General features: G+C 36.1%; 2 protein-coding genes across 2 annotated transcripts; one reads left to right on the forward strand and one right to left on the reverse strand.

Moving 5' to 3' along the window:
• The first annotated feature begins 6497 nt into the window (after window positions 1–6497).
• LOC131161325 (alcohol dehydrogenase 1) lies at window positions 6498–9532 on the forward strand. Its single transcript, XM_058117015.1, has 10 exons — window positions 6498–6735; window positions 6837–6973; window positions 7131–7177; window positions 7294–7619; window positions 7735–7817; window positions 7920–7995; window positions 8162–8223; window positions 8724–8819; window positions 8917–9078; window positions 9188–9532. The coding sequence occupies exons 1-10, from the start codon at window positions 6699–6701 to the stop codon at window positions 9302–9304; spliced, it is 1143 nt and encodes a 380-aa protein (XP_057972998.1). The 5' UTR covers window positions 6498–6698; the 3' UTR covers window positions 9305–9532.
• A 2105-nt stretch (window positions 9533–11637) lies between these two features.
• LOC131161337 (putative transcription elongation factor SPT5 homolog 1) lies at window positions 11638–40053 on the reverse strand. Its single transcript, XM_058117043.1, has 22 exons — window positions 39615–40053; window positions 22393–22631; window positions 22027–22173; window positions 21761–21919; window positions 21593–21676; window positions 21118–21188; window positions 20676–21033; window positions 20373–20528; window positions 20169–20266; window positions 20029–20077; window positions 19794–19946; window positions 19566–19709; window positions 19359–19452; window positions 19063–19221; window positions 18919–18967; window positions 18744–18838; window positions 17577–17655; window positions 16722–16776; window positions 16516–16633; window positions 16261–16404; window positions 12572–12672; window positions 11638–12208 (listed from the first exon to the last, which is right to left on the reverse strand). The coding sequence occupies exons 1-22, from the start codon at window positions 39940–39942 to the stop codon at window positions 11969–11971; spliced, it is 3120 nt and encodes a 1039-aa protein (XP_057973026.1). The 5' UTR covers window positions 39943–40053; the 3' UTR covers window positions 11638–11968.
• Window positions 40054–72089: the final 32036 nt, after the last annotated feature.

The raw sequence follows: 72089 nt of genomic DNA on the forward strand, positions 1-72089 counted from the left end.
ATCTTTTCACAAGAATATCAATATGAATACTACAAGATATTTGAATACGTTTGAAAATAGTTTTGCAAGCCAAATGCAAATACAAACTTCCTAAGTTATTGCAATGAGAATGCAACACTTGGAAGTTTAACAAGTCTTCTTAGGATAGGCTTGTTAAAAAAGCCTCCTAAGAATACTTAGGTTATGCTCTCGTTACAAAAATCGATTCAAGGCACTTCAAACAATGAGAGCAAACCTTTTAGAATACACACTCAAAGCACTTACAAATGATTTTGAACTTTTAGAAGGAAGGCTAGAGTGTTTGTAAGGAGGTATGAGCACTAGGAATCAAAAGAGTGTATTTTTGCTCTAAGGAGAAAATTCTTAATCCTTTTTTCTAATCAAAAATTTAATCCACCAAATGAATGAGTATATATAGACATACTGAAAATTTTGACCGTTGGGGACCTATTAGGGATTATTGGAAAAGTTTAATGACATTTAAATCAATTTAACCCTGTTTAAAAATATTTAACCCGCGGTAAAAATAATGGCAACCCGAGAGGTCCGGTCGACCAAAAATGTTTCGGTCGACCAAGTCTCAAATGGTTCGGTCGACCAGGGGAATATTGAACTGAGGTCTTGGTCGACCAGGCGAGGGCGATTTGCCAATTTTCCGAGTTTCGGTCGACTAGGGCATTTTGAACTAGCCGGTTCAGTCGACCAGACTGCTGGGAATTCTCCCGAGGACCCTTCAGTCGACCAGGTCATTGTAGTACAAAAGTGGTCGGTCGATCAGATGGTCAAACTTTGACTCTAGGGGGTTTCGGTCGACCAGGGCCTTTTGAACTACCTGGTTCGGTCAACTAGGTGGTCAAACTTTTGACCCCAGGAAGTTTCGGTCAACCAGGGCCTTTTGAACTACCTGGTTCGGTCAACCAGGTGGTCAAACTTTTGACCCCAGGGGGTTTCGGTCAACTAGGGCCTTTTGAACTACCTGGTTCGGTCGACCAGGGGGTTTCGGTCGACCAGGCCAAAATGAACTGGCTTGACTGGTCGACTGAAAGTGCATCATGTGTGCATTTCGGTCCCATATAAAAAAAAAAAAAAAAACAAGCCCTATTCAAGTGCCTAACAGATATATGTGAAAGTGTGTGTGTCCTAGGGGCACTTGGGTTCCAATTTGAAGACACCGAAAAATTCCAGTGTCAGTCGACCGAATACCCTAAGGTCTTTCTATGGTCATTTTTGGTTTGTATCTGGTTTGAGCTTACAAAATAAACCATGCATGTGATGTGTGTGCTTATTACAAACCGAATACCCTAATTACTATTACAGACAAAACTTACTACAAAAATATTACAATTAAGAGCATGAATTTGTCTTCAAGCTTAAGCTTTCGCGTGCCATTGATGATATGCTAATATGAACCTGCACATAAACTAGATATTTATTAAATACAGGAGTATTTGTCATTATCAAAACCGGGCGTGACCTATAAGGTCAACATCATCTTTCAAAATACCTGAAAGTATGCTTTGTTCGTAAAATCCTCCATATCATGATTCGCTTCACATAAAAATAATGTTTATGCCACACATATGCCATTTAAAGTCATGCTTCATATTCTAAAATTATCATTTCTGGCATCTCATACATACATATACATTTTCATCATAATAGCAGTATTTTCCAAACATACATTTCATATGTAATATGCAAAGATAGCATAGGCTTTTCTGAAAATAAATGTGCTCATAATTAATAATAACATGCATGGAAAATAACTGCTTAAGTTTATTCCCTTACCTGACTACTGAGAAAGCCCCCAAAAATCCTAGGCTAACCCCCGTATGATTTCTTGATCAATACTCTGAAACTCAAAACTCCCAGTATTAATCATTAGTATTTTAATGCTTATATCAATTTCTATAACTACCATAAAGTCTAATTTGGCTTAAAAAACCTTACCTCAGCCTAGGGATGATTTCCAACTTCGTTTTCCCAACGATCCACTCCGGCAAACTCGTAGAGTACTCTGCTAGAAGCGTCGTGGTAGTCTCAAATCTTCGATCCGGCGTAAAACTAGCCCAAAATCGAAGAGAGAGAGTGAGAGAGCCGAAGAGGAGAGAGAGAGAGAGAGAGAGAGAGAGAGAGAGTGGAGAGGAAGCTTAATTGGGAAGTAAAAATAGGATTTTTCATATATATAGACAGCAGAATTCGTCAACGAGCCTGACCTTCGTCGACGAGTTCTTCACAAATTTCGTCGACGAAATCTAGTCTTCGTCAACGAAATTCAGTCGGTTCAAAACCCCCCTCTCAGTATTTTCTCGTCAACGAGACCCTGTGTTCGTCAACGAAATCCTTAAAGCCTTCGTCGACGAAACCATATGTTCGTCGACGAAACTTGGCAGCTTCCTTCTTTATTTTTGTTTCCATTCCCCTTTCTTTTCCTTCCAAAATGTAATGTTGTCGACGAACGTGGAGCGTTCGTCGATCCGCGTTCGTTGACGAAGTCTACGGCCTCCTTCTATTTCTGTTTCTATTTCTCTCCCTCTTAATTATTCAAATTTTATTTTATTCGGGTTGTCACAGGTAGTATTTTGGTTTTGGGAGAATTTTTCTTCTTCAATATATTTGTGATCTCCTAGAACTTTGAATGTAACCACGGTATTCCTCCACCATAATTTAGAATAAGTAATGAAATAAGTAGACAATTTTCTTCAAAGAATAGTGGGTGGTGTTCAACACAGATAGTAAATTTCGAGGACGAAATTTTATAAGAAGGGGAGAATGTAGAGACCCATATAATTTCCAAAATTTAATAATAAGAGGAAGAAAGAAAAGGAGAAAAATTAAACAGGGTCTCGTCGACGAACACAGGGGATTCATTGACAAGCCCACATGAGGGTCTCGTCGACGAGGACGTGTTTCGTTGACGGGAAGATATCGAAAGGCTATTTTTCAGTTCTAAATTTCGTCAACGAGGAGTAGGCATTCGTCGACGAACTTCCTTCTTGACCTCGTCGACGAAATGATGTAGCTCATCAATAAAGGCCAGTGTATAAAATAGCCTAAACTTGATTTTTCAGCTGAAATTTTCGCACAAATTACTCTATCTCTCTCCTCAGTTTGCCCCCTCCCCCTTCTCTCTAAGTTTTCAAGCCGAATTCTCGGTGTTTCGATGATCCGAGGCCACCACGACGCTCCTGGGAAAGTTCTCTTCAAGTCTGCTGGAATGGATCGTTGGTGGGGCTGACTTGAATTCCATCTCAATTTCAGGATAAGGCATATTATTTAGTATTTTATTTTTCCATAGTTATAACAAATGTAGTACATGGAGAAATACTAATTTTTGTTCTAGGAGATGTGGTTTTCAGGGTGTTGAGTGGGGAGGTGTGGTACAGATACAAAAAAAGAGGCTTTTCAAAAATCAGGTAAGGGAAATGTGCTATGCGAGGAGATTTTAGCAAAGATATTATAAATTTTATGTATATTTATATATTTATACTAGTTTATTATTTAGTTTTATAGATTATAAGTTTTAATATTTGTATGGCATGAGTGGATGTTTACCTGATATAGAAATTATATAGTTTTTCTTAGCATAACATGATTTACAGTATATACAGATATAGATAGATATTTACCAAACAGATATTTATCAAACAAGTATTACAGTTTTTATTCAGATCAGCATATTACAGCAATTACAAAATACAATGTTTTCTAAAACCATAACACTCAGATTTACAGATTATACAGACAGATTAAACAGACAGTTATTACAGACAGATATAGAGTTATTACGGTCAGATACTACAGATACGTGATTAGATATCACAGTATATACAGTTCAGATTTACAGTGTTATGGTTATTTTGGAAACATGATGAAAACAGTAGAAAGATTATAGTTATATATATATATATATATATATATATATATATATATATATATATATATATATACAGTATCAGATCCCCGATGAAATATTACAGACAGATACAGATAACAGAGCGCGGTATCGTTGCTATTTATAGATCAAAGTGCAACCACATATCTTAGATAGTATGTGGGTACCATCAACCACGCTCGGAGAGCTTGCAGACTCCCCAGATTCTAGGTAGAGGGGGCCCGGTTTGACGAGGTAGTTTTTTCTGTTTTGTGCTTAGGAGTGGATGCAGTTTGGCTGGACTAAGGAAGCGTAAAGTACAGTGACTTACCTGGTGGGCCAACCAAAGTTAAGTCCCGTTTATGGACCACACAATCCTATCATGAGGGGTCAAATCATGACATACAGATTTCCAAGGAAAATCACAATTATATATATGTATATAGATTTACAGTGTTTGATAAATATAGTATGATGTTAGAAATATGGAAAGTAGAAAATCAGATGATAGAGTTATATTTTAAACTACGATGAATGTACGATATACTTTGTACAGATTTACCATTTTATACAGTTTCAGATGTTATTATAATAGTTATGCGACTTGGTCGCCACACACTAGTAATAGCATATTTCTACTTACTGAGCGTCGTCTCATCCCATTACTTTAACATCTTTCAGGTGAGTTAGTTAGGCAAGTAGATCAGGTGAGCAGATAGAGGTCCCTTTTGATTGCCCTGCCTATAGGGTAAGTGTATACAGAGCATTGTGTTTTGGGACAGATGGTACTGATGAGAGATGTACAAATGTACCTATAGTTTGTAAACACTAAATTCTGGTATTGTATGTATATATATATATATATATATATATATATGGTTGTATGATTTATATTTTCCGCTGCATAGGTGTGTCTACTGTGTACAAAAATACCTCAGTGCCCTTCTGAGGCCTGGGATGCTATAGCAGTGACATCAGAGTAGTTTATGCGTTTATTTTTTAAAAAAAATGGTGTAATTTTTGGGTTGTTACAGATACTTTTTTCTTATATGAGTCCAAATGCTAAATGACTAATATGTCATGTAGGGGGGGGGGTGCAAGCGCCTAGGTGGAAGCAAACACTATTTTGAGCGTCTTTAGTTCGGGCATGTGCAAGAAAATTATTCAAAAGATCTTAATAAAATGACGTCATTTTTTAGTGTCTCTAGGCTGAACGCTTGTAAGTATCTGCTTGCATGTAGCTGCCATGTCGCCTTCTTTTTTTTTTTTTTTTTTTTGTTGATTGTTTTAAAAAAATTTCCATTTTTTAATTAAAATTTTCATCATTTTTCATTTTTCTTATGAAATTTTTATCTTCTTTCTTGCCAAACAAAATGAGAAGCTAACAGCTAACACCTATTATTTTTGGGACAAATAAAATGTTTTAAGATATAACTTCATAAGTTGATTGGCTATTTTTAATAAACTTCCAACTCTTGAGAGGCCTGCTTCATGGGATAAGATTGATTCAAATCTTTGCTTGTTATGTATATCTAAAACTGTAATAAAAATTTATTTGTTTTTCATTTATTCTCAGACTTGCCAAATATACATATATAAGAATCGTAAATGAATGGATATAGTTTGAGTTGTTACAAAATGAGAAGCTAATGGCTAACAACACCTATTATTTTTTGGACAAATCATATGTTTTAAGATATAACTTCAAAAGTTGATTGGCTATTTTTAATAAACTTCCAACTCTTGAGAGGCCTGCTTCGTGGGATAAGATTGATTCAAATCTTTGCTTGTTATGTAAATCTAAAGCTAAAATAAAAATTCATTTGTTTTTCATTTATTCTCATACTTGCCAAATATTACATATATGAGAATCGTAAATGAATGGATATAGTTTGAGCTGTTACAAAATGAGAAGCTAACGGCTAACATTTATTATTTTTGGGAAAATCTAATTTACTTGTAGCTTACACGTCAAATTTAAATTCAAGTTTGAAGTTCTCATAATCATATCTCTGGATCTTTACTTGATCTTCTATATGGGCTAACAATGTATATCAAGTTTTAACATTTCTAAATATTATCGTTAGTATTATTAATAATTTTACAAATATGCATTTTCAATTTTTTATTCAAGGTAATCAAGCCCGATAAGTGAATTCAAACGAAACCCAAGACATAATATTATTTATAAAATTATCAGTAAGTCTTATCATTTTCTATCCCAAATTCAATACCATGCCGTGGTGGGTGGCATGTACTTATTGGCGACAGCATCTTGACTCACCTTTTAATATGGAAACAAATTTCTATCTCTTAGACCATGGGATATAAGAAAAAAATTAAAATAAATTAATAAAAAACTAGAATTCACTTTTGATTACCTTGAAAAATTCAAAATGCATGTTTTGAAAATTATTAATAATGACAATAACATTTTAGGAGTATTAAAGCTTGATAAATGTTGTTGGCGAAAATCAAGTGATTTCAACTTAAATGGCAGTTGAAAATTCGGAAATATGATAATGAGAACATTAAATTTGACATGTAAATTGACCATACAATTAAATTAAAACAAAAGTATATATATATATATCAGTCTATCAGGGAACCCAGAACAGCAACTAGTGACACCGTGACAGCACAGTAGGAAATTTGTAGCTAAGACAGCTAATCCTTCCTTACTGCAGCTTTATCCTTTTTTATACTTTTTTATTTTTCTGTCTTCCTAATTCATTCTATAAATACCACATAAAGTGCCTTCCATCTCATGAGTCATAACCCAACTGTGGCAAATTAGCGAAAAAGAAAATTAAACGCACAGAAAATGTCAAGCACAGCTGGTCAAGTCATTCGTTGCAAAGGTAGTACTGCTGCTTCAATTCATCAGTTGGGTTCTTCTTCACGATCAAACTTTCTGTTGTTCGATCATCTTAATTAATTTTTCGGATGGGTTGAGCTGCAGCCGCCGTGGCATGGGAGGCAGGGAAGCCGCTGGTGATCGAGGAAGTGGAGGTGGCGCCGCCGCAGGCCACGGAGGTTCGCCTGAAGATCCTCGTCACTGCCCTCTGCCACACAGATGTCTACTTCTGGGAAGCTAAGGTAATACGCTATACTAATAAATGAATATAATGACTTAATACCCATGTCATGTGCTTAGCACATCGATGAGAGATTGATTCAACTCAATTCATTTTGCAGTTGTGTTCTTCATGATAACAAAGATGGTTTTTTTCATTTTTGTTCTTTGATCTTGCAGGGACAGACCCCTGTTTTCCCCCGAATCCTCGGACATGAGGCAGGAGGGTATGAATTAATTTCTCTTATTATGCGGGCTTAAATTTTGTTCAGTCATGTGAATAATGAAGTCTTTCTTTTCCTTTCTTTTCTTTTCTTTTCTTTGAATTGATATGGGTGTTTAGGATTGTGGAGAGTGTGGGAGAGGGTGTGACAGATCTCCAACCAGGAGATCATGTCCTTCCGGTGTTCACCGGTGAATGCAAGGAGTGTGCACACTGCAAATCAGAAGAGAGCAACATGTGCACACTCCTCAGGATCAACACCGACCGTGGCGTGATGCTCAACGATCAGAAATCGAGGTTCTCCATCAATGGCAAGCCCATTTACCACTTCGTCGGAACCTCCACCTTCAGCGAGTACACTGTCGTTCACATCGGCTGCGTCGCAAAGATTAATCCACTTGCTCCCTTAGACAAAGTTTGTGTTCTCAGCTGTGGGATTTCCACAGGTACCAAATTAAACAGTTGATCGTGTTTTGAAAACCAAAACATGTAATCAAAGCTAAAAGGAATGCTTTAATGTTTTTGTCGTTGAACACATCTCGGTTTTCATTTCAAATCAAGGACTTGGTGCTGCCCTGAATGTTGCAAAACCTCCAAAAGGCTCTAGTGTGGCTGTGTTTGGATTGGGAGCTGTAGGCCTTGCTGTGAGTTTCTGGTCTACTCTCTTTTCATTATGTAGTTGTGTTTGTATTCTATGGTGAAGATGCTTAATTCATGTTGTGGTGGCCTTGTGTTTATATAAATAGGCTGCAGAAGGGGCTAGGCTTGCTGGGGCTTCAAGAATTATTGGTGTTGATTTGAATCCCAGCAGATTTGAACAAGGTAAGCAATTAATCCATTCAATAGAATGCCATATCATGCTTTGTGGTCCGCCTCTTTTTCGGACCCCACATATATGGGAGCTTTGTGCGCCAGACTGTTTTTTTTTTTATTATCAGTAATTAGAGATGGAAACATTATTGATCATTCTTTGCGATTTAATGAACAGCTACGAAGTTTGGCGTGACGGATTTCGTGAACCCATCTGACCATCAAAAACCAGTTCAGGAGGTTTGCTATTTCAGCTTCCCTTGCAACATCCATCCCAGCTTCTCTTATGATACTTCTAGCCGATAAAATAATTTGTTTCGAAACAGCAATAATGATTTCCCAAATGAGTCAATGACATATGAACATGAAATAGAAAATAATTTCAAGGTGTACTTTACACCATGAATTCCATTGTTGAGGTCCAAAAAGTTTCCTAAGAATTTAAGGAGAGCTTAATTACTAACCTCTTCTCTCCCGAAAAGTGTGACTTGATGGGCGACCACACTGAACCTAGAGTAAGGGTCTTGCTCAAATACCAACACAAGGAAACCTTACCCATCACAAACTCTTTGAGCAAACAAGACCCACCCACAACCATGATATGGTTATCACTTATCATGAGACTCATTAATTCCATATTCTTAAAATGTCTGATATTCATTTAGTCCGAGATTTATAGAGTAGGCTGTGCAAGTTCACAAAAAGATTCTAACACAAGCAACCTGTTTTGGTCATTGTAGGTGATTGCAGAGATGACTGATGGAGGTGTGGACAGAAGCATAGAATGCACTGGGAATGTCAATGCCATGATTTCTGCATTTGAATGCGTCCATGATGTATATATCCTCCATATTGAAGTCTTTTAGTGTTGAACAAACAATTAGCAATTGCTATATATGATGGTAACTCATCAAATTAATGTGCCTCTCTCAGGGCTGGGGCGTTGCTGTTGTTGTTGGGGTGCCCCATAAGGATGCTGTCTTCAAGACCAACCCCATGAACTTGTTGAATGAGAGGACTCTCAAGGGTACCTTCTTCGGGAACTTCAAGCCCCGATCCGATATCCCATCAGTGGTCGAGAAATACATGAACAAGGTACATACTTTATTAAGCTTATGACGAACAGAACATATCCCACTTGGCCTACTCCTACCTACCAAGCAACATGGCTTTCAATTTGACAATGTTGCTTCAAATGCTGCAGGAGCTCGAGCTGGAGAAGTTCATCACACATGAAGTCCCTTTCTCCGAGATCAACAAGGCCTTCGACTACATGCTGAAGGGGGAAAGCATTCGATGCATCATCCGAATGGACGGTTAGGACGGAATGGACCTCTGCTTTCCTTCGACACCGCGGAATTCGAATAGTATTGTGTGTGAAATGATAATAAGAGGTGTTGCCATGTTGGTGCCTGCATATCCTACTGCCTATGCAATTGATGCTTTCTGGGATTTTACCATTTCCTGTGTCTTTAAACTTTAAAATGTTAATGGAATTGTGTTTCCTAAGGACCCTACTTATGTATAAAATTTGCTCTGCTTTGCTGCATACTACACATGGTTTCTCCAAATCTCTAGGAATTATATCAGTGTACTGTAACCATGTGAGGATTAGGTCCGCTTGGATTATGGGTCTTGGTGGGAAAAGGAAAGGAAAGTATTTTCTATTATAGTTTTTTCTTTACATCAAATACTATTAAAAATAAAAATTTATTATATTATGATTAAAATTTAAGAAAAATTAAATATTAATGGTGTATAAAATCAAATATTTGTTCATTAATTTGATATATTTTTTATTTTCTATTTTCACTTTTCTTGAGAACCAAACATAAGAAATTAAATTCCTTTATATTTTTCTTTTCTTTTCCTGATATTTTTTAAATTTCTTTGATGAGCCATGCCTGTTGCCCACCATCTACCATGACCTATTTTGTTGTTGTACTAATATTTTTCAATAGTATGAATATGGTGCTCGTAAAATGTATTAATAATTGTGCATGACTGATTCTTATATTTCATTTTGAATTAAAAATATCTAAAAATATTTTTTATATAAAAGGAAGAGAGTAGTTAAGGGCTTGTTTGGTATCGTTACTATTTTTTATTTTCTAATTTTATTTATTTACAGCAAAAAACAGATTATAAAAATGCATTTATTTCTATTGTGAATTTTCTGTTTCAATTGATGGTTTTATGATTTTAAATTGTTTTGACAATTAAGTGAATAATTATAATAAATTTTATTTTTATTATAGTAATTTTTTAATGTGCATTATTTGTAATTTTATTACTTTAATCATATTTTTATAATATTTTTTAAGTAAGTTTTTAATTTGCATTAGTTTTATAATGTTAACCAAACAAGTTGCTAGTTTCTAATTTTAGTTTTTTTTCTAATTTTTGGTTTCGTTTCTAATTTGTATTTATTTATTTTTTTTATAATAATACCAAACAATACACTAATTTCAATAGTGTGAATAAAGAGAGATTTAAAACTCCATATATTATCTCTGCTGATCTTATCTCCCTTGGCCTGTGAGAATGGTCATCGTAGCTGCCAGTGTGTACTCCCTAAAAATAAAATTCTTTTTTAGAAAAAAAAAAAAAGAAATAAAAATTTAAATTGTAATATGAAAAGGACAATTTCGGATAATTCATTATCTTCAGTTATTTTTCGACAATTATTTCAATTGATTTTTTAACATGCATCAATAGAAATAATTATTAGATATACCTTGCATATAAATCGAATGAAAGTGCATGTATTTTATTAAACTAATTAGTATTTTTACACATAATGAATTCAAGCTAGACCTAATGTATATAACATTTTTTTCAATGAAGACTTGAAGATGTTCAAAAATAATATTTGCGTAAGCGAATAGCAATCAATCACATTCTAATTTCATTACAACGACTTCTTTGACGTTTCTATTTCACAAATCAAATAGAAATTAAGTTATTTTGATTTGCAATATATATATATATATATCCATTAATTTAATTTCGTTTCATTCTTACATGCATGAAAAATATGCTAACATTTAATATACAAAATGTTCCAATTTGCAGCCCTAATTCTTGAATCCCAGATGATTTCAAAGAAAAAAAAGGAGATGGGTAAAAAAATCAAGTCAACGGGAACCATTGAAAAATTTTCTAAATTTTTTTAAAAAATAAAAATAAAAGTGACGGGAGGCTTGGGATTGAAATCATAATCAATGCTCGTGAAAAAGACTAATGTGACGCGACACTTGGTAGAAATTATAAAAAATAATTATGGCAAGATTACTATTTAAAAGTTGACTACTTGCAGAAGCGAATTATCTGTTGACCCTTCGCTCCATAATTGCTAATTCTACAAACACTCGTACAGAAATGAGCGGACGGTGGCTGGCTAGGGGAACCAACCTTGCTATAGGCCCTTCAAAGCAAAAGCTGTCAATAAAAATATAAATAAAAATAAGAGCTCAAAGCTAATATCACCTTACCATTTGTTTGGTTGGCAAGAAAACAAAGAGGGCAGGAAATTTATGCAGATTCCTGTTTTCGAAATTCTAGTTGAATCATTTATTTTTTGTAGAATCATATGTACCCATACCATGCCATTTATATTATTTTAGTCAGATCAAACATAGACTCTATCCCAAATTTAAGAAAGTTCAAACTAATATTAGATCAATTTTTATTTCTCAACAGATAACAATATAAGCATAACATAGATCATTGGGGATTCTTTACAACATACATGCAAAGCTCAACAAATTTTAGTGTCTTTCTAACTTATGATGAATGCAGAAAAAAGATGTACAATGTAGATTTAACTTGGGGATTTACTGCTTCTACCAACAAGGGGAATATGCTGCGCCCAAACATAATTTGAGAAACTAGAGAGATGAAACCAGAACCAAAGGCACAATCCAGCATTTAAGTTACAGGGTGACCTAAATATTTTACATGGGAACCTATTGGGTCATGGCTATTATGCTAGTTTTGCTAGAATAACCATGTCCAATATCTTAACATCCAGCGTGTCGTCCACCTTCACGATTCCATCAGTACCATCCACACCAATCAGCTTCCCGGTAGCCCCACGCTGTGCACCACCCATTATCTTAATCTTGTCCGATTTCCTCGGTATCACCATCTCAATTTCATTGGGAAGAGCACCCATCGTCTCGCCATTCCCACTTGATCCAAGGGCTACCTTACAAGAACCATCCTGAGCCATAGAGACACCACATTAGCATATTTTGCTTAAAAAAAAAACTTGTTTTTAATATTCATTTTAATCTGCGAAACCCTCCAGAAGCGACTAAATGTACCAATTGAAAACACGCGCAAGGGGGGGGGGGGGGGGGCCAGAGGCTGGATTAGTATTAGATCATGTTCCAGATCTTCAACTAGTATTGTATCGAATTTTGTAGCTTTTTATAGCCTAAAATTGCCTTTGCATCCAAATAATAATGATAATGATTCTCAGTACATGATTCTGGAATCAAATTTTTTTTTCACAATTTGAAGATGCACATCTTCTTAACGACAGGTAGCAGGGATAAAATTGCATTTGTAGATGAGAACGTACCGGAAGCACTTCTCGAATAACCCCCAGCACCGTATCTTCACCAGACCTACGAACATTGACCAATATGTCAGGCAATAGCCAAGGTCCTTCATTGTCCCCGCCTGCCAATTTTGTAAATCTTATTGTAAGACTTCACTGAAGTACAAAAACAGCAGAGGTACGAAATATACATCTCACTGAAAAATACCATATGCAAGGATAAATAATAGGGCAGAAGCACCTAACAAACCACCACACCATTTAGATGTTCCACAAAACAGCCCTATTTTTGGGCCAAGACATCCTCTAGAATGTTTTCTTTTACAATTTTGACGAGTAGCAGTGGCAACAGCCCTATCAATGCAACAAGAATCTCGATGACCTAAGGGGGTTCTCAAGTTCTTCAGCACTCACTTCCAACATACATATAAAGAATTGATTTTCATTATTAACATGTTGCAATATGAAGGGTTTATTAATCAAAACCATAAAAAAAAAAACCAAGTGGCAGTCCAATATTTAATTGCTGACAACTTTTGCACTTCACTCCATGAGAAACTAAAAGGGCAGCCCAGTGCACAAAGCTCCCGCACGTGTGGGGTCCAGGGAAGGGGTGGACCACAATAGTTCTATGGTACACAACCTTACCTTGCATTTTTTGCAAGAGGCTGAAGTCACCACCAATCATTTTTTTATTTATTTATTTTATGAAAACTGCTGAAGTTGTCTCCAATCATTTTTGCATAAGTGTGATCAATCACCTAATTATCCACCAATTTTGATGACAAATGTTAATCTAACTTAAGATAACTAAAATGGTAAGGGCCATTCCAGATAACAATAGACCTGGTGATCCTGGTCCAATGGATAAAAATCAGTTAATCTGAACTGAATCCGATCCACCTAAACCAAGTCACATCCGATCTATGCATTAAACAAGTCGGACACAGATTGTAATTTGCTCATTCAATTATCCATCCAATGTGCCACAGATTATCCATTCCAGTCTGCCTTGCCAAGAACACGGTAAATATTATGATATAACAGATCAAATAACTATAATTGATCAGAGAGGTATTCATGGTTTAAAATTATTGATGAATATCCAATAGAAGTTTGTTTAAGAATTAATTTTTAAAATAGTTATGCTTTTTATATTTAAATTTATGTGGAAAACTACATTTTGAATTTTGAATTTTTATCAATTTTTGAGAATTGCATTCTAAGAATATCATGTTTTCTATTTAAATTTAGATGGTTAGTTATTTTATGTTTGTGACTACAGTTTTAAGAACAATTATGTTTTCTATTTAATAAATATTTACAATTTACCAAATCCTATTTCAACTACAACCTCAATTATTATGTTGAGAAATAAATTATTGATCAAATCTAAAAAAGAATTATTCTTAGTAATGACGGATTACCTGCCACCCACCATGGATTATCTTATCTGAACCGCCACTTAGGAGAGTCAAATATGGATTATAATTTCAATGCTTAGTCTACTATGGATTGTCCAATTCAATCCACTTTGCCAAGTATTACAACAAAATATCTAAGTTAGAATTTAGTATTGGAGAAAAAGTGATAAATATGTCATGTAGCTCTTTTACGCCTGATAATGCTAAAGCTATCATGTTAAATTCATGAATGGTTGTATAGGTGGAAAGCTGAGGTTATAATGAATATGTTAGTACAATTACTATGTATGCCATTCATTTCTTTTTCTCTTGATTCTAAAATGTAGTTGAAGCTTTGTACGAAACAAACTTTGAAAGATGTCGAGGCTTAAAGTGATATGTATTCACTGTAATGTTGTTATCATTATTGTCGCTATTTGAACTTCTAAGTTGTTTAATATATACACATACATACATACATACATACATACATACATATATATATATATATATATATATATTTGTAAACATTTTCCCTTTTTGCAAACTTAAAAACGTTAACTAATAAAAATTGTATTCATAATTTCTCTTCCATGACTTTTTCAACAAATAAGGGCCATAGAAATAATGAATCGTACATAAATAAAGTTCAAGTTCGAATTCAATTATAAATTCCTTCATCGTAGACACAAGACAAGAATGGTGGGGACTATGATGCGATGAATCAAAACCATAATTGATTAGACTTTTCAGACATGGCTTAAGTTATTGAGGACAATTTGCTTTTTTTTTTTTAAGAATTATGGTTTAAGAATAATTATGTTTTTAATCTATTTAGAATTTATGAGAAATTAAATTTTGAATTGTGATTTTTGTCAATTTTCGCTAATTATGTTTCAAGAATAGTTCTGTTTTCTTTTTAAGTCTAGATGATGTTTGGCTACACTTTTTACGCCTACGGTCTTAAGATGCTCTTGAAGTTAGTTTTTAGCACCATAAGCTAGATATGTGTGCATGAAAAGAGACTAGCTACTAGGTGAATGTATATTACAAAGAATAATTGTTGTTGTATTCTCCTGAGAATTTGCACTAGCATGACATGAGTGCATGGTTGTGTAATTATCAAATCACTGCTTTTAGGATATGTCACCAAATAGAAAAGGCAAGGGTTCCTTCGAAAATGAAGGTTTTTGTGTGGATAGAGTTGACATGAACAATCTGTTAAAAGATCAGAAACCATAAAAAGCTGTCCCCTGATGTGTGTACGTCGTGTTTCAAGTCGTGAGACACTCATATATTCCTTCATTTGCCCTGTAATTTGGACTTTGTGGAACAAACTCTTTGGTTTGTTTGCAGTGTGTTGGGAATGTCCTAGCTCCCTGGAGGATTTCTTGTTGGGAGGTGGAAGGATGCGAGGGCATTATGATCGTGTGCAATTATGACTGTCTTGTGGGAACATTGGCTGGAGAGGAATGCTCATATCTTTTGAGATCAGATTTTTCCTACTGATTTGACTTGGTATCAGATTGTCTTTTTTCCTTATTTGGGGATTTATTCAGCAGGTTGCTTTGGATATGTGGTTTCTCTAATATACAGCACAATTGATTGGCTTTCCAAGCTTGATATTTTCTTCTTTTTTCTCTTCCTAGTGCTGACTGTTTTTACTGGGTTTCTCCTTGTAATTCACTGTTCACTCCACGAAATTTCTTCTCCTATCTAATAAAATAAAAACAAAAACAAATCCAAACATAAGTAGTTATAGAATAAATTATTAGTTAAAAAGTATAAAATTGTGCTCTTACACATGGCAAATTATCCACCATATGTCATGGATTATCCATTATCCACCAAATCCACCACAGATTATCCAATCCAACCTGCCTTGACAAGTCTAAAGATATCCCAGCTTAATTTTTGCAAGTGTTCCATTTTTTCAACAAAAGGAGGGGGAGAGGAGTATTAAAAGAATTTAAACTTCAAAAAAGAAATTGACAATGCTCGGCCGGAAGTCTCAAAAAAATTATATTAAAATTTAACAAAAAAAAATAAGCCATAAACTATTTCGACCAGGGATAAATTTAGGTTCTAGCAGCATGGCTGATGCAATATTGAGTGTTATGTTACTCTTCTGATGATATAATGCCTTTAAACCTCCGTTTGGATTGTGCATTTCAATGCCAGAAGCAAAGTGGAATTATTAGGTGTCACTGGGACAAAAAAGGCAAGTAAAAACAATAATGTACCTATCAATATCTACACCATCACAGACATCTCCAGCCTATAAAGTGTTGGAAAAGACATGCATACCTATTGTAGGAGACATGACATCCAGCCCACCACTTCCAGGTGTCATCGGCTGCCCACCAGGAGTGCCAGGTAAATATGACACTGAATTTGGTGTCATGGGCTGACCACCAGGCGTTGATGGCAAGTAGGGACTTGGAGCATTTGCTGCAGGAGCAACATAACACAATAAGCTATGGCATAGAAGAGGACCAGCTTAAATAAGAACACCATATATTTTGTGAACAGAGTATCAGAGTACACTCTTTATTCCATTACCATATGCAGTGCTGCTATCCCGAGGTGTTCCAGCATCACTGTAACTACCACCAGGAGTGTTGGCCCATCCGGAGCCGGGAGTGGGTGCTTCATAAATCCGTGATGGAGTACTCCCTGGCTGAGAAATCACAACATTGTGTAAGTTATATACACAGCAAAAGATCCTGTGGGTGGGTATTGAGACCAGACTGAGCAGGACCACTAACCTGATATTGTGGACTTGCCGCCCAAGAGGCAGGGTTTGCATCTTCCCAGTTATCCCTGATTTGTTGTCATCATAATTCCAAGGATATTATTAGTTGCAAACTTTTGCAGTCCCATCAGACCACCATATCTTAAAAACTTGCGTATTGTCATAATCAACAGATAACATTCAATAGAGGAAGCATTATTAGCAGGAATATGTACTCATTTTATCTTATGTGAATTCTATAAAAACAGATAAGCTATTAGTAAGGATTTAATAGCCCTTAAGTTGCTGGAGGAAATTGCTCATGATCGTGTAAATTGGCAGAAAAGGATTCATGTAGCCAATCCAACCTACTGGGACTTACGGCTTGGCTTGTCATTATTGTTGTTGTATTTGGTTACATTTGGTTTGAAAATGGAGCGGGGAAATTATAGGGATATAATAGCTTACAAAAGAAAAAGTGTTATCAATATATGACCATCTAAAATTTTTTGTAATCCAAAACATGGAATAGAGAAGCAATAACTATTTGAAAATTTCACCAAACAAGAATAACATTTAGTGTAAATTATTATATATCCATATACAGTTAATATTCCTTTCCCACACCATTCCATTCTGTGAACCAAAAAGAAATTAAAACCTAAAATTTGGTCTCACAAGTGCTTCCATGCTTGGTAGCAACTATATACATAAACCTCAAGTTTTTGCATTCAAAAGGGAACTCTAAATTTATTGAAATGAACATCAACGGTTAATCATACATGATAATTTAAACTAAATTTCTTTTTTTAAAAGTTAATAAAAGAAAAAACAAATAACTAAGTAATTTTTTTCTAAAAAAAAAATATAATGGCATTCATAGACCAACCTTGGTGGGCTCATTGGTGTGTAAGGATTCCATGCTCGGTCACGCATAGGTGTCCTCATGCCATCATGAATAGGTGTTGCTGTAGAGAAGTTCAATGATAAACAAAAATAATAATAAATAATTAATTAGGACACATCATTGAGGGATGCAACAAATATGTACGGATTTGACTAAGCTTTCAGATACCCAAATACAAGGGATGCAAGAAATTAAAAAAAAAAAAGTAATTAATATTCAATTTTGCAAAATTGCATGATTGGTGCCATTGCCGCAGCCGCCACAACTGCCTATACCCACCACTGCCTAACATTGAGCACAATCAGGGCTGCCGGCTGCCACCACTGGCTCACGAGTGGGCTCAGGAGCTTGGCTCAATAAGGGCTCGTTTGGGCTCATTTATTATCTAAATGAGCAAGACTCAAGCCCAATTTTTAGGCTCGATTTGTAAATGAGCCAAGTGTGAGCACAGCCGGGCTCGGCTCGTGAGCGGCTCAATAACTAGCTCGAATGGGCTTGTTTATTAGACTTGTTAAGGAGTTCGGTAATGAACTTATTAATAGACTCGTTAAGTTGGTCCAGTCCCAATGAGTCCAATACTAGCCCAATCATCCAAGGAGAGACAAAAATTTTGGCCCAAACAAAATAGGTAGATGAAATTATTATTATTAGGTCATTCATAAAATTTCAGCACAAGCCCAAGCTAAGCCTGAACCATTACCGAGCCTGCAAATGAACCAAGCCCGAGCTAATATTTTTAATCTCAAGCCGAGCTAGAGCCCAACTTTCTAAGCTTGAACCGAGCCGAGCCCAAGCCCAAGCCAAGCTCTGACTCTACCAAGCCGAGCCTGAGCATACTAAAGCTCAGCTCAACTCGGCTCGTTTGCAGCCCTACCACCAACACCAACCACATCACCCACTGCCCCCAACATCCACTGCCACCATCACCCACCGCCAAGCATAGAATGCCAACCACCCAAAAAGGAAAGAACAAGATGATATTGGATTATTCTTCTTTTTATTTTTAAAAAATTAAAGTCAAGTAGAATTATCCAAAAGAATTTTTGAATGTTTTTCAAAAGCAAGAATCTGAATACAGTTTTTGAATCTTATACCAAACGAGGCTTTAGTTCCTAGAATAAGTGCAAACAATATATTAAACCAACCAACCTCCAGGATCTCTCATGGGAGTCATATAAGGATGGAGTGGAGTTCGGGAAGGATGCATTGGGGTCTCACTTCCAGAGCCATATCGAGGTGCGTCACTGAGAAATATACGCAGACCATTAGTTAAATTCCAAAACAACTTAAAACCCAGAAAATAAAAAGGCAGGATCACATTTACCGGAATGGTGTTGAAACAGCCACATTATCAGATATATGATTGCGGTCAACTGCAAGTACAGCAGCCATTAATAATCCACATAGAAAAAACAAATAGCCATGGAGGCAAAATATATTTTTTAAATCCCAAATAAAATGAACTTGCCTGTGACAACCTTCATCTGGGACTCCAATTCAATCCGAACTGATTGGCCTTTAATATCTACAACACGCCCACGGTAGCCCTTATGGGGACCAACACGAATTTTTATTGTCCTCCCTACCAATGAATCATGCCCTCTTCCACCTCTATGCCTCCCACCAGCTGTGTAGCATAAATAATTAATCCAAAAAAAAAAAAAAAGCCACAGCGCAATTTAAGATTAAGAAGCTTGCTATTATGTTTAATGTTAAAACAAAATAAAAAATAAAAATAAAAACAGGCAGGCTTTGGCAACGTACAATCAGAATAACCTCCTCTAGGTGGCAATCTGCCTGGCGATTGAGGAATGCGTGAAGGAGTTCTAAGATTGGCAAATCTTGATACCAAATCACCCTACAAAAGTGGCAACATTCTAAATGAATAGTGGGAAACCAAGGGAAAAAAATTGAAAATCCTTGCACAATATAAAAATTTTAATTTGAATAACAAGAATACAAATATCATACATTTCTATCACCATTGGCCCGCGATCCACCTACTACCACACATGATTGTGATTTGGCACAAATGAAGCCAGCATGCTCAAGGTGATGACGATCATAAATGAACAAAATTCCTCTGAATATGTGTTCAACAGGACCTTGTTTCCCCTAAACATGAAAGAATGCTGAATGACATCTATTATCAACAAACTAATGCAATATGATTAATCAAGTTAGAGTTGAAAATCTCACTTTGCAAGGACCATCAAGAATCCTAACGATATCTTTCACAGATATTGTGTTCTTGGAGCGATCTTGTGCATAATTTTTCCTCTCAATTTTGTATTTGATTTCTCTCAACTTCACAAGCACAACCTCTGGTCTATCAGGAACTCCCTTGAGAACCTGGGAAGCAAGTAATACAATCCAGTAAATCACAATGGATTCAAACGTACTCATGTTAGCCGTTGAGGCAATATTTGCTCACCTGGAAAGCTTCACTTTCTACACGTATGATTACACCAAAGCTCATGTTGCTGTTTAAAAACTCAGCATAAAGATGAGAACGTGTATGGTTAGGAGAGAATTTATTTTTAAAAAAATGCATGAACAAGAACAAGAACTTACTCCAACAGCACAAGATCATGAAGCTCATAGTCCCCAATTCTCGTAACACCAGTTGTTACCTCAGAGCTCTCCACAACATGGTCAGAAAATACACGGATCTAAAAACAGAAATTGACATAATCACTGCACCACTTATCCAACAAAAAAAATTGCTGCAAATTCAGGAATTCATGTTTAGAAAATTATAGGGTATACACCACCTACGTGTTCCTTTGTTGTATCAGACAAAATGATGACTACATGTCCCTCAACTGTGATAACCATTCCAGTTGCCCCTTCCTGTGCACCAGAGACAACCTTCACATGATTCCCTGGTTCAAAGTACTTGCAAAGCTCTTTTTCATTAACAGCAAGTGTACTCTGCCAAATAAAATAAGAGTTAAACCTCAGATGGGTCATATAAATCAAATTAGGAAAGGGCATATATTTCTAATTTCTAATCATTTAAGGACACTTAATATTATGAACTGAAAGAAGAAAGCCAAATTAAAAAATCAGTGTTGTTACCGGAAGGCCCTCCATCTTTGGTCTGATATGAACATTCTCTTCCTCAACTTTCTCAACCCAACCCTTTAAATTTTTTAGGTCTCCCTTGATAACTATGACTTGATCACCCTTCATAAAGTGTCCTTTCTTTCTATTTGCAAATAAAGTTGACAAACTAGCTATATCACCATCTCCATTCTCACCAGGTTGCCGAAATTTCTCAAGTTCATCGAAAGTTGGTTGTATGCCCTGAGTGCTGATTGATTTCATAGATACTGCTTTATATAAGAAACCATCCTTGAACAACATACCAAAGATATTCTCAAAGTAATCGCCAGTCATTGGATCTCGCCTACGCTCTACGCGGATATTCATTTCTCTGGAAAACAAACCAGCAACTAGTAACGCCAGCTCACAATTGTATAAAAATATTTATGTCATGGGAGTATAGAATAAATATTACCTAGCTTCATCAACACTCATAAAACGTGGAGGTGGCACAAATGCCTTCTTTTTTGCTACCTCTCTACCTTCCTGAGTCAATAATAAGGTTTCTAATTACTACTATGTGTCATCAAGACATAACTTCCAAAGGAATCTTTTTTCTCAGCAAAAGCATTAGAGTATTAATAATGCAGACACAGAAAATGGAATTTCCAAAATATAGAAAAGTTTCCTGTGTATACAACAAGGCCTCTCTCTGTTCTAAGTATAAACTCTTAAAAAAGTGTAGTACTAAAAAATTTATTTTTTCAAAAAATATAAGGTCTTAATCCATCTTCCTTCACAACAAAGCAATGCTACATATGACTATATACTAGAGAAATAAATTTCAAGCATATTTTAAACATAAGAGAAGATCGAAGCACAATTTGGTAGGAAGGCAACTATTAAACACACACTGTAGCCAGGATTTAATTAACAAGAAATGAATGTACCATTTTGGCTGCCAGGGCCTGTAAGTCGATCCTTGGAATTAATTTGACTGTAACCCTCTGACGCACATTATCCACATCTACAACCTTTGAAATGGAGAGAATTTGAAAGTTACGTAGGAAAAGTAATACAATGATATATTGAAATAGTAAAAAGGAGAGAATGAATACCTTCGCAAGGTCCCCTTTATATGTCCCAATCTTCATTCTTACCCATGCATCCCGGGAAATATCAATTGTTTTGCTTTCAACTGAAAGGACGTCAGTCATTTCTCGAATTGGAACAAGCATTATTCTATTGGAATATATATTGCGTAAACCTCTGCAGGCCTGAAATGGACCGAAATAACAAACACTTACTGTTAATCACACAAATATTCACAGTTATTCCAGGATGCATTTTTCAGCCAAGAAAGACAAATTACATCAAGTATTACCTCCTTCACATGTGCTTCTTTGTCTGCTTCAACATATATATAATTTTTCAGATGATCAAGAGCAATAGCAGACCTAATTTGTATTTCAGATCCTCTGTCAATGGACTTCTGCATTAGGCAGACAGCTACCTCTCGCTCATGTCCAATCTAACACATATCAACCAAGATTGAATAAAAGATGTGCCAGTACAAGAAATATATAAATAGAAATTAAGGTAAAAATAGGACATTCTTACTAAGATTACATGCGAAAAATAAACATAACACACATTTAACCATGTGCTAGAAGTATAGGAAATATACAAATAGAAATTAAAGGTTAAAATAAATATGCCTACTAAGATCACATGCAAAAAATAAACATACCGCACATTTAACCATCCACAACTTTGGATCCCTAACAGATGGTAAAAGAGCTTGCTGTTCTACATCTGTTGTCTCCTCGTCGTATTCTGTATGACTTGATCTAGCATATCTTTCTTGAATTCTTCTCTCAAGAGCTTCAACATCCTCTTGGTCATCCTCCCGTAGAGGCAATGGGCGACGGTGCATCCTTCTAGAATCAACTTCCTCTTGTAAATCAGCTCCACTATCGACTATAAAATCTGTTTGTATTTTTTTCAATCATTAGTAACGTTAAAAAATACAGGCTAAATATAAAATAATAAATGAGAAATACGAATAAGATCCAATCGAAATAAAACACAAGAAGAGGGGGAGCATGGTCAGAAGAAAAACAGAGAACGCATACATACAAAATTCACAAACCAAAAAATTTAAAATTTTATGCCTAAAACTCAATTCACCAAAGAAAATGAAGATTTTCATGATATGAAGGTAAGGTATAAAAAAAAAAAAAGCAAAAAAACAAAAAACATAACAAGAAGGCCAAGGTGCAGTAATGTCAACAAATTTGTATACATCTAATCAATCACCATCATATTATACAATCTTTCTTATACACTCACTCACTCTTTCTTATACAATCTCTGAGAGAGTGCAAAATCTCATACGTAGTTTGATAAATTATATATACATATATATTCAAAAGTGAACAACCTTACATTATATTGAACGCATCAGCTAGGCAAATTCTGCAAATGCATGATAGAGAACCTCCAAAATAATGAAATTTTTTTCATGAAGAATTCATTTGCAAAAACTAAGTGTTTATGCTCAAGGGTCTCTAGTCCTCCAAAAACAAAGGAATAAGGAAACAATGCTAAAGTCAAACACTGACAATTAAAAAAATTCATACACAAAAATATTTGAAAATTAATCATACTGTTCATCATTTTTAGCATGTCAGAAAAATTTACAAGAACAAAGAAATAGGCAGAGATATAGCATGTATATGAAGAATGAATGCAAGAAAACCTGTTTCCAAGTGATAGGTTTCATCTCCTCAAAAACAAAGAACTAAAATGACATGCCAACCAAAACATCATTCAACTAATAATGAAGGATTTTCTGACTAATTGCTAAAACAGATGAAAAATGAACAGTTGTATAGTAAAACAAAAAATTGTGAATCTTTGATTGAATAATCTATCATTCATATGTTTGCTTTGCCTCCCAACCAACCAGGACTAAGTTGGTCCACTTGAAAGTAGTTAAGATTCTAAAATAACCTTAAAACACTCAAACAGGCCCTACTACATGCATGCATGGTTTCATATGAATAAATAGAAATTTTTATTATTTAGAATTTTTAAAAAAATGAGAATAATGAACAAAATATTTCTGTCAGTGAGTCAACTGATGAAGGACAACAGTATTGAGGGAGATCGTATGCAAAAGTACAAATTAAGAAAGTGTGAGAAAGGGGAAAAACTTGCATGCAAGTGTCAAACAAATTGCGACTAGAAATGACATTATTTGTGGCATAAAATACGTAAATGAATCTAACAGAAATTATTTATCAAATAAATGCCAAGGTCTGAACACCACTATGCACTTCTCAGGTATCATTACATTATTCTTCTTACAATACATGGGAAAAAGAGGTTATAATACATGGGAAAAAAGAGGTTATAATACATGCGAAAAAAGAGGTTACAATAGATATCCAACTGTACTTGGCTTTCAACTAGTTTTAACCCAACATCAGACATACAAGGCTAAAAAGCATAGTTGTCAAATCAAGATTCGAATTGTGAATCGAAATTCCAATTTTGGGAATCGAGAATTGAGAATCGAATCGAATCGTAAGATTCGGTATAAATTTCCAAAATCAATTCTAAAATGACATGCATGTATGGATATACAAACAACAAGCAAGATAGTAAAATACATTTAAATTTTGACAAACAAAATAAATAAATAAAATCACATTTCACTTGTATACTTTCCCTAAACAAATGAAGAGTGTTAGAGATGTGATTCATATTGAATGGAACGCATGCGCCGGGAAAGCATGGTAATGCAAATAACAAGGAAGCTAGTTGCAGGATCAAACCGTCGACTGTTTGGTCGATAGTATAAGCGACGGTTTGCTCTCGGTATCAAACCGTCAACGGTTTCGTTCGGCGCAGGTTACAGATTTTTGAATTTGGTGATCAGCAGATTGGGGGATTCAGAAGTTTTCCCCTAGGATTTGCTACAAAAGTGTTTTAGATGTGTTCTAAGTCTTCTGTGCGAATAGGGTTAGATATATAAACTATATTTTGTAACCCTTGATGTAAGATTTACAATCTGTTAGTGAAAATCAGTTGTTTACTCCCGTGGACGTAGGCACATTGCCGAACCACGTAAATTTCTTGTGTCTTTGATTTTATTGCTTTCCTTTATTCTCATTGTGATTGCTTGTTTCGTATATTCATCGTTGGTTGCTTGCATTACTCGTTTCGAATTCGAGTTGTGTGTGTTTCCGCTGCGCATTCGAATCAACAATTGGTATCAGAGCTATTGGTTGCAATGGTTGGGATTTCTTTTGCAAAGTTTGAGATTAGTAAGCTCGATGGAACGGAAAATTTCGAACTTTGGCAAAGGAGGATTAAGGACGTGTTGGTGCAGCAAGGTATGGTGAAGGCACTATATGGGAAACAATAGAGGGCATGGACGACACGAGTTGAAAGGAGTTGAAAGCAAAAGTTGTAACTACTATCAGGTTGTGTCTGGCCGATGACGTGATGTATCACGTCATCGATGAGGAATCTCCGGCGGCAGTTTGACTGAAACAGGAGAGTCGATACATGTCCAAGTCTTTATCAAACAAGTTGTATCTTAAGCCAAGACTCAATGAGCTTAAGATGGCAGAGGGTTCGAATCTAAATCAATACATCAACGTATTCAATTAGATCATCAGCGACCTAAAGCGAGTAGATGTGAAGTTCAAGGATGAAGACAAAGCGTTGATGCTGCTAAATTCCCTACCTAAGTCTCCTATGTAAGAGAATCTGGTTACGACTCTGACATAGGGAAAAGAGACTCTGGAGTTGAAGGATATCACAAGTGCCCTGTTGAGTTTCCATCAAAGGAAGAAGGTCAACGACAAAAATACTCAATGTGAAGGGCTTGTGGCGAAGGGGAACCAAGATCGTGGGAGGAACAAGTTCTGGGGTGGACTGAGTAACAATAGGGCTTGGTCCAATTCCAAGAAGTGAATGGACGTGCGGTATTTTAAGTGCGGGAGAAGGAGCACATAAAACCTGATTGTTCAAAGAGGAAGGGGAATGCTGAAAACAAAGAAGGATCATCAAACATGGCAAATGTAGTGGAAGGAGACTCTAGGAGTGATGATGGTGACATGCTCTTGATTTCATCTGGGTCAGATGAGTTCTCGGATTCTTGTATCTTAGACTCAACATGCTTTTACCATATGACACCCAACAAAGATTGGTTCACCACTTATAGATTGGTGAATTCTGGTTCCATTCTAATGGGAAACGATACTGCCTACAAAGTTGTCGGGATGAGGAATATCATAATTAAGTGTATGATGGTTTAGTGAGGACACTATGATCTTCGACACGAACCGGAGTTGAGGAAGAATCTTATTTCGTTAGGCACCTTAGATTGCAATGAGTTTAGTTACAAGTCTGAAGGTGGGGTAATGAAGAAAAGCAAGGGTGTTTTGACTGCGATGAAGGGGCTGCAAGTAACGAGAAATATCTATACACTGATGGGTACTACGGTTGTAGGTTGAGCTGCAGCCGCAAAGTCTGAGTCTCACAATACCATTTTGTGGCATACGCGGTTAGGGCATATGAGTGAGCGTGGAATGAAGGAACTCCATAAGAAAAATATTTTGAAGGGGGTCAATTCATGTAAGCTGGATTTTTGCAAGTACTATGTGCTTGGGAAGCATAATAGAGTTCAATTTATGACAGCAACGCACAATACGAAGGGAATACTGGACTACATTCACTCGGATGTTTGGGGGCCAGTGAGAGTGGCATCACGAGGGGGACATGTGTACTTCGTGAGTTTCATTGATGATAACTCACGAAAGGTCTGGGTGTACTTCATGCGGCACGATTCAGAGATGTTTGCCAAGTTTAAATTGTGGAAAGCTAAGGTGAAAAACTAGACCGGGAGAAAGATTAAGCTCCTCAGGATAGACAATGGAACTGAGTACACAAATTTGAGCTCCAGAGAGTTTTGCGAGCAGCATGGAATATTGAGACATTTTACAGTACGCAAGACATCACAACAAAATGGTGTGACGGAAAGGATGAATCGAACCCTAGCTGAAAGGGCTCAGTGTCTCAAGTTGAATGCTGGGCTCGCTATGAATTTCTCGGCTGAGGCAGTGAGTATGACTTCTTTCTTAGTTAACAGATCACCAAGGGCATCACAAGATGGGAAAGTTGCTAAGGTGTGGACAGGTAACGAGGTAGACTATTCCGGATTTAGAGTATTTGGGTGTCCAGCCTATGCGCACATTCCTGGTGAGGAGAGATCAAAACTTGAGGCGAAGTCTAGACAGTGAATCTTTCTGGGACATCAAAAAGGTGTGAAAGGGTTCAAGTTGTGGCATCTGATGGCAAACAAGGTGGTGATCAATAAAGATGTGGTTTTCGATGAGAAAGTCATGTTGCGGCGTACTCAGGAAGAAGAAAGCAAACAGACGCCAGAAAACTGTAGCAGCAACAAGCACGTTGTGCAGGTAGAGTTGGGGACTCTGGGCAGAAATGCAGGAAGTTCTAACTCGAGAGATTAGAAGGCAGTGCAGGTGGAGTCAGAAATTCAGGGTGGAGATGACGATGTTCAGAATGCGGGGAGTTCTCGCTTGGATGACTAGCAGCTGCGTCACAATATAACTGTAGACAGGCCCAGACGCATTGTCAGGTCACCCCCAAGTACGGATTTGACGATCTGGTGTCTTATACACTTATCATTAGCAGCGAGAATCCTACTACCTTTCAAGAGATTGTGCACAGCCAAGAGAAAGGCAGTTGGATGAGCGCTATAGTGGAGGAGATGGAATCATTGCATAAGAACCAGAGGTGGGGCTTGGTAGAGCTTCCAACTGGGAAGAGGGCGATTGAATGCAAGTGGGTGAACAGTAAGAAAGAAGCAGTTTAAGAAAAAGAAAGAGAGAAGTTCAAGACTCGATTGGTAGCAAAGGAATATTCGCAGAGGAAGGGAGTTGATTATGATGAAATCTTATCCCTTATGGTCAGACACACTTCCATCAAGGTAGTGTTGGGATTGGTGGTGCAATACGACATGCATCTGAAGCATATGGACGTAAAGACGACATTCCTCCATGATGATTTGGAGGAGCTGATTTACATGACACAGCCAAAAGGGTTTTGTCAACCTACACAAGAGCACTTGGTTTGTAAACTAAAAAAATCACTGTACAGGTTGAAGCAGTCTCCAAGGCAATGATACAAACAGTTTGACGCCTATATGATCCGCATCGGCTACAGGAGGCGTGAGTACGATTGCTGCGTTTATGAGGAGTATTGAAGACGGTTCTCTCATATTTTTGTTGCTTTATGTCAACGACATGCTGATTGCTGCGAAAGACATGATTGAGGTGAATCAGTTGAACACCCTGTTAGGTAAAGAGTTCAACATGAAAGACATGAGTGCAGCCAAGAAGATTCTTGGCATGGAGATTCGTAGGGACAGAGTTGCAGAGAGATTGTGATTATCTCAGGGCGGATATGTGGAGAAGGTGTTGGAAAGGTTTAGCATGGCTAATGCTAAACCAGTGAGTACACTATTAGCGAGTCATTTTAGGTTGTCTACCGCCTAGTGCCCAAAGACGAATGATAAGATTCGTGATATGTTGAAGGTCCCCTATACTAATGCAGTAGGGTGTCTGATGGTATGTACAAGGCCGGACCTAGCACATGCTGTCAGCATGGTGAGCAAGTTCTTTTCGAATCCGAGTCGACAACATTGGGATGCAGTCAAGCGGATTCTCAAGTACTTGAGGGGTACAACCAGATATGACATTATGTTCAGTAGACAATAGAGTGATCTATCAAAGGTAGGGTATGTGGATGCTAACTACGCAAGAGACTTGGATGACAAGAAGTCTACCACAAGGTATGTATTCACCCTTGTGGGAGGACCTATTTGTTGGAGGTCTATGGTGCAGTCGCTCGTTGCCTTATCTACTATCGAGTCAGAGTACATGGTAGTGGCTGAGGCTTCCAAGGAAGCGTTGTGGCTTACGGCATTGGTCAAGGAGCTGGGTATCCAGCAAGGTGGAGTTCGGCTGCAGTGTGATAGTCAAAGTAACATTTATTTGGCAAAAAATCAGGTGTGTGTCATGTGAGGACAAAGCACATAGATGTGCGGTTTCACTAGATTAGGGGAACTGATTGCTTCAAGTGAACTTCTACTTGAGAAGGTTCACACATCTAATAATGCAACTGATATGTTGAAAAAGTCTGTGACAATGTACAAGTTCAAGCATTGCTTGTACTTGATCAACGTCTCCAGGTGCTAGATTGGAGGCGGTCCCAATCTACTGTCCCAGGTGGAGCAACGAGTTATGCTTTCATATTTCTCCTAAGTAGTGAATATTCGCCAAGGTGAAGATTGTTGGAGATGAGGCTCATATTGAGTGGAATGCATGCGCCAGGGAAGCATGGTAATGCAAAGAACAAGGAAGCTAGTTGTAGGATCAAATTGTCGACTCTTTGGTCGACGGTATGAGCGACGGTTTGTTCTCGGTATCAAACTGTCGATGATTTCATTCCACAGTAGGAACAACTCTTAGTATTTAACCGTAGACAGTTTTATTTGGCACAGGTTATAGATTTTTGAAATTGGTGATCAGTAAATTGGGGATTCGGAGGTTTTTCCTCCGAGATTTTCTCTAGAAGTGTTTTAGATGTATTCTAAGTCTTGTGTGCATAGAATTATATATATAAACTATATTTTGTAACCCTTGATGTAAGTTTTACAATATGATAGTGAAAATCAGTCGTTTGCGCCCGTGGACGTAGGCACATTGCCGAACCACGTAAATTTCTTGTGTCTTTGATTTTATTGCTTTCCTTTATTCTCATTGGGATTGCTTGTTTCGTATATTCATCATTGGTTGCTTGCATTAATCGTTCTGGATTCGAGTTGTGTGTGTTTCCGCTACGCATTCGAATGAACAAAAAGAGAATGCGCCAGGAAATATTAACAAAAAGATGCACTTTGTGTTGTTTAAGGGAAGGAATCAAGGGAAAAAAAAAAAAAAAAATTTGGTATTTATCAACAATTAAAAATAATAATAATAATGCGTGCATATTCTTTCTCAGATTAAAAGAAAAAAAAATTAACCAAAAAATTATAATAATTGAACAAACTACTAAAAAAAATCAACTAAATCTTAACACAATGAAACAAGAGTACCACCACAGCCAGTGAGTGTTTCGCCGCTTCTTCTCAATGGAAAAATATTGTACTCCTCCTAGAGTGACGAATGATTTTTTGAAGACAACATGAGACCTAAAATTCTATTTTCTCCTCTTTTTTAGTACAAAACTGACATAGATAGGAATGGTGAAGGTAATTGTGTTAAAAGAAAAAAAAAAATTGTTTGGGGGGTTCCAAGCTAGTTGGGCTTGTCGGGATATGATAGGTCCAAAATCGTGCAAATCGATAGATTCGGCAATGATTCAGTTGTGTTTAGATTCACTTGTATGATTCGAATCGATTTGGTGTAGAAGTGATTTGAATCGTATGAATCGAATCGTGAATCATAAGGTTCTAACAACTATGGCTAGAAGTGGATATTGCCCGCAATATGACAAACTCGGCAAGCAAGGAAGCTAACATAAATCCTTCAGTGGATGTGCAAGCATAAACAGACCGATACTTGCAGCAAGCTTCCACTGCAATTGCAAATTCACAGCAGTGTGAATCCTAGTATAAAGCTTATACTTAAGGCAACTTGACAATGGTTGCCATTTATCGTAACTTTGGAAAAGACGAACCTCATTGCAAATGCCAAGTTACAGTATGCAGTGTGAATGTTATTGTAAACATTCTACCTAAGGCAACTAGACAATGGTTGTTATTTATTTTAACTATGGCAAGGAAGAAACTCATTGAAAAAATCTGAAAATACTGTGTATCATACGTTAAAACTACACATTGATTGAATTCCCTAATAAAAAGAAAAAACAATTCAGAACCCACATCGTATGACTTCCATTGGAAGTAATAGTATCTGGGAGAAGGTGAGACTTGAGTGCAGGGTTTGTGTGCGGAAGGGTGTGTGGGTGTGTGGGTGTGTGTTAGAGAGAGAGAGAGGTGTGTACGTGCATGTGTGTGTGAGAGAAAGAAGGCAGATGCAAATAACACTATGCTTTAAAAGGGGGGGAAAAAAGCTTACAAAAAGAAAATCATGGCATCCCCATCTAATGAGACCTCCTCCCAACATCCATGCATGGAAAGAAAATTAATTGGCCCACCTCAATCAACTATACATACAATTGAGATAAAAAGCGGAATAGCTGTACATATCTGGGAAATACATTTGCAGACAATGTGTACCACCTCAGTTCAGACAAAACTACTAAGAAAGGCACGGGCACCTCATATCCAAAAATACCTACACAAAGTATGATGGATATCCAAGAGACACCTCTAATTATGTAAGATATTGACCAGCTCACTACTCTATATCTTCAACTTTAAAATGCATGGGCTGATGCTACATATATGTTCATTCTTTAATTTATCTTTTAGAGTTAAAACACTCATCCACCTAACATTCTCATTTCTGCAACTTTTGCCTTTTTGGATATATTGCTTCTTAGTTACCCAACTGAACTACATAAACTAGCACGTCCTATAACCGCCCTATATATATTTAAATTCTTTATCAGTATTCTACAATCACACAACACACTTGAAGCACTTCTCCATTTAACCCAACTTGCTTTAACTTTATGAACTACATCTTCTAGAATTTCCCCTTAATAGATCCAAGGAAAAAAAGTCAAATAGTGCTATTAATTTTCTGCCCATCAAGTTTAATATTTTCTCTATTATTCCTCCTAAAATAACTAAAATTACATTTCATGTATTCTGTATTTTTTTTCCACTTATCTTAAAACCTTTAGATTCTAAAGCCTTTCTAGTCTTTTCACAATTATAAATTACACCCTACTCCACCTCAAGTTTCATCAATCAAGACAATTTCATTTGCAAACAACATTCGAAAGATCACCGATGGAGAACTTTAGATGCTTATATTGTAGCTATAGCTTTAGAAGTCTAACAACCTATTTAGTTGTAAAAACAGGTTTTATTTCCAGCTTTAGTTTTCTAAATAAAAATTACAAAAAAAAAGTTAGCAAAATTTTCAGTTTTACAACATTTGTATAAAAATATGAAACACATCAAAAGATTTTGACACTATTTTCTCCTGAAAATAATTTTATTTTCCATTTCTAATTTTTCAATTTACAAAAAATGCCACCTTGTTTCTAATTTTCAAAATTTATATAGGAAAGTTAGAAAACATCTTTCATTGTTTTCGAAAAATTTCTGATTTCTTACCCTGCATATGAAAGCATGGCCGCATAAATCCAAATCCATGCCCCTGCACATTTATAATTTTTGAAAATTTGAATAACAAGTCGTTTTTTTGTAATTATTTTGAAGTCTAGAAACTTAAAATGAAAACTGTTTTGCACAGCTAAACAAACCCTTTATTTTCTACCCTTTTAATATGAATCTTGGAAAACTAAAAAATAAGCTCAACTTTTTATAACTTTTTGGGAAACAAAAAATGGAAACTGTTCTTATTTTATTTTAGAAGCTCAGTTAATTTAGGGTTATTTTGTATATTTTAAGTACTTAAGGGTAATTTTGCAATTAATTGTTTTAGTTGTAATGTTAGGTGTATAAGTACTCTGCCTGTGTATTGTATTTTTTTTGGATTAAAGAAAAATTTTTATTAATATCCATGACTTAGATGACAAGGAGTGTGAGTCCTTTATAGAGATCCTCTGGGCAGGAAAAACAAAAAAGAAGTACACCGAAGAAATAATGACAATACAAGTATTGATTATGATAGGGCTGCCTCCCATCTCTTATGTGCTCGGACAGCAATAGCCACATCTTATGTATTGCATTAGATAATTATCAGATTTGAATTCAGATTTCATGCCTGTTTCACTCTCTCTCACTCATACAGCCCTCTCTATCATCTCCTTTGTCCTTGCTCTTTCTCTTTTTATCTCATTATTTCCCTCTGTCCAGTACCCCCTACTGCTGTTTCTGCCTCACCGTTAGCTGTTTCTTCTTTTCCTTCCTCTTCTTTTTTCTTCTAATCTCCCTTTTTCTTTCTTATTCTCTTCTTCTTTCTCTCTCCCTCCCTTAGTCATCTCTTTTTGTTTCTCTCTCTGTTCCTGTCCTACATCAATTTGGTATCAGAGCAAACCCAAACATGCACAATCTCCCTCCATCGTATTTTCCTGTTCCACCATCAAAATTCTAGTTTCTATAATCAATAAGATCAGAACCACTTCCATTCCCTTTTAGTTGCTGCCATAAATTGTTGCAAACCAGAGGAGTTTAACAATTAGCACAAATAATTCATGGAACATTGCAAAAAAGAACTGCAGCACTGCAAGTAAAGCACCAAGTTAACCCACTGCTCCCCTTTCTCAAACACCACATTTCCGTCTTCATAGTACAATACCACCAACACCATAACAACCACCTGGAAGCCTCTCCCCCAAATTTAACCTCCATCTCCTACAAGCAGGGGTGAACTCGGTTTTATTCAGTTCGGTTATGGCTTAAACCGAAAACCGAACCGAAATGTTCAGTTCTTAAAAATATAAGACCAAAATCGAACCGTAAACCATCAGTCTAAAAAAACCGCAATCCCTTGGTTAAGCGATTCGATCCGATTATTTTTGGTTTTTAAAATTTTAAACTAAACAAGCCAATAAAGCCATAGTAGCTGGAATCAGCCCAAATATATCCAAGCCCAACTAAATTGGAAGCCCATCACCAGAGGATGCTTGTATTGGAGAGCATTGTGGGGGATTTTAGGAAGTGAACGGAGTTCCCAAATTATATTCAAGCATGTGGGACAAGGATAAAAGAAGAGTGTGCAACTTATTTATTACTTCAACATTTGAAGCTCCCAGGCCATCCTCTGCAACTGATGATTTCATTTTTCTGTTCCTTCTTCACTTCACATGAGCACCGCTGCATTTTTGCACCAAAATTTAGCCTTAATCTGGCCACGCTTAAGGGAGTACCATTTCTCTTGGAAGGCTTGGATGAGATGGGTGGTCTCGGCGGGTCCGAGGGAGGGGCAGGCCGCAGGGCTTCCTTTGCCAGAGAGACGACGATGGGGAGAGGAGGGGCCTTGGGGAAGATGGCGGCAGCAGAGGAGGCTGATAGGGAGGGCAGTTGCGGGTGGGAAGGGGTAGAGGATGAAGAGGCTAATGCCATTGATGGTGGAGGCGGACTGGCACATCGTTCTTGGTACTGCAGTGGTGATAGAGGATCTTACTTAGGGCTAAGGCTTTGGGAGGGATGAGTTAGCAACATCTATACAAAATTATTATATTTTATATAATTATTTCGATTTTTTGGTTCAGTTTTGGCTTAAAATCAAAACAGAAAACTTATATTTTCAAGAACCAAACCGAAGGCTGAAGACCGAAAAACCAAGCCAAAACTGATTTCGGCCCTGCTCTGGTTCGGTTTTTGATTTTTCAGTAATTTTTTAACACCCCTACCTACAAGGTGTGTGGCCACCACCTGAAGCTTTTTTGCCCAACCCACTTAAAAATCTCAAAGTTCCCAATCTTTTCTTTTCACACCACCACCACCACTAGAATGCTCAATCTACCACCATATGGGAAACCATCACTAGACGACCATCCACTAGTGTCCGATTAACAGGTGCTGAGCATGCAGAAAACTTTTCCACTTTGTTTGCAACTTCGAAATCTGTGAAAGAACTATTCAGCCATGATATTCAATTCTTTTCTCAAAATATATTGACTTATATTTTGCAAGAAATTGTGTTGCCAATATACCATCAACATTTTGGAGTATGAACCTGTAAACCCAACGCCCCTTTTCAGGTTTATTAGTGATTTTTTTTTTTGGAGCACCTGTACACAATACAAAAGAAATATTAGAATCATCTCAAGACTACAAAGTAGTGCAAGGACATTTAAGGTTGCATGAACTTACACTACTGGGACTCTACATAAATTGATATAATGCTTACTTATCTAATTGGTATTTGTTTCAATTTGTAGCAGCCCTCCTTTGCTCTTTAGTTGGGAAAAAAAATGATAAATCAATTCCATATTTAGTTCCCCTCTAGTTGGAAATGCTAAACAACTTGTAGTATCCTTGTTACAAGCCTGGAAAAAAAAAAAGCTACTCCGGAAGTCATTGGGCAATATCAATATGCCTTTGTGGAGGGAAGACAAATCATGGATGCAGCCCTAATAGCTAACGAGGTAGTGATGCTTACCGAATGGAAAAGATAAACGATGCGGTGTGCAAACTCGATATGGAGAAAGCTTTTGATCATGCCAACTGGAACTTCCTTCTCTTCACTCTCAGGAAAATGGGTTTTGGGAAGCATTGGTGTAGTTGGATCACTCATTGCGTCAACACATCAAGCTTCTCTGTGTTAATCAATGGGCGACCACTGATTTCTTCTACTCCTCCAGAGGTCTGAGACTAGGGGACCCTCTATTCCTTTTTGTTCATCGTGGTAATGTAAAGTCTCATGTTGATAAAAGTTACTATAGAAGGGCTACTCAAAAACCTTAAGAGTTGGCAGACATGATAGGTCTATGGAGGTCACACATCTCCTATTTGTTGATGACACTATCATTTTTTATGAGGATGACCCTCTCCACATTCTAAATTTGAGATTAACTTGGCAGGGTTTGAGGCGATTTCGGGTTCGACAATTAACCTTGGAAAAAGTGAAATCATTCCGATCAGAGAAAATGTAGATGGGCCTCTCCTTGCTAGTCTTCTAGGCTACAAAATGGGTACTTACCTTATTAACTACCTTGGGCTACCTCTCGACACCAAATGCAAAGACAAAGGAGTGCAGGATCCCATCATTGAAAAATTTGAAAAGAGGATAGCTGGATGGAAGAGGAATTTCTTATCAACAAGTGGCAGACTCACTCTCATCAAAAGCACCTTGACAAATCTCCCTGTTTACTTCATGTCTCTTCTTCCCCTTTCAACTTCAATTACCAAGAGACTTGAAGGAATTCAAATAAGGTTTCTTTGGGGGAGCTTCAGGGCAGATTTCAAATTTCACCTTGTCAAATGGAGCATGATGAAACAACCCTTTCATTTAGGAGGCTTCGGTTTGAAGTCCTCCACATTTTCAATAAATCCCTGTCTGGGAAATGGTTGTGGAGATTCATGATAAAGAATATCAACTTTAGCAGGGAATCATTGCTATGAAATATGGGCTTGAACATAACAATTGGATCTCCCAGCCTAACATTGGACCACATGGTGTAGGGGTGTGGAATTTCATCAAGAAAGGCTGGAACGATTTTGCTTCCTATATCAAGTTTCAAGTGGGGAGGGGGGGGCAACATTTATTTTTGGCATGACTCATGGTGTGATTAAGAAGCTCTTAGTGTCTTTTTCCAGCCATCTATAACTTGGCATGTGATAAAGATGCCCGTGTTAGTCAACATCTTCAAAATCATATTAGAGGGCTTCTCTTGGAACATCCCCTTCCTTATAAATGTGGATGATTGGGAACTCAAACAGCTCACAGATTTCTACAACTTTCTCTACAGCTTCCAACACCATAATAGCACCAAACTCCCTATTTAAACCTTGGATGTGAAGGGCCCTTCATGGTTAGATCCTTCTACAAGAAGTTCTTCCCTTTGGAGTCGAACAACTTTATTTTCCCTTGTACTCAAATTTGGAAGACATCAGCCCCCAACAAAAATTGCCTTCCTAGCTTGGGAGGCAACCCATGGTAAGATTTTCTCCATGGATAATTTGCAAAGAAGGGGTCTGTCAGTTGCCAGTAGATGTCCCCTTTGCACGGTTGACACAAAATCAGTTGAGCATATTCTCCTTCACTACGCTTGGACAAGGTATCTACTTTACCAAATCAAAAACTTTTTGGTTGGCTTTGCAATGTTGCAAAAAGTTGAACGTGACAAAATTACCTTGGAGACCACCTGCAACCATATGACCTGAAATGAGCCTGAAATGAGATACATCTCAAGGAATAAATATTCCCTAAACTCTTATAAAGGGAAGTTAAGTAGACCATCTTTGTAGTCCTACACAACTTGTTTCCAGTTTCACTGATTATTAACCTAAATTTAGAGGTGCCACATATAGCTAAGAGCTTTGTGAAGAACCTAGAGTAGTGATTATGTACATTAAAGGATGAAATCAATAAGCAGATTATTTTGCTGCAAGTCTATTTGAGGGCCACATGGATTTGGAAGATGAGGGATTTCTCCAACTGCACACTCATAACACGACTTATAATGCCAACGAGTTTCATCAACCTAGATAAATTTTTAAGTGGTCAAGAGCTAGCCATAACCCCACTCATGATGTTCAAGAACTCAAATTGTTGAGGATAAACAATAGATTTTAGCAGTGCTCATGCAAATGGTTGAGGATATTGTTGGTGCACAATATTTTTATCCTTCAATGAACAGAATGAATCTTCTCATCAAATAGGGCCTCAGACTTTGTCTTTAGAGCCCCAAACAGCACTCACACTTATAGGCCAGCAATGGACATTAAATTGGTTGTTAAGACATGCAATGAAATTTAACATGAGTTTCCATCTACTAGGACAGATATGTTTGTGAATGTCCAACACAAAGAATGAGCAACAATTTAGTTGCTTCAGATTTTCTTGAAAATTCTTTAATCATGGAAGCTATTGGTGAAAATTCCCTTTGAATGATTTATCCTCCTTCCAAAAAATTTATGCCCCTATCTCTAGCATCTTACCATGCCGCATCTTCTTTAACAAATCTAGAAACGTTCCTCATCATTCTAGAATACTGACCAAGGGCATATTTTCTGGAGTTGCCAATAGATTTGGATATTAAATGATTTCTTGTTTGAAGGACATGATATATTAGCAGAGGATTTTGGAGCCTTCTATGGTACTTGCCTACTTGTTGCTAGAGATCTTTTAGATATTTCCATGGTGATAGAGGATGCAACGTAGTTGATGCATCTCTTGATTTTCCTATGTCTGATTGTTTCTACTCATGAAGTTAATGCCACTATGCCATTTCAAAACTCGAGGTTCAGTTTTTCTTGTAAGGAGAGTTTGACGGATGACCACTGATGGAGAACTTTAGATGCTTATATTGTAGCTATAGCTTTAGAAATTAGGATTTTTTTTTTTTATTTTGGTTTGAGAATTTTTGGTTATTTTAAAAGTTAATTTAGAGCTATTCTGAGAATTTTAAGTATATTGAGGTTATTTTGTACTATTTGTTTTAGTTGTAATGATGGGTGCATAACTATTCTATTCAGGTACTGTTTTAGATAGCTAACAAATTTGGATTCAGATTTCAGACTAGCTTCCATCTTTCTCTCATGCAGCCCTCTCTCTCCTCTTCTTTTTCCTTCTTATTCCTTCTCCCTTCTTTCTTCTTCTCCTTTCCTCACTATTTTTCTCCTTAACTCCCTCCGAGCAGAACATGCCACTGCTGTTTGTGGATCACCCTTACAACAGTATCTTATTCTTCTTCTTCCTCCCCCGTTCTTTTTTCTTCTTTTTTCTCTTCTCCTTCTCCACACACCCCCCACCCAAAAAAAAATTCTCCATCTTTGTTTCCATTTCTGTTACTATCCTACCCTTGCGCGACATTCATCACGAGACCTCATTTTGGATCTTCTTAATAAGTTCATCCATCACTAAATATTTGTTCAGGATATATGTAATGAACAAACATTTATACATGCTGAGATGCATTATACCTTTCACGCCCAAATTAGAAATGCATCCCACATTGTGTCACCCTGGGTATAAATGTATTCATGTCTTGATTGATGATACTCCATTTCCCTTAAAAAAAAATTGCTTCTGTAAGGGTACATCCCTGTAAGCTGTCAAGTGTTGAGATGCAATACACATTTGATACTCAAAATTAAACATGCATTCCACATACAGTATTTTACCTAGGTATCGATGCATTAGAGTCTGGGTAAATGACAAGGATGCCCTTTCTCCATTTGAACTAAGGGCAAACTCCTAATAACTAAAACAAAGAAACATCTTAATATGGATGAGTCTTTTTTTCTTCTAGAAATCTTCCCATTAAGGTTGTAAACTTGTAATAAATCGAGCTCCCAATCTCTCAAGAAACATATCCAAGCAGATCTCAAATTTCATATATCCAACTCACTTGTGCTTCCAAAAATATCCTACTCTGCACGTTCTTCAGTTCCATTAAGGTAACCCACTTGCAAGTCACAAGTATCCATGCACCTTCTATCAACCTACAACTATGCGTCCAATCTGCAGTCTCACACATTCTGATTAAAAAAATACAGACTCCACACCCAAAGTTCCAAAGTCCCAAATACACATGCATAACAAATTTCTAGACTTATGTGCACACAATTCATTTCCCAAGAACTATGAACTGTAGATTTGGGGAAAATGGATTCAACTAAAAACAATGACTCATCTAATAAACTTCCCCAACCCCCATATGCACTAGTTAAAAATTTCTAGTAAAAATATAAAAAAATTTACTTCCGACCAAACTTTGAGTCTAGATTGGGAGAGCATATTCAACTCTCAACAATCACTCATCTAGCACATTAGTCTTCCCCAACTCCCAAATAAAAACGAATGACAAATTGCTTCACAGCTGCACAAACAACGCAATTCTTGAACAATATTTAAGCCGAAGATTGAGTTAAAAACTTAACTATATCTCAGAACTTAAACTTCTTGCTCTCATTTCACCCGTAGAGACTTATCGATCAACCTCTCAGGCACTTTCATATCAATGAAATCACACAACCAAAAATGGAATTAAGAAAAACAATCTAATTCATGAGGCACATAAACAACAACGATCAATCAAATTATCAAATTGGGAATGAAAAGCATGCAACTCAAAACACGAGAGGTAGATAATGCTAACCGTCTTCGCCGCCCTCCTCCTCATCCTCATCGACGTCGCTGTCCACCTCCACTTCCAGTTCGAAGAAATCAGATGCGGCCCGCCTCTTAGCGCGGTTGCCGCCCTTGCGACCGCCGCCATAATCCTCCTCATATTCATCCTCCTCCTCCTCCTCCTCATCTTCGTCCTCCTCCGCCGCGTCATCTATGAATTCCGATCGCCGGCGCTTCCTGCTGGAAGCACCGCGGTCGTCCTCCTCGTCATCGAGAGCCTCGTCTTCATCATCTCCGAGAGCATCCTCCGCCTCGTAGTCGTCCTCGTAGTCGTCGTTCCGCCGCCGGTGACGCATGACTTCCGAACGACGATCACCGGGGTTCAGAGATCTCTGGGGTAGCCCTAAACCAAGTGCGCCAGGTTAATAAAGTGATTGGGGGTTTTCGGTTTTACGTGTGTGGGGCGGAGTCTGTATCCCCCACAACATTGGGCTTGGTTTTGGGCTTCAAGGACTTTTGGGCCAATCATTTCATTGTAGGTTCTTGAAGGCCTTCCTTGGGGCCCATTTGTCTGCATAGATGGGCTTCTCGATATGTACCCTTTGAGCCATAGCTCCGCTATTTGGGTCGGGCTCAGTGCTTTTAATTTTGAAAAGCTAAACTCACGGACCTGTGACAGTACAAGCCCACACAAAAAATAAAATAAGGTAATAAAGCAATATGAGTTTTATTCGTGTTTTCCTCACATCAAAATTAGTATTATTCTTTTAATTTTGGTCATCCGTAATTCATGAGATTTTAAAAATTAATAAACATGTCACCTGCCATTGCATGCAAATAATTTTGTGTAATTTTTTATAATTGAATTTTAAAAATTTGAATATCTAAAGTTATTTATAAAAAAATTATATTTTATTTGAAATTATAAAATATAAACATAGATATGAGATAGCATTATGGCACCGCGTAGACACAAGGACACTAAAAATTTTATAACACAATAGATAAAAGTTTTAATAAATAAATAAATGTATATATATATATATATATATTCTTTTTAATATTTTTTATTTTGTGTAAAAAAAAAAGTCTCAATATATGGCTTCTTCTAATGAAAATATTAATAAGTTAATTTCAGCTTTTACCTTGTGATTCTACCTAAAATCTTTATAATTTTTTTTAACAAAATTATTAATTAATAATTTTTTAAAGTTATAAAATATTTAAATTTATTTTTTAGAACGTATTTCTAAGTCTATAAGTCTATTTCTAAAATTTATCATTCGAAACTTTATATTATTATGTATCTAAATGATGTTAGACACTTCTTCATAATTTTAGAAGACGTTAGAGAAACTTAACTATTTTAATTTGATATATCTTTTACTAATCAATTATAATACTAATACGTTTATTTTATTTTGAATCATGAATAATTTCTATATTCAATCTTATCCTATTTAAAATAAAACTTATAGTTGTATTTGGCCTCATTTTTATTGAATAGGAAAATGAAACAGCAGAAGCACTAACAATAAGGAAACGTTGGAGTAAATCTCATAGGAGGAGTAAATCTCATGGGAGACCCGTTGAAAATGAATGCGCCTTTTGTCATGAGAGAGGGCATTGGAAGAAAGATTGCCCTAAATTACACCAAAAGAATAAGGGTAAAGCACATTTTAATGTCAATATAGTCAATGATGATGGAAGTGAGTCAGATTTTTCTCTTGTTGGAACATCTTCTTCACATTATTTTGGTGAGTGGATTTTGGATTCTGGTTGTTCCTTTTACATGTGTCCCAATAGGGAATGATTTTCTAATTTTGAAAAATTAGATAGTGGAGTTGTTTTTATGGGAAATGATAATACTTGTAAAACAACTGGAATATGATCAATACAGTTGAAATGTCAAGATGGAACTGTTAAAACCTTGGCTGAAGTTAGGCATGTTCCAAGCCTAAAGAAAAATCTAATTTCATTGGGTGTCTTGGAATCTAAAGGGTTCACTATCACTTTGAAATATGGAACCTTAAAGATTAAATTAGGTGCGCTAGTGGTAATGAAAGGAATAAGGAAAAATAATTTGTATTATTTACAAGATAGTACAGTTATTAGCTCAGTAGCTGTTGTTTATGAGAAAAATGCAGGTTCAGATACAACCAGGTTATAGCATATGCGATTGGCACATGCAGGAGAAAAATCTTTGCAACAATTAGCTAAGCGAGGTTTGTTGAAGGGTGCAAAGGTGTGTGAACTTGAATTTTGTGAGCATTACATTCTGGAAAAACATATTAGAGTGAAATTTGGCACTACAATCCACCAGACTAAAGGTATTTTAGACTACATCCACACAGATGTATGGGAAGCCACAAAAATGGCTTCATTGGGTGGTATGCATTATTTTTTTACTTTTGTTGATGATTTTTCCAGGAGAGTTTGGGTGTATTCTATGAAGCATAAAAATGAAGTCTGTGATATTTTCCTTAAGTGGAAAAAATTAGTTGAAACTCAAACTAGTAGAAATATTAAACAGCTCAAATCAAATAATGGTAACGAATACACGAGTGACCCATTTATGAAGGTATGTCAGGATGAAGGTATTGCTCGACACTTCACAGTTAGAGATACACCATAGTAGAATGGGGTGGTAGAGCGCATGAATTGGACTTTGTTGAAGAAAGTTTGATGTATGTTGTCTAATGTTGGGTTAGACAAAAGGTTTTGGGTTGAGGTTGTTAGATATATATATATGTCATCTCATCAACTGTTTACCATCATCTGCAATAGGGGAAAAAACACCCTATGAGGTATGATCAAGAAAGTTTGTTAATGATTATGATTCTTTATATGTATTTGGTACTATGATTTATTATCATGTTAAAGAATCTAAGCTGGATCTAAGAGCCAAAAAAGCAATATTCTTGGGGATTAGTGTAGGAGTCAAAGGATATCGTCTTTGGTGTCTAGATAAGAAAAAAAATGATTTTAGGTAGGGATGTGACTTTTGATGAACTTGCGATGATGAAGAAAATAATACGCAAGGAGTCACCAATTGAAGAAAAGACCAGTGGTACTCAACAACAGGTGGAGGTTGAGACAATTTTGGGAAACCCAATGAGAAATGAGACTACACGATGTAACTCTCCAGTTACGGTGGGGAATAGTGTACAAGAAGAGGAGATTTCACTTTGAAAATCTTCACAGCAACAAGAATCAATTGTTTCTCAGAGGCCAAGACGAGACATTCGAAAACCTGCTCGGTATACTGATATGGTAGCCTATGCACTTCCAATTGTAGATGATGGTGTTTCTTGCACTTTCAAAGAAGTAATGAGGAACTCTAAATCTGACAAGTGGAAAAGAACAATGCATGAAGAAATGCAGTCTCTTCATCAGAATCGGACTTGGGAGCTAGCTCAGCTACCCAAGGGTAAGAAAGCAATTGGTTGCAAATGAGTTTATGTAAAGAAAGAAGGATTTCCAGATGCAAATAATGTTCGCTTCAAAACTAGATTGGTAGTTAAGGGTTACGCACAAAAGGAAGGCGTTGATTATAATAAGGTATTTTCTCCAGTTGTTAAACATTCTTCCATTTGAATTTTGTTGGCTTTGATAGTACAATTTGATCTTGAACTAGTTTAGCTCGATGTAAAAACTGCATTTTTACATGGTAATTTGGAAAATGAAATATGTTATATTTGTGTGTGGCTCTTATACTTAGTGGGATTCACAAACAAAGGAAGAAAAACATGAGTTTTGAAGTATTCCTAAGTGGCAGCAGAAGACTCGTCGACGAGTGTCCTGTACTCATCGACGAGGAGATCCAGAGAGCAAGAAAAACTCAGAGATCCTGATATACCGAGAGCAAAAAATGGACTCGTCAACGAATGTCTTATTCTCGTTGACGAGTGTCCTTCTTGGTCTCATCAACAAATCCCCTATTGTCGTCGACAAGAAGTTCTGGGTTGCAAGCAGTATTTTGAATTTTGAATTTGAACGTTGGGGTGGTTGGGTAATTGGAGGGAAATCTCCGAAACACTGTTATAAATGTCATTCTAGGCATGTATTGATAAAGGGGGATCATTTTGAGAAGTGTATTATGTACTTTAAGATTTCCATAGTGAAATTTGTGTTTCATTACTTCCGTGGATGTAGGCTTTGCTGAACCACGTAAATCTTATTGTTGTTCTTGTTGTTTATCATATTCTAGTTGTGTTTCATTTACTTGTTGTATTTATTTCATTGTGTTTCGTATTTATCCCATCCATATCACAACAAATTGGTATCAGAGCAATTGTTGTCATAGAATCGGGATCATTTATGCAAGATTTGACATTGTCAAATTTGATGGAACCAACAACTTCAGTTTATGGCAGAGGAGAGTGAAAGACATTCTTGTACAACAAGGAATGGGAAAGGCATTACTTGGTGTTCAACTAGATGGAATGGATGAGGCAACATGGGGAGAATTGCAAGCAAAGATCGCTTCTACAATACGCTTGTGTCTGGTCGACGAAGTACTCTATCGGGTGATGGAGAAGGATTCTCCAGTGGCTATATGGCAAAATTTAGATAGCCGGTACATATCCAAATCTCTCAATAATAATTTTTTTCTTAAGTAACGTTTGTATTGGCTTAAGATGTTTGAAAGATCAAACTTAGATCAACATATTAATGCCTTCAATCAAATTATTAGTGATTTGATGAGAGTTGATGTTAAGTTTGATAAGGATGACAAATCTTTGATGTTGTTAAACTCTTTGCCCTCAACTCATACCTATGAAAATTTTGTGACCACTCTTACATGGGGAAAAGAAACTCTTAATCTAGAAGAGGTAAAAAGTGTTTTGCTAAATTTTCATCAAAGATTGAAGATATGTGATGAAGGAGAAGGACTTGTGGTAAAGGGTAATAATGAACGAGGCAAAGGAAAATCCAAACATGGATCAAGTCAAAAATCCCAAAATCAATCCAGGAAGAAGAAAGAAATATGGTGTTATAAATGCGTAAAAGAAGGGCATGTGAAATCAGAGTATCTAGATTGGAAGAAGGGAAATTCTGAGAAACATGAGGGTACCTCAAAATCTATAAATGTTGTTCAAGAAGGAGGTTCAACGTGCAATGATGGTGATGTTCTATTAGTTTCAGCAGGGTCAGATAATGTAAGGGACTCTTGGATACTTGACTCTGGTTGTTCTTATCACATGACTCCGAACAAGGAGTGGTTCAGCACTTATATATTGGTGAATTCTATATCAGTTCTTATAGGTAATGATGATTCTTGCAAGATCATTGACATAGGAAATGTAAAGATAAAAATGTTTGATGGTGCTCTATAAATGTTGTGTAATGTAAGACATATACCAGAGTTGAGGAAGAGTTTAATATCACTCGGTACTTTGTATTGTAATGGCTTTAATTACGAGTCCAAAGGTGGAGTTCTGACGGTATGGAAAGGTAATCTGACTGTAATAAAATGACAGAAACTAGATGGGAATATCTACACATCCCAGGGAACTACCGTTGTAGGTGGAGCTGCAGTCGTAGATGCTGATTCAGATGAGACTGTCTTGTGGTATATGCGCCTTGAGCATATAGGGGAACACGACATGAAGGAAAAGTTCGAATCAGATATACACAAGACAAAAGGTATTCTTGATTATGTGCATTCAAATATTTGGGGTCTGGTTAGTGTTACATCAAAGGGTGGACATGTGTATTATGTGAGTTTTATTGATGATTACTCACAGAAGGTCTAGGTTTACTTGATGCGTCACAAATCAAATACGTTTGCCAAGTTTAAGATTTGGAAGGCTGAAGTGGAAAACCTGACAGGGAGGAGAATCAAATACTTAAGGTCAGATAATGGGACCGAGTACGCTGATTCTCGGTTTATGGAGTTTTGTGCAGAGCAGGGCATCAAGAGATACTTTACAATTCATTGAACACCTCAACAAAATGGTGTAGCAGAACGGATGACCTGGACTCTTTCTAAAAGGGCTCGGTATCTCAGATTAAATGCAGGGCTACCGAAGAACTTCTGGGCCTAGGCAGTAAGTATGATTTGTTTTCTGATAAACCAATCACCAAGAGCATCACTAGAGGGTAGAGTGGCAGAAAAGGTTTGGGCGAGAAATGCAGTAGACTACTCCGGATTGAAGGTATTCAGGTGTCCAACCTATGTTCACGTATTTAGTGAGGAGAGGTCTAAGCTTAACCCAAAGTCTCGTCCTTGCATTTTTTTGGGATATTCAGAGGGTGTGAAGGGGTACAAGTTATGGGACCCAATGACAAATAAGGTGGTGGTCAGTAGGGATGTAGTTTTTTATGAGAAAGCTATGATGAAGCGTACTCAAGAGTATGATGAAAAAAAATAAGAGCCAGAAAGTTGGGGCAATGATGAACATATTGTGTAGGTAGAGTTGGAAGTTCAGGGCAACGAAAATGATCATGGTCCTATGGTTGCAGGGAGTTCTAGCTCGTGAAACCAGCAAGTCGACGATATTCCTATATGGAGATCCAAATGCACTATCAGGCCTCCACCAAGGTATGGATTTGAAGAGTTAGTATCTTATGATTTCCTTACTAGTTGTAGTGATCCAACTACAGTTGAAGAGGCAGTTCACGACTACGAGAAAGATAGGTGGATGAGTGCGATGATTTAGGAGATGGAATCACTACATAAGAATCAAACTTGGGATTTGGTGAAGCCTCCAGATGGGAAGAGACTGATAGGTTGCAAATGGGTATATAGGAAGAATGAGGCAATTTCAGAAAAGGAATGAGAGAAATTCAAGGCACAATTGGTGGAAAAAGGATACTCACAGAAGAAGGGTATAGATTATGATGAAATCTTTTTTCGAGTGGTTTGACATACTTCTATCATAATTGTGTTAAGGTTGATAGCACATTACGATCTTCATTTGGAACAAATGGATGTGAAGACAACGTTTTTTCATGGTGACTTGGAGGAACAAATCTACATGGTACAACCGGAGAGATTCATTGAACCGGGAAAAGAAAATTTTGTTTACAAGTTGAAGAAATCTCTTTATGGGCTGAAATAGTCTCCAATGCAATGGTATAAATGGTTTGATTCCTCTATGATCAAGATTGGCTACAAAAGGTGTGAATATGACTGCTGCGCATATGTGAACAAACTTGAGAATGATTCTCTTATTTTCTTGTTATTGTATGTTGATGACATGTTGATAGCTGCAAAATATTTAACTGAGGTGAATTAGTTAAATGACCTATTGTATAAGGAATTTGACATGACGGATCTTGGTTCAGCCAAGAAAATACTTGGGATGGAGATTCGCTATGACAGAATTGCAGAGAGATTATGGCTATCTTAGGGTGGTTACGTGCATAAGGTGTTGGAGAGGTTTAGCATGACTGATGCAAGACCGGTGAGTACACCTCTAGCGAATCATTTTAAGTTGTCTACTACAGATTGCCCAAGTACAGATGAGGAAATCTGGGACATGTCAAAGGTCCCCTATGCTAGTGTTGTGGGAAGTTTGATGTATGTCATGGTGTGTACGAGGCCATATTTGGCTCATGTTATGAGCGTGGTAAGTAAATTTCTCTTTAATCCAGGAAGGCAGCATTGGGAAGCAGTCAAATGGATACTCAGATACTTACGGGTTACATCGAGATACGACATCATGTTCGGCAAGCAGTAAGGTTGTTCTTCAGTTAGGGGGTTTGTTGATGCTGATTATGCTCGAGATATGGATGACAGAAGTTCTATAACGAGACATATGTTTACCCTTGTAGGAGGACCGGTGTGTTGGAGATCCATGGTATAGTCTCTGGTAGCATTATCCACAACTGAGGTGGAATATATGGTAGTTGCCGAAACTGCAAAGGAAGCCTTATGGCTTACCAATTTAGTAAGAGACCTCGGGTTATAGCAAGATGGAGTGGTGATGCATTGTGATCGTTAGAGTGTCATTTACTTGGTGAAGAATTAGATATATCTTGCTCAAACCAAGCACATTGATGTGAGTTTCCACAAGGTTTGGGAATTGGTTACTTCGGGTGAGCTTGTGTTGGAGAAAGTTCACGTGCCTGAAAATGCAGCGGATATTTTGACTAAATCAGTTACTTCTGAGAAGTTCAAGCATTGCTTGGATTTACTCCATGTCTCTAATTGATAAAAGGGAGACAAACCTAGCCAAGCAGTTCACGTTCAAAGTAGAGTAGTTAGCTATGTTTTTTGGGATTCTCCTAAGGGGCATATAATCACCAAGGTGGAGATTGTTATATTTGTGTGTGGCTCTTATACTTGGTGGGATTCACAAACAAAGGAATAAAAATATAAGTTTTTGAAGTATTCCTAAGTGGCAACAGAAGACTCATGGATAAGTGTCCTGTACTCGTCGACGAGGAGATCTAGAGAGCAAGAAAAACTCAAAGATCCTGAGATATAGAGAGCAGAAAATGTACTCATCGATGAATGTCCTGTTCTCGTTGATGAGTGTCCTTTTTGGTCTCGTCAACAAATCCCCTGTTCTGGTTGACGAGAAGTTATGGCTACAAGTAGTATTTTGAATTTGAATTTAAAGGTTGGGGGTGGTTAGGTAATTGGAGGGAAACCTCTGAAACACTGTTATATATGTCATTCTGGGCATGTATTGATAGAGGGGGATCATTTTGAAAAGTGTATTGTGTGCTTTGAGATTTCTATAATGAAATTTGTGTTCCATTGCTTCCATAGATGTAGGCTTTGCCGAACCACGTAAATCTTGTTGTTGTTGTTTATCATTTTCTAGTTGTGTTTCATTTACTTGTTGTATTTATTCCATTGTGCTTCGTATTTATCCCATCCATATCGCAACAAAATCTATATGATTCATCCAAATGGATTTCAGGTTGCTGGAAAAGAAAATTGGATATGTAAACTGGGTAAATCGTTGTATGGTTTAAAATAGTCTATAAGACAGTGGTACAAATGATTTCATCGGTTTATGATGGGTCACAAGTACATAAGAAATAAACATGATCATTGTGTATATTTTTGTAGACTACAAAATGGATCTTTTATACATTTACTCTTGTATGTTGATAGGTTCAAAGAATAGGGAAGAAATCAACAAGTTGAAAAGTCAATTAAATCAAGAGTTTGAGATGAAAGATCTTGGTGAAGCAGAGAAGATACTTGACATGGAGATTCACAGAGACAGAATGAGAAGAAGAGTTAGTTTGTCTCAGAAACAGTATTTGAAGAAAGTAGTACAAAGTTTTGGCATGTCTGAGCAGTCAAAACCAATAAGTACTCCTTTTGCTCCTTATTTCAAACTTAGTGTAAGTTTATCTCCTAAGTCAGATAAGGAACGTAAGTATATGTCACAGGTTCCTTATGCAAGTGCTATTGGTAGTCTGATGTATGTAATGGTTTGTACTAGACTTGATATTTCACAAGTTGTTAGAATGGTGAGCAGGTATATGCATTATCCGGGTAAAGGACATTAACAAGTTGTGAAATAAATTTTGAGATATATTATGAATACGATTGATGTTGGTATAGTATTTGAGAAAAAGAATAATATTGATCAACAGGTTGTTGGATATGTGGATTCTGATTTTGCAGGTAATCTAGATAAACATCGATCAACTACTAGATATGTTTTTACATTTGCTAATGGTCTAGTGAGTTGGAGGTCTACCTTACAGTCTGCCATTACCATTTTACAATAGAAGCAGAGTATATGGCAGCTTCAGAGGCTGTTAAAGAAGCTATTTGATTACAAGGTTTACTTGAAAATTTGGGAGTTGTTCAGAACACATTGTTGTGTTTTGTGATAGCCAAAGTACTATTCATTTGGCAAAGAAACAAGTCTACCATGCACAAACAAAGCACATCGACGTTCGGTTTTATTATATACGGGATATTATTGATGGAGGTAAGATACTTCTTCAGAAGATTATTACAACTGAAAATCCCGCAGATATGTTAAGTAAGATTGTGACAACAATCAAGTTCAAAATTTTTTTTGGACTTGATCAATATTCTGCAAGTCTGAATATTTTTAGAAGGCGCCGATGATGTGGAACTCCAGAGAATGTTGGTGACTGAAAAATTTGTTGAATTTATCGTCAAGATGGAGATTTTTTATTTTTTGTCCCACATTAGTAGAAAAGTTGTTTTGAACTTTTTTTTTTTTTTGTTTTTCCCACATTGGTGAGAAGTGTTTTTTAGACTTGAGGTTGAAGCTATATAAAGAGCTCAACTTTCCATTTGTAAAACACATCTCAAAATTACACTTTGTCAAGAAGCAGTGGATTGATCGTCGGCACCCAAGGACATAGGTAATTGTGTACTGAATCTCGTTAAATTCTTTTCTTATTTTTTTATTGTCTTTTATTATTAATTTCTACATTACTTTAGTTTTTATATATTTAATAGCATTAATTGTGTATTGGTATTTGGTACAAGTGGAGTGCCCGACACAATATATAGTTATTGCTAGCAAGCATACTCCATCATTTATGCAAAACTATCGTATCACGAGCATAAAAAAAGTACCTACAAAATTGTTAATCAGATGATTGCATGAGTAGGCATAATGAAAACAATAAATCATCAAGATGAATATTGGAATATTCAAATGGTTCATCTCTAGGGTAAAAATTTCTTACATTTGATCTATTAATTTTACTTAATGACAAAAAGTGGTACAAATGTTAAAAGATGCACTCATAAAAGAGCCACAGGTAGTATAATAAATGGACCTCCAATTCCAAAAGCAAGAAGCCAAGGCAGTTAATTCAAATGAATGGATGTTACATTTTTATCATCCCCCTTACAAGCAAGTCCACAACCTTATTTTGTGTTTGTTGAATTGTTTAACCAACATGAAGTTTGTTAAATCAAAGAAAACACATTCTAACAATAGAAATTGTATCAACACAAAATTTTCTAGCAATCATCAAATATTCCTTTCAATTTAAAGATCAAAATGTATTATTTCCAAACAAGAACAATTCTTATATATATGTCCTAAAAATTGAATTATAGTCATAAAAGATAATCCTACATACAATTGATACATATAAACTAACCATTCTAAGTCAAAATACAATATATATATATATATATAAGTTTAGTTGCATTCAAAATCATTAAACCATAAATCATCAAATATTGCACTCAATTTTAACACAAAAATGTATCATTCTCTAGAAAATAAAAATGGATTAAAAAACCATTGAATAAAAACTTTTTTGTTAAAAAGAGAAAATAAAGAGGAAAAGAAAACAACACATGCTCACCTTGAAAACAAGCCAATCATTGTGTTAGTTTGAAGAAAAGGTTAGCGATAACTTAAAAAAAAAAATTATGTCTTGAAGAGGTGAAGCTATATGTTATTGTGTTAGTTTATTGTCCATCATTTTAAGCATAAAGTTCATTTCATCTATTACAAGTCTTGCTTAAAAGGTAAAAACATTTCCTTGAATGATTCAACAAGAGGAGATGAAGTTCATTTCAACTTGTAGGTCCCAACAAGAGGCTCTAATCCACCATCAATGATTCTCAAACAATTGCTCTAAATTGCACAATCACAACTGGCTTTCAAAGTGCAACCTCTCGACATCCAACAAGCTCCAATTTAGAAACTGTGCAGAACAAGGACTTTCATTCCAACATCACTAAATTAACATACATGATCAAGGACTTTTGCAATTTGGGCACATTTGTATTAGTGTAAGGATTCCTTCTAAAGTAAATCAAGAAAAAGATTTAGAATGCTCAATTACAAAATATAATTGTGTGGGAATAAAATAAAGAACATAAAGAAAACTAAATAAAAGGAAAAAAAGGAGAAGAAGAAGAAGAAGAAAGTTTTGTTGTTTTACATCGAGGAGTTCATGGTTTGGTTACCCAAACTAAAGTTCTAAAAAATGAACTGAAGGTTTCGGTTCAATGCTTTTGTAAACTAAAATCCATCTGAACTCTTTGACCAACCAATAGCTCAATTAACCAACAGTATGGTTTGGTTATCCAATCCAACCCAATTCTCACAACATCATTATTTTAAAAAGAAATTAAATCTTTTACATGGGTTTTGATTTAGTGTATGCAATAAGACTTTATTTATATAAACCAATCACCCAAAAATATTTGTACGTATATAGTATTTTGTAACTTTAAGATATATTATATATTTTGTGATATGTGGCTCATATATTGAATGAGATTCATGTAGAAGGAGAGAACATAGTAGAAAATCAAAGTGTTGGTGGAGCATCAGGAAAACCGTCGACAGATTGGCCATAATCGTCGATGGTTTCACACCCAATTTCAGACAATATGCATTCTGTCTGAAACCATCGATGGTTTGGTTTGGGAACCCAATGCAGATTTTTGAATTTTGAAAGAGGACGTTAATATGCATGGTTGGGGTTTGGAGGGAAAACCTCTGAAAACTATATTTACATGTCTTCTCAAATGTATTTGTAGAGGATGGTTGTAAAAGAAGAGTGTTGTACATTGTTCATGTCCTTTGGACAAGAAGATATTGAATTTTTCTGTTTGCTCTCGTGGATGCAGGCATTGCCAAACCAAGTAATTCCTTGTGTTATTATTATTGTTTTCATATACTTGTTGTGGTCTGTATATTCATTATTTACTGCATTGTGTGTTTGATCCTACACACACACACACACACACACACACACACACACACACACACACATATATATATATATATATATATATTTCGTTGTGCAATTCGTTTTTCACAACAAATTGGTATCAGAGCATTGTTGTAATGACCTATGGATCTTCATCTGCGAAATTTGACATTGTCAAGTTTGATGGAACTAGGAATTTCGGTTTGTGGTAAAGAAGGGTGAAAGATCTCTTAGTGCAGCAAGGCACGATGAAGGCCTTATACGGAATTCAACCGGAAGGCATGGATGAAGCAACTTGGAATTAATTGGAGGCAAATGCAGCATCAACCATCCAAATTTGTTTTGCCGATGACGTGTTGTATCATGTCATGGATGAGAATTCTCTGGCAGAAGTTTGGAGGAAACTGGAAAGTCTGTATATGTCTAAGTCTTTAGCGAGCAAATCATTTCTTAAGCAAAGGTTGTATTGGCTTAAGATGGTGGAGGGTTCGGATTTAAGCCAACATATCAACGCATTCAATCAGATTGTGAGTGATTTTATGTGTATTGATGTAATGTTTGAGGAGGAATACAAGGCGTTGATGCTATTAAATTCCATACCTGCGTCTCATGCGTATGAAAATTGGTTATCACTCTGACATGGGGCAAAGAAAGCCTAAATTTAGAAGAAGTGACAAGCGCATTTCTCAGTTTTCATTAAAGAAAAATTGTTGTAAACCCAAAAATAAATAAATAAATAAATTATTATTATTATTAATTAAATAATATAATATACGATAATAATATAACATAATATAATATTATATAATATTATATTATATATATATATATAAGTCTCCTGAAGCTTTAGAAATCAATTTTGATTTCAATTGAACCCCCACCCCCCCCCCCCAAAAACCGTACACACACACACACACACACACTCTCTCTCTCTCTCTCTCTCTCTCTCTCTCTCTCTCTCTCTCTCTCTCTCTCTCTCTCTTTATTTCTCCTCCATCTCTCTACCAAATTGAAAAATGAACATCATTTTGTCTTAACTTCGCTCCTCAACATTTTAACCGGAGAGATTTCATCATTTGGACGTCGTAGGCACCACTTCAGGGTTAAGGTAAGAGAAATAGATTATTTCGATTTATTTTGAAATTGAACTGATTAAACTTGAGTGATTGGATACAGAAATATTATATTGGATTTTCTGAATGAATCAAGCGTATGAAATTTATGATTTTGGGTTTATTATATATGTATTTGGGAAAAATGAAAGTGTGTAGGGTGATCATCTCCTTTTTCCTGTAATATATATATATTTGAGTTAAATTAAAACCGTCGAGGTGATCATACCCTTATTTTTAGAAAAATATACCGAGTGTATTATGACATACTTTCTCTAGTTAGTTTACTAGATATGATATAACACTCAAATTGTGTGGCATGAGAATAATTTATTATATTGCATATTTAAACCTGTTGGAATTTTTATGATATTATATGGCAAAAGTTGTGGTATTATACTAATTTCTAGAATTGTTGGGAATAATGCGAATATTGTGAATTTGACGGTTTAATACCGATCACGTGGATGGTTGAAATTTTTTGGTAAAACTATTGTGAATTGTGTGTTGAGAAATTAATTGTTGAGAATGATGGGGAGAGATTACTACGAGTTATGTGATGAGAATTGAGATCATGCTATCTGTTATATTATGTAAATTTCATTATATGTTCTAAGAACCTTGATGGACTAGTGGATGCTTGGTATCGTAGCTACAGATGAGAATCAATACAGTCACACTGTTCTGAGAGTGTTGGTGGATGAAAAGTCGATTTGGCTAGAGAAGGCTTGTATACCCTCCTGGAGTCCTGACTAGGAAGCGGTAAGCAAATTGGACTTACAGACGAGTTATTTTGATTTAGTCTTGGTAGGCCAACCAAGGCTAAGTCTAGTCTTCGGACTGCACAACCCATCATGGGGGTAAAACATGTCGTTAGTCCAAAATGAGAGGTTCTTTTATATATATATTTATAGATTTATGTAATTAGGGCTATTATTGAGCTGTAGTTATTATCTAAAGGAAAATAAGAATTTTTTTTTACTGTATAGGTGTGAGTTACATTTTGCAAATGCCATTTTTATTTAAAGTTAAATTAATGGATATATTTTGCTTACAAAAAAACTCATTTTTGCCACACACTGATAATAATCTATTCCATCTTACTGAAAAGTGTCTTACTCCAATAAATATTTTCACATTTCAGGACATACAGGAAATCAAACCTAACGAGCTTCAGGGCGGGATGTTAGTTATTATAGTTTAATGTAAGTACTGTGTGATACTAGATTATTTATATATGTTTTCTTTTCCTGGAGATGTAATAAGGTTATCTGGATGTACTTATGCAAATGATGTAACTGTGATGGTTTTAGTACTCTAGTATGGTATTTGAGGTTTAAGTTATTTCCATTGCATGCATTGAATTAATTTATGGAGAGTCGCCCCTAGACCCCACTGGGTTTGGGTCGTTACAATTATGATATCAGAGACAGTTTTATATTTTCGAGTCGTTACAAAAATGGCCAGCGATGAAATTTCACATGGTGAAGGGCTTGTGGTGAAGAGTAACCAGGAATATGGGAGACGTAAGTCAGGAGCAGATTTCGGTTGCAGTCCAAGAAAAGGAAGGACATAAAGTGTTTTAGGTGCAGTACAATTGGGCACATAAGACCAGAATGTCCGGAATGGAGGAAAGGGAATGCTGAAAATCAACAGGGTCCGTCAAAATCAACAAATTTAGTGGAAGGAGACTTAAGGAGCAGTGATGGTGATATGCTATATGTTTCATCGAGTTCAAAGTGCCTCATGGATTCTTGGATCATAGACTCCGGATGCTCTTATCACATGACGACAAATAGAAAATGGCTCAACACCTACATGTCAGTTAATATTGGTTTAGTTTTGATGGGAAATGATATTTCATACAAAATAATTGGTATCGAAAATGTCAAAATCAAAGTGTATGATGGTGTTGTGAGAACCTTATGTGATGTAAGATGTGTACCAAATCTAAGGAAGAATGTAATTTCATTGGGCACTTTAGATTATAATGGGTATAGTTACAAATCTGAAAGTGGGGAAATGAAAGTGTGTGAAGGCAACTTGATGGTGATGAAAGGAAAAAAGGTAAAGACAAATATCTATGCACTACAGGGTATCACAGTTGTAGGTGGAACTGCAGCTGTAGAATCTAAGTTTGATGTTCTATGGCATATATAGTTAAGGCATATGGGTGACTACATGTATTCAGATGTTTGGGGACCGGTGATGATGACATCATGGGGTAGACATATGTATTTTGTGGGTTTATCACAAAAGGTCTTGGTGTATCTCATATGAAACAAGTATGAGGTGTTTACCAGATTTAACTTGTGGTTAAGGTGGATAACTAGATTGGCAAAGAGATCCTCAAGTCATACATTGGGTTTGAGTATGCTAGTTTTGTTCAAAGAGTTTTGTGAGCAAGGCAGATTATATGCAGGGCTTGGAGGGTACTTCTTGGTGAAGTCAATGAGTATGGCGCATTTCTCATTTGACTGATTGCCAAAGGTATCACTAAATGGGAGAGTTGCAGGATAATTGTGGGCAGATTTTGTGATAGACTAATTGAGTTTGAGTGGATGTCCACAAATGCATGTTTTTAGTGATGTAGGATCTACGCTTGGTGTTATGTCTGAATAGTACATCTTTATGGGGCATAAGAAAGGTGGGTTCAAGATAGGTGATCCTATGGCAAACAAGGTGGTGATCAGTGGAGGAATGGCTTTTGATGAGAAAACCATGGGGCAACATACTTAGGTAAAGGAAGAGAAACAAATTTTAGAAAACTACAGCAGAAGAAAACATGTAATTCAGGTGGAGTTAAATACTCAAGGCAGAAATGCAGGGAGTTATATCTCGAGTCAACAATATTATATGGGCATGTGATACAGGTGGAGCTATAGACTCAGGGCAGAGATGGCATTGTGGGAGACCAGCAAGATCACAGTGGACCCAAGTGCACTATCAGATCACCACTCATGTATAAATTTTGCATTCTGGTGTTTTATGCATTCATTACTACCAGTAGTAAGGTTCCTACTATTTTTCAAGTTACAGTGCACAACAAAGGGAAAAATAGGTGGATAAGTGGTATGGTGGAGGAAATGGAAGTATTGCATAAGAACCAGGCGTAGGAGTTGGTGAAGCTTCCAAGGTGAAAGGGGGTGATAGGATGCAAGAAAGTGATGTATCTGTTGTGTGTGAATAACATGTTATTGGTTGGAAAGGCTTTGACTAAGGCTAATCAGTTGGGAACTCTGTTAAAAGATTTTGACATGAAGGTTTTGGGTACGACCAAGAAGGGTCTTGGTTTGAAGATTTGCATGGACAAAGCTTTAGAGAGATTTGTGTTATCTCAAGGTGGCTTTGTGGACAGAGCTGCAAGGAGATTTGTGTTATCTTATGGTGGTTTTGTGGATAGAACTGCAGGGAGACTTTATTTGTCATCTTAGGGGGGTTCTGTGGAGAATCAATGTAAAATGAATACCGCTCGGTACCCAAGGATGGACGGTGAAGTTTGAGATATGTCAAAGGTCCCTAATGCTGGTACAATGAGGTGTTTTGGCAAGCAACAGAATGGTCCATCAGTTGTGAGATTTGTTAAAGACTATGTAGGGGGCTTTGATGATAAAAGGCTTACAACAGGTTTTGTGTTTACTGTTCTAGGAAGGCTTTGTTGGAAGCCCAAGGTAAAGTCTCAAATTGTTACACCTACAACTGAATCGGGGTTGATGGTAGAAGCTGAAACTACCATGGGCAAGTTCAAGCCTTGCTTGGACTTGGTGTTTGTCTCCAATTTCTAGATAGGAGACGATCTCAACCTAACGTCCCAAGGTCAAGGTGGAGCAACGAGCTATGTTTTCAGTTTCTTCTAAGGGGCGTATATTCGCCAAGGTGGAGATTGTTGTGATATGTGGCTTACATATTGAATGGGATGCATGTACAAGAAGAGAACATAGTAGAAAATCAAAGTGTTCGGTGGAGCAACATGAAAACCGTTGACAGTTTGGCACCCAATTTCAAATAATATGCATTCTATTTGAAATTATCGATGAGTTTGCCTAAACCGTTGATGGTTTGGCTCGGCAACCTAGTGCAGATTTTTGAATTTTGAAAAATGACGTTAATATGGTTAGGGTTTGGAGGGAAAACCTTCGAGAATTCTATTTATATGTCTTCTCATATGTATTTGTAAAGGATGGCTATAAAAGAAGAGTGTTGTACATTGTTCATGTCCTTTGGACAAGAAAATAGTGAATTTTTCTATTTGCTCCTGTGGATGTAGGCATTATCGAACCACGTAATTCCTTGTGTTATTGTTATAGCTTTCATATACTTGTTGTGGTTGTGTTAGAACTCATCATTTACTACATTTTGTGTTTGATCCTACACATCTATATTCCACTGTGCAATTCATTTTTCGCAACAATATATACTGTTATGTAATAAGATATAATTTAAAAAATATATATTGACTATTGCTAATAAGTACATCTATATTGGTTTCATTTAGGTCACCAACAGTCATGAGCATTATATGTAATGACCCCAAACTATTACCATATTATATATATATATATATATATATATATATATATATATTCTGGAAGAATATAATATTACTTTAATACCCATAATAATATTCACTATAATGTATTAGACCCAAAGGGGTATCGAGGATACCTGTCCATCAACACATACTATCTAAGCAACGGAAAACAAAAATCCAAAAAACATATATACAATACCAGAGTCTTACTGTTCCAAAAATATACATGTACATATCCCAAAAAAAACCACAAAAGAAACTCTCAGGGATTACTCAAAACCCAATCTTCAGCTTAATACTCACCGTGAATCTAAGGCGGTACCAACACCTCCTCTATCTCGGAACTCGCTTCGCTCACCTGTCTGGATCACCTGAAATGTTTGAATTCTGGGGTGAGACACCTCTCAGTAAGATAGAATAAGTTGCTACCAGTGTGTGACAAATGAGTTTTACTTAAATAATGTAATTATTAATTAAATTGTAACTGAGGTAGCATTTAAAAGAAAATACATATCATAACTCACACCTATGCCATTTAAAATAAGCTTTGTATTTGAACATACTTTTTACTATAATAGATAATGTCTATTCTCTGTAAAACTATATATATAACTATGAAAGCTTCATTGGATGGATAACTATAATCATGAATTAACCCCGCATGATCGGGTTGTGCGGCCCGTAGGTTGGACTTAACCATGGCTGGCCTACCAGGTTAAGTCAAACTATAAATCGTCTGTAGTACAATTGGCCTACTCAACCTGGTCCGGACTACTAGGGAGCTCCTCTACTCTCCTCTGAGGCATAATCGACTGTCAACACCATACTCTATTTGGGATGTGTGGTTGCACTATCTATACTATAGTAGCTATAATCTGTTCTGGTCCATCAGGGCTCTGATACTGTATAATACTATACTATATATATATATATATATATATATATATATATATTACTGTTTTACCATGATTCTGTATAAATTGTAATACTATGATTCTATAATGACTGCATTACCATGATTCTATAATAACTGTAATAACTGTGATATCATGGTTCTGAACAAGTTGTAATATCATGATTTTATAAAAGCTGTAATATTATGGTTCTAAAAAAAAATTATAATATCATGGTTCTATAAAAGATGTGAAAATTTTTATATTAAACCTCTACACTATATCTAATATTTCTTATGCCACACAATTTGAATAAAACTCATATACTATAATTTGCACGGTTAAAAATGTATTTTCCTACTATATCAAAATGATACATATCATTTGTAAAATTTTCCTAAAACCCAAAATTTTGAATTTCCACAACTATATAATACATGAAAAATCAACATTTTATACTCTAAATTTTATATATTGTAATATCCAAAAAATCATATGCTAAATCCCATAATCACATTTTTTTTATTTTGTTTTTTTTTTTTTTGGGTAAAAGAGGGCGGCACCTCCTAACTTTATTAGAAAACACCTCACTTATGGCGGAGGAATACCGTGGTTCCAATCTTGAGACTATGGGACAACAAAAGCAAATTCCAAGACCCTAAAACTAACTAAACCACCATAAACCAAACCAAAATAACCAAAGACCAGCAACCACTAAAACTAAGAACTAAACAACTATAAGTGGAAAACAAACAAAACTCGATAACATAAAACATCATGAGTGTAAAGAAGGAAAACCCAACAAATCCAATCGAATCATTCCCCTGACTTGCTGAGGAAGATCATCTTGACAACTATATGATCGAGAAATACCAGATTCACCCTGTTTGGCAAAGAAATTTGCACTTTTATTCGCCTCCCTGTAAACATGTTCCACTTTGAACTGTATGCCTCTCAATACTAGAATAAGCTCTTCCCACAATTCCCATAAGTTCCAAACCGAGCACTTCCCATAATTTATCCACTGAACCAACAAAGCAGAGTCACATGCAATCTCCACTTGATCAAATCCGAGATCTTTGCACAGATTAATCCCTAAAATAATCGCCTTCAATTCAGCCATGTTATTTGTTTCATAACCCAATAGTGAGGAAAAAGCTACTTTAAATAAACCTTCTTCATCTCTTAACATGCCTCCATCACCACAATTACCTGGGTTACCTCTATAGCTCCCATCCACATTCAACTTAACCCAACCTATCCCAAGTTTACACCATCTGACTACACGAGGAAGACAAACCCCCACATTTTTTACTTGAATATCCAAAGCACGAAGGACTGCAATATCCGTGCAAGAAGCAGGTGCACATTTTATTTAACTTATCTGAAATGAATCTCATCCAATATTTAATATCAAGCCACACAGTTCTCACTGAATCATGAATTGATTCCTTCCTGACTCTACATCGACGAGTCTAGAGACTCCAAATGATGAGACTAGGTATAAGAGCTACCAAAATGCCTAACTGTGAGGCCCGTCTTGTACAACTAAACCAGACATTAACTCTGCCTTTCCAAGTACTCGTTGTCATACAACTAACACCCAACACCACTGCTGCTTTTTTCCATACCTCCTGAACAAAAGATCCAGTGCAAAACACATGGTCTAGAGATTCAATCTTGACATTTGAACAACAATCATATCGAGAGGCCATCTGAACACCTACTTCTTTAATACAAGTATCAACCGCAAGACAAGCAAACCAAGACTTCCACATACAAATTGACACCTTTTTTGGCAACATAGGATGCCAGATCCATTTTGCAGCTGAGAATTCCTCTTTATGCTTCCTTATAATTTCCCATAATCACATGGTATACTTTAATTAATAAAATTTCTTAAATTAACTGGCTTAACTTAATCCCCTTACCTGATTCCTGAGGAAACACGTGCAGGGATCCTACATTCGTGTCTGCGGCGTTCGGACAAAATCCTGTATTTCATAGATCCTAATTTTATCAGCTCAACCCCAGAATACATATCATCCTAACATTTCTAAGTCTACACAACCCAAATAACTACCTCATCTTTAAAAACACAACCCCCTTACCTTGGTTTTGGGGTGGTGCCTAGGATCCTCAAAACACGAATCTATCTAGGTTAACTTGACGAGGATCACCGCTAGGCCTTAAAAACAATGTCTGATCGTCGATTGGGGGTGTTTGGAGTGAGAAAATGAAGAGAGAGAGAGAGAGAGAGAGAGAGAGAGAGAGAGAGAGAGAAAGAGAGAGAGAGAGAGAGAGAGATTCTTTGCAACTTAGAGAGAGGAGAGGGGAGTGTTTCGAGATTTCCAAAGAAAATAACATGCAGCCTATATATAGTGTTCTGTCCCTGGCCAAAACTGTCAACGATTTTCTTGAGCTCTCAAAAAACCGTCGACGGTTTGGTCTTTAATCAAATCGGTTTTCACTATTTTACCCTTAACCTTGCTGCGGTAAAACGTAATCGTCGACAATTTTCTGAGCACTCCCCAAAACTATCAATAGTTTGGTCCTTAACCAAACCATATTCCTCTTTTCCTCTATTTTTCTTGTTATTTCTATTTTCAGGGGTTTCTACATTCTCCCCTCTTTATAAAATTTCATCCTCAAAATTTTCTATCTATGTTATATACCAATCTCTGAGGAAAACTCACTGCAATTTTATTAATCTCACTTATGGCGGAGGAATACTATGGTTACAGGGGAGGGTTCTGAGAGATTACAACTATTCACATAAAATGAAAAATTTCCCAAAACCATTTATAACCTAAAACCAAAAACACTAACTATCCTATCCTACACAATACAATTCAAAATACATACATTGTCATTACTCTACTCATAATATCTCATCTCTGATCTCCACTGAACAGGTGTGGATATCGCTGGCGCATTATATCCTCCAACTCCCACGAAGTCTCTTCAACTGCATGATTGTGTCATAACACTTTTACCAATGCAATTCTTTTTGTACACAGTTCCTATTCCTTTCGATCCAAAATTTGCTTTGGTACTTCCTCATAAGATAAGATATCACTAAGCTTTAGTGTCTCATAACTGATCACATGGGAGGGATCTGGGATGTATTTCCTCAACATGGATACATGAAATACATCATGAATCTTGAATAGAATTGGTGGTAAGGCTAACTTGTAGGCAACCGGAAATAAACCCGGAGTTTGTTTTAAATTTTTAACCCCATGCCCATTTTAAAATAAACCCAAAGCCCATTTGTTTGAAAACTAAACTCAGACCCAATTTCGAAAACTCCCCAAACCCATATTTTCGAAACACTGGCTCGAGCCCACTCTTGAAAGACCAAAACACTCATACATGTCTCATCACACATACCAAACCCACTCAGGTTCACCCGAGTTCACACCACCCATCGGGTTGACTCTAGCAAGTCAACCCTGACACAACACACTGGGTTTAGATGAGTTGACTCGTCTTCAATTCAAACCAAAACACTAACAAATCTGGACTTTTTGAAACCTTAGATCCAAGCCAGCACTCATCACACATGCAATCACTAAGATGACACACAGACAATCATGCACTAAAAAAAACATTTAAAAAAAATCAAGGTAGAAAAAGAAGAAGAAGAAGAAAAAACTTATCTTGTGTGAACACTTTCGGAATCTGAAGGACCCTCATGAGATTTGCATCTACCTTCTCCTTTGAAGCATCCCCTTAGGTTCATCATTCGCTATAGTTTCACCGGGTGATTCCAAGTTTGTTCAGTTATGATCACAAGAGCTCGAGGGAGAGGATTATTCTCATTTAGGGGGTTCGGGAAACAAAATTTTTTTGAGAAAAAGAGGGTTGAGTATTTGGGGAAGGCCTGCAAGAGGGTAAGTATCAGAGAGTGGCAGAGGGATCAAAGGAGCTTGAAAGAGAGGATATAGGTGGAGAAAGGAGAAGTCAGGATTTCAGAGTTTTGAGATCTTAGGGTTCCGAAGTTTAGGGTTTTCGGAGAGATGACAAAGAGATTAGGGATGATTAGAGAAGAGAATAGAGATTGAGAGTTTTTGTGAGAGAAGTTTCGAATGCCTCCGAAAACAGTAAGAATAGGAAGCTCGAGAAGAAAAAGGTGAGGGGGATTTGAAAGAAAAATTAGGGTTTTTGAGATTGGTGTTGCAGGGAAGTGTGGAGAGGGAAGCGAGAAGGAAGAAGGAAGCTTCAGATAGAAATGAAGCTTCGATTGCAGGAATGTGTAAGAATCATAAACCCTAGGTTTCAGTTTGCTGAGTTGTAGAGAAGAGAGAAGGGGGAGGATAGAATTGAGAAGAAAGAGAAAGGGAAGAGAGCATAGAGAGATAGTGATTATGAGAGAATGATGAAATGAAAATAGGGGGAGCGAAAAATTTTGGGTTTAAGTATCTTAAGTCTTCAAACCGTGGGATCGCGACACATGTTGTCCGATACTTGACATGTGGTACTACCACGTCTATTAACTAAGGGGTACGAAGTCACTTCACCATCGTCCGTTGTGTGTTCTCTGTCGATGCTCTTGATCTAGCAGCGTCAGGGATCCATACATGCTATGTCCCCCACCGCTCGATCGAAGTTTCTCCCAAACGGTCAAGATCTGGCCATTTCAGTAATCCGGGTGCGCCTCACCCATGCCACCGGATCTTTGCTCCCTAGCAATGATTGTGATCATACCGTTTCAGAAGTCCCATAAGAGCATATTCCTCCATTAGACCAGCGACATGTGGTGCATTCCCTTCCACACGAAACCAACATTACGCGGCTCACTAAAAGCCATCTGATCAGTGTTTCATGGCAGCGGGCGTAATGATGCCACGTAGCTTATATGGGTCACTTTTGACCCGCCATTTAAATGCTGACGCGTGGCTTTGACAGCTAGCTTGAACTGGTTCTCCCATGAACCATTGACTTCCCTTGGGCCGTTTGACTTCTTAAACTAGGGTCGAACCACTTTTTCCTTTTAAATAATTTATTTGTATTATATTATTTAGATGTTCATAAATTCACAAAAAATTTCAAAAAAAAAACCACAAAAATTTCAAAAAAGTTAGAAGAAAATTACCAAAAATATTTTGTCTTAGTTTTTCATTATTTTTCTTAAATTATTTTTTGTACCATATTATTTATTTATCCTAAAATTCGGGAGAAATATGGAAAATTATAAAAAATTCAGAAAAACTAGGATAAAATTATAAAAATATTTTGAACCCATTTTCATTATATTCCTTAAATTAGTTTTTGTACCATATTATTTATTTGTCTTAAAATTTGGAAAAAAATATGAAAAAAATTCTAAAAAAAAATTATAAAAATTTTTATGAAAAGTTGGGAAAACATCTTTGAGGCCAAAGCTTTGTTTGTTTGTTTGTTTGTTTTTTTTTTTTTTACTTTTCATCCCAAATTAGTTCAAAACCCTCCGGAATGTTCTTAAATATCATTTCATACTTAGAAAAACCCTATAAAATTTCAAAACAAGTTTGGGAGTTATTTTTGTTAAATATTTTTCTCAATTTTCGTATTCCTATGATTTCAAAAAGGGGCATGGGCACTTCGGAGTATTGTATGCCTTGGTTTTGAGGGAATATGTATTATGTAAATATTTGTGTGATATATTCATTTGCATGTGCATTTTGTAAATTGTTTAAAAGGAGTAAAATAAAAAGGCTATTAAATTTAATTTGGGATAGTTGTCAATTAATTAGGTACTGTTCGTAGAACGGGTGTGTAGGGGGTGCTAATACCTTCCCCTCACGTAATCGAACTCTCGATCCTTGTTTTAGTAATGCAGACCGATTCTACCCTTAGTTGGGTAGTAATCAAATGTTCTAACTACACTCCAAAAGGTTAATGGTAACTCCACTAATACCCTCCATTTTTCACAAAAATATCAAAACACTTTTCATTTCGCCCACCCTAGGGCACCCTTTTGCTTCGCTTGGATGTCGCGACAAATACTTAAGCCATTAGTTGATGAATACGTTAATGAAGATAGTCGGGGTGAGACCCCGAGTAATAGTGATCCAACTAGGAACATTCATGAATTTAACATGAATGTTTCAAGTGGCATTCCTCATTGGGAAGCACGATGTTGCGTACCTTACCTTCTCTTATTAATAATTTGAGTCACGGGTAGCACATCACCCATGTGGACTTTAAAGTATATTTGCATAAATTAAATAGCACCTTTCAAATAAAGCAATAAGGACAATAACATATATATAACCTAAGACTTTCATCATTGAACCAAAAAGTGGTTCCATGAAGTTCATGTTAGGACAAAGACTCATATTTTCTTTGAATCATTTTCTATCCTCTAAGAAACATTAAATAGTAGCAGTATATTGACATGGGTTTTGGCTTTGCCCTTTATTCAAATACCCAGAAGGCATGGTGTTTAATAGAATTGAGTGTAACATTCAAAGAAATATATTTACAAATATTTAAAAAGAAAATTACCATTGCAAAGAATTAAAAATTAACATGTCCACAAAACAAATTAAAAAGTGTATCTAGATTGCATTGTAGAACAATTAAAGATTATAATTGTTTTAGGAGAGAATTTGTGGGAACCTAAAAGATAAAGGTTCAAAGACAAACATGAAACAAACCCATATTGTATTGATGATGGGGAAGAAATATTCCAAGTCAAAAGTTAAATATGCATGCTCTATAGTTGAAGCCTTGGGAACCCATTTATAGTTGTGTGGTACAAAAAATATTTTATGCAGCTAATGCAAAACGCCAAAAAGAAAGATTGGGTTGCCAACCATAAATGTGAGAACAAATGATGCTAGAAGATGGGTGATAAACAATATAGTTGTAGTTGATAAAAGATGCACATTGTTCTTATATGGTTGCATAGGCAGTGGAATTTGAATAGATAAGAACATAAGAGAAATCGACTAATAATGGAGGGAAGAGTTGAATGGGCTTTATTTTGGTTTTGGGATATATGAAAATTTTACAATTTATATGAATATATAGTGAAGGGTAAGGTGGGTATTAAAAAAAATTTCACATGGAAAACTACCAACTTTTTTGCTTTAATATTTTAGAAGCAGTTAAATAATATGTATATACATTGCAAGCCTAATTTAAAAAAATTAATAAAAAAAACTAAATGGACTCTATTTCGTTAGGTCCAACACTTAATTTATCTAAAATAGATTTTCTAAATGTAGACTTAACAAATTTTGATTTATTTTCTTTGCCGACCCCACTTAGTGGGACTAAGGCTTGATTTTGTTGTTGTTGTTGATTTATTTTCTTTGTTTGGAAAAATTTTGTTTAATTTTAAAATATAAAAATATTTTTATTGCATAACAATTTAACTTATTCATACTTTTATTTATAGTATATATATGTAAATAGTCGTGCTATTTTGTTTTCTTCTTCTTTTTTTTTAAATTTATTTTGTCTTTCCTTCTGCAATTCAACTCAAGCCTTCATCATCCTACACTCCTGCCAACAACCCCCATTGACTTAGGCAAATTGTCCTATTGACAACTTAAAAAAAACAAAAAGTGAACTTTAGAGAGTAGCATCTTGTGAATACCTCACATAGAGGCCTTATTATTTCTTATCTTTTATTTGCTAAGGATGTAAAAGGTCATATTATTTATTTTTCACAATTTATTTGCAAATAAAGTCATGCTTTTTGTTGGAGTCTATGTATGTGTTCTAATGTAAGGTTATTAAAAATACTATCCTTGAATTTTGTACATTTTCTAGAATGGCTATTAAACACATCCAAAGCCAAAGCTTATATTACTCCAAAGGTAAGAGAACAACGACAACAAATGTTCTTGAGAAATATATGGTATTAATCTAACAACTAGGGGAGCTAGTAAAGATCAGTGCAAACACATGTTTGACAAGATCGAAAATAAGCTTTCGTTTTGGAAAGTTTCTGACTCACTTCTAAAAATGAGTAGCACTAGGGTTATCCCAAGCATAGGAGTTACATCGTGTAATAATTAGCCCAAATAGGTCAGATCGTCTCCATGGGGAATGCAAATTAGCTCTAAACTAGCGCGAAATAGGTAAAGAAAATAAAAAAACAAATTTTACTGAACATGGTTCAGATTCGAAATCTTTGGGGATTTGAAATATTTATGACGGAATTGAAACAAACAACATCTAAACTATGAACCTAACGCGCACAAAATCAACCGGCAACTCACTAAATACACATTCAAATAATAAATCAAAGCTAAGACATCAATTAACTTAAACAAATATTTAATTTCAACACACTAATGACAGACCAATCATTCAGTCTCGACACTAACTTTAAATGAAAACGACTAAACTCTTAATAGAAATAACTCAAGCAAATTACTAAACTTAAACAATCATTAAAGTAACGTTAAAGTGCAGAACTACACTAAAACAAACAAATACACTAATTATCTCAAACCAAAAATGTGAACAAAAATTGTCCCAACATCACTAATTATCTTAACCCGAACAAACACACTAATTATCCTAACCCAAACAAACACACTAATTATCCCAACATCAACTTCACATGGAGACAATAGTTCCATCAATAATGTGAACAAAAATTAAATTCAACCCAACAATAAATTTGAACAAAAATAAACTCAATATCTTAACTACTTAAATGGAAAACAACCTACTAAAACACAATAATAATTAAGAGTCTCAAATAAAATGAAATTAAAAATAGATATAACCCAACAAGATAATCAATATGAAATTAAAGTAAATCAGTAAACAACAAGTTCCAACAAGGTATTTTAAATTGACATTAAACTAAAATAATACAGCAAGTTCAATTTAAAATGACATTAACATAACAAAATACAAGTAAATAATAATAAAGATTAGAGAGAGAATGAGAGAGGGAGAAAGAGAAGGGCCAGCAGATGAGAGTTGCTAGCAGCAGTGGCTGAGAAGCTGATATCTGCAAGTGGCTTGAATGAAGGAGAAGGTGGCTCGGGAAATTGCAGCTGGAGCAGGGGAGTGCCTCAGCTGCTGGTGGTGCTGCTGGAAAAAACTACTAGAAAGTCGGAGAAGAAGGCTTTAAAGGAGAAAACCTTGCTCCCCCTTGCTCCCCTCTTCTATGTGTGTTCAAAACCCCTATGTTCCTCTCCAAAAAAATACTCCCAGCGCACCTCTCTCATGTATTAATCCACATGCACGCCCAGCTGTCCCTTTTGACTTCTTTACTTCACAACTCAAACACCTACAACCCACAAATTTGGACTTTTCAAAATTATGTGTTTCCAAGTCACCAATTTTTGACTTTTCCAATTTCATATATATATATATATATATATATATATATATATATATATATATATTCTTTTTTGATTTTTCTTTATTTTTGTTCTCTGCGTTCACAGCCAAGTTCGACTTTCCTAGAGCTCATTTCTCGCGAAACTCAAAACACGGAAGTTGTAGATAATCCTTTTCTCTTTCTCCAAAAATTTGAATTGTCTCGATCGAAACTCTGACGGAAAAGTTATACATAAAATACGAACAGGTATCGGTTTTGGTTCCCAAGAATTTTCCTACGATAAAAAATTACCAAAAATTCATAAATGGTGCAATAGAGTTCAAGAATGATAAATATGACATTTTATTAAAATATTGGATAAATTTGGACATTTAATTAAAAATATAAGTCGTAAAGACCGGGTTAAGGTGTCCAATTATGCAGTTTTGACGCGTAATCAGTTTCATCATAACTACCCATCTTTTATTCTAAAAAATAAACAATTAACAAGATGATTTCATTTTTTGTAAATGTTAAGAACTAATACATAAAATCTAAGCAGAAATAACACTTTCAAATAAATAATAAACTTATCATGATTGAACCAAATTTCATTAAATCATATAACTCCATTTAAATTTAAATTTGTATACGTCTTCCGGCCAATTCTAAGTAAAAAGCACATGGGAGCCCTGATACAAGCTTTTACTACAAAAATAAGTAAATGGAAAAAAAAAATGCTAGCCTTGTAACATCCTTGACATATTTAGCTTTTTTTTTTTAAATCTACATATAGGTATTTGTTCCTTTCTTTCTCCTTTATTATAGGCTTGTTCTATAACTCTTCTATATGTGGAGGAGTCAATTTCCATAATGAACTCTATGAGATAGCCTTGTGATTTTTTTTCATGGTTAGGCATTCTAAGGGAGTGGTCAATTTGGGTGGTGGGAGATGTACTATGCACCATGCATATATAGGTCCATAGCAATGTGCTATATTGAAAGCATACTTGAAACCTTTTGGCATTTTGTGCTCCAATGTCCACTCCTAAGCCACGGTTATAATCAAGCATTATTATGCATGTTTGATATTAGGGTAAAAGTTTTATTAGTAAAAATAAATACAATTGGTCTTTGGAAATATGAGGACACTCTTAATTTTTCTAATGCAAGTAAAAAAAGATTAACCTCAATGTAATATTCAAATGACACTACAATAGCTATAGCATCGCTAAACATGCCTATTTTACTATGTGAATGTTAACAGTCATTTCTTGACCGAACTGTCAAAAACTGAGTGATTAGATCTCGCATGGGATTGACATTTTTTTTTAATCCACTTCGAGCACTTTCGCTCCTTTTGACCAATTTTGACCATCTCAGGTTATTCAAAATAGTTCAAAAGGGTTAGGAACGACTCGAGTGAATTTTAAATTTTTGGCACAAAAATCGAGAAAATCGCATAGCTCGTTTCCAATGTTTTCACTCCTCTGTGACCAATTTTGACTATTCCAAGTTATTTGAAAAGGTCCAAAAGGGTTATGGGTGATACGAGTGAATTTTGGATTTTTGGCACAAAAATCAAGAAAAATGTCTCACCCATTTCAAGTACTTCTACTTCTCTATGACCAATTGTGGTCATCTCAAATGATCTAGAGTAGTTTGGAAGGATTATAAGCTGCCCAAACAAGTTATAGTTTTTCGGTATGAAAATTGTTCAACCCATTTAAGACATTTTCGCTCCTCTTTGACCAATTCTAACCGTCCTAGGTGATCCAGAGCAACTCGAAAGGGTTAAAAGCGACCCAGGTAAATTTTGAGTTATTGACAATAAAATTGAGAAAATCGTCCATTTTGTTTCTCGCACTTTTGTTCTTTTTTGACCAATTTTGACTTTCCCAGGTGATCCAGGTCAGTCCAAAAGGGTTAGAAGTAATTTAGGTCAATTTTGAGTTTTTGGCTCAAAAAAAAAAAAAAAAAATCATCCAACCCGTTTCGATCACTTCCACTCATCTTTGACCAATTTTAACCATTTCAGATGATCTAGATGAATCTAAAAGGGTTAGTAGCGACGTGGGAAAATTTTGAATTTTTAGCATGAAAATTGAGAAAATTGTCTGGCCCATTTCGGACACTTTCACTTCTTAGTACCATCTTGAGTGAGTTGGAATAATCCAAAATGGTAAGGAACAACTTAAACAAAATTTGGATTTTTGACGTAAAAATCAAGAAAATCACCTTTTTGTGAGTTTTTAAAAAATTTCTTTTATTTATTTTATTTTTTCCATGCTTTGTTAGTACTTTTGGATTTTATCTATTTTATTTTTATTATTTTATTTAATTAAAGAAAAAATAAAAAATAATAATGAAATATTTTTTTAAAAAAACAAGAGAGAGAGTAAAACTTTAATTTATTTTAATTTTATAAATATCAACCAAACAGGTTACTGGTTTCTCATTTTTAGTTTTTGTTTCTGATTTTTTATTTTTGTTTATGGTTTTCATTCATGTAATTTTTATAGTAATTAATACTAAACTATCCTTTTGTTGATTCAAATGCGCAATAGAAACACACACAACTCGAATCTGGAACAAGTAATGCAAGCAACCAATGATGAATATATAGAACAAGCAATCACAATGAGAATAAAGGAAAGCAGTAAAATTAATGACACAAGAAATTTACATGGTTCGGTAATTTGCCTACGTCTACGAGAGCAGAAGAGTGATTTTCACTATCATATTGTAAAGCTTACATCAAAGGTTACAAAATATAGTTTATACATCTAACCCTATGCACACATAAGACTTAGATTGCATCTAAAACACTTATGTAGCAAATCCCTGAGAAAAAAACCTCTGAATCCCTCAATCTACTAATCTCCAAATTCAAAAATCTGTGATTTGTGGTGAACGAAATCGTCGTAATTTTAGGCAAACCGTCGACGATTTGATACCAAGGCCAACTTCTAAAGATTGAAACCGTCGACGGTTAACTACTGAGAGCAAATCATCGACCTAATCGTCGATGGTTTTCTTCCTGCAGCCATCTTCCTTAATCTTTACTTCACTATGCTTTCCCGGTGCATACGTTCCACTCAAATATGAGCCACATCTGCAACAATCTCCACCTTGGCGAATATTCACCACTTAGGAAAAATATGAAAGCATAACCCGCTGCTCTACTTGTGATAGTAGATTGGGACCACCTCTCTTCTAGCACTTTGAGGCATTGATTAAGTCCAAGCAATGCTTGAACTTGTCCTTTGTGACAGTCTTTGTCATCATATCAATTGCATTCTTAGATGTGTGAACCTTTTAAAGCAAAAGTTCACCTGAAGCAACCAGTTCCCTGATCCTGTGAAACCGCACGTCAATGTGTTTTGTCCTCACATGATACACCAGGTTCTTTGCCAAATAGATGGCACTCTGACTATCTTACTGCAACCAAACTCCACCTTGTTGGACACCCAGCTCCCTGACCAATCCTATGAGCTACAAAGCTTCCTTGGCAGCCTCAGCCACTGCCATGTACTCCGACTTAGTAGTAAATAAGGCATCAAGCGACTGCACCAGAGACCTCTAACAAATAGGTCCTCCCACAAGGGTGAATACGTACCCTATGGTAGACCTCTTGTCATCTAAGGCTCTTGCATAGTTAGCATCTACATACCTTACCATAGATAGATCACTCTATTGTCTACTAAACATAATGACATATCCAATTGTACCCCTCAAATACCTAAGAATCCACTTGATTGCATTCCAATGCTATCGACTCGGATTCGAAAAGAACTTGCTCATCACGCTGACAACATGTGCCAGATCTGGCCTTGTGAACACCATGACATACATCAGACACCCCACTATACTGGCATAGGGGACCTTCGACATATCATGAAGCTCATCGTCTGTTTTTGGGCACTGGGCGATAGACAACCTGAAATGACTCACTAATGGTGTACTCACCGGTTTATCATTAGTCATACTAAACCTCTCCAAGACCTTCTCAATATAGTCGCCTTGAAATAATCACAATCTCCCT

This window comes from Malania oleifera, chromosome 8, assembly GCF_029873635.1.
Source record: "Malania oleifera isolate guangnan ecotype guangnan chromosome 8, ASM2987363v1, whole genome shotgun sequence".
In the NCBI taxonomy this organism is placed as follows: Eukaryota; Viridiplantae; Streptophyta; class Magnoliopsida; order Santalales; family Ximeniaceae; genus Malania; species Malania oleifera.

What these genes read in the sequence shown, in the direction of transcription:
- LOC131161325 (XM_058117015.1), top strand. Translation starts at nt 6,699, where the DNA reads ATGTCAAGCACAGCTGGTCAAGTCATTCGTTGCAAAG. An exon ending in TCAAGTCATTCGTTGCAAAG is followed by an intron (nt 6,736 to 6,836) that starts GTAGTACTGCTG and finishes GTTGAGCTGCAG; the next exon opens with CCGCCGTGGCATGGGAGGCA. An exon ending in CAGCTGTGGGATTTCCACAG is followed by an intron (nt 7,620 to 7,734) that starts GTACCAAATTAA and finishes TTTCAAATCAAG; the next exon opens with GACTTGGTGCTGCCCTGAAT.
- LOC131161337 (XM_058117043.1), bottom strand. Translation starts at nt 39,942, where the DNA reads ATGCGTCACCGGCGGCGGAACGACGACTACGAGGACGACTACGAGGCG. An exon ending in GGAGGAGGGCGGCGAAGACG is followed by an intron (nt 22,632 to 39,614) that starts GTTAGCATTATC and finishes AAATACAAACAG; the next exon opens with ATTTTATAGTCGATAGTGGA. An exon ending in CGGCAAGTCCACAATATCAG is followed by an intron (nt 16,634 to 16,721) that starts GTTAGTGGTCCT and finishes GTGATTTCTCAG; the next exon opens with CCAGGGAGTACTCCATCACG.